This window comes from Echiichthys vipera, assembly GCF_963691815.1.
Source record: "Echiichthys vipera genome assembly, chromosome: 4".
NCBI lineage: Eukaryota > Metazoa > Chordata > Actinopteri > Perciformes > Trachinidae > Echiichthys > Echiichthys vipera.
Window position 1 is genome coordinate 13973603 of NC_139829.1, and position 71114 is coordinate 14044716.

The 71114-nt window shown below is 40.4% G+C and overlaps 7 protein-coding genes across 10 annotated transcripts in view; 3 read left to right on the top strand and 4 right to left on the bottom strand.

Annotated features, from left to right (window-relative positions):
* nsd3 (nuclear receptor binding SET domain protein 3) overlaps positions 1–19163 on the bottom strand; it is a 21505-nt gene extending 2342 nt beyond the window's left edge. Inside the window, exons 1-22 of the mRNA XM_083912227.1 lie at positions 19043–19163; positions 15938–16794; positions 14269–14520; positions 13983–14145; positions 13282–13436; positions 12454–13077; positions 12206–12368; positions 12002–12102; positions 11410–11455; positions 11180–11310; positions 8288–8413; positions 8070–8196; positions 7779–7979; positions 6126–6305; positions 5296–5442; positions 2717–2873; positions 1845–2047; positions 1625–1737; positions 1398–1544; positions 1178–1300; positions 393–509; positions 154–295 (exon numbers count right to left, since the gene is read on the bottom strand). Of these exons, the coding sequence (XP_083768353.1) occupies positions 154–295; positions 393–509; positions 1178–1300; positions 1398–1544; positions 1625–1737; positions 1845–2047; positions 2717–2873; positions 5296–5442; positions 6126–6305; positions 7779–7979; positions 8070–8196; positions 8288–8413; positions 11180–11310; positions 11410–11455; positions 12002–12102; positions 12206–12368; positions 12454–13077; positions 13282–13436; positions 13983–14145; positions 14269–14520; positions 15938–16750 (4231 nt within the window). The 5' untranslated portion in view covers positions 16751–16794; positions 19043–19163. The remainder of the gene's footprint in view (positions 1–153; positions 296–392; positions 510–1177; positions 1301–1397; positions 1545–1624; positions 1738–1844; positions 2048–2716; positions 2874–5295; positions 5443–6125; positions 6306–7778; positions 7980–8069; positions 8197–8287; positions 8414–11179; positions 11311–11409; positions 11456–12001; positions 12103–12205; positions 12369–12453; positions 13078–13281; positions 13437–13982; positions 14146–14268; positions 14521–15937; positions 16795–19042) is intronic.
* Positions 19164–21309: 2146 nt separating this feature from the next.
* Positions 21310–35468, top strand: letm2 (leucine zipper-EF-hand containing transmembrane protein 2). The gene is made up of 11 exons (XM_083912841.1): positions 21310–21527; positions 22469–22537; positions 24312–24855; positions 27225–27368; positions 28182–28325; positions 28482–28685; positions 28961–29080; positions 29220–29339; positions 30015–30110; positions 30773–30841; positions 33090–35468. The coding sequence occupies exons 2-11, from the start codon at positions 22491–22493 to the stop codon at positions 33144–33146; spliced, it is 1545 nt and encodes a 514-aa protein (XP_083768967.1). The 5' UTR covers positions 21310–21527; positions 22469–22490; the 3' UTR covers positions 33147–35468.
* Positions 35469–36562: 1094 nt separating this feature from the next.
* Positions 36563–41911, top strand: LOC310945841 (uncharacterized protein). Its single transcript, XM_083912070.1, has 2 exons — positions 36563–36605; positions 38431–41911. The coding sequence occupies exon 2, from the start codon at positions 38431–38433 to the stop codon at positions 40114–40116; it is 1686 nt and encodes a 561-aa protein (XP_083768196.1). The 5' UTR covers positions 36563–36605; the 3' UTR covers positions 40117–41911.
* Positions 41912–43427: 1516 nt separating this feature from the next.
* Positions 43428–48949, top strand: LOC310946187 (uncharacterized protein). The gene is made up of 2 exons (XM_083912565.1): positions 43428–43497; positions 46417–48949. The coding sequence occupies exon 2, from the start codon at positions 46424–46426 to the stop codon at positions 47639–47641; it is 1218 nt and encodes a 405-aa protein (XP_083768691.1). The 5' UTR covers positions 43428–43497; positions 46417–46423; the 3' UTR covers positions 47642–48949.
* Positions 48950–52317: 3368 nt separating this feature from the next.
* sprn2 (shadow of prion protein 2) lies at positions 52318–52866 on the bottom strand (the record flags this gene model as incomplete). The annotated part of the gene is made up of 1 exon (XM_083912200.1): positions 52318–52866. One exon carries the CDS (start codon positions 52864–52866, stop codon positions 52318–52320), a length of 549 nt encoding a protein of 182 aa, XP_083768326.1.
* A 4853-nt stretch (positions 52867–57719) lies between these two features.
* rassf2b (Ras association domain family member 2b) lies at positions 57720–64708 on the bottom strand. 2 transcript variants are annotated; one of them, XM_083911724.1, is made up of 10 exons: positions 64609–64708; positions 63360–63433; positions 62493–62568; positions 62117–62268; positions 61073–61188; positions 60526–60668; positions 59944–60097; positions 59726–59847; positions 59500–59597; positions 57720–59335 (listed from the first exon to the last, which is right to left on the bottom strand). In XM_083911724.1, exons 2-10 carry the CDS (start codon positions 63410–63412, stop codon positions 59266–59268), a joined length of 984 nt encoding a protein of 327 aa, XP_083767850.1. In that variant the 5' UTR covers positions 63413–63433; positions 64609–64708; the 3' UTR covers positions 57720–59265. The 2 variants fall into 2 exon arrangements, with proteins under 2 accessions (XP_083767850.1, XP_083767849.1); XM_083911723.1 differs by lacking the exon at positions 64609–64708 and having other exon boundaries at positions 63360–63482.
* A 4928-nt stretch (positions 64709–69636) lies between these two features.
* Positions 69637–71114, bottom strand: part of slc23a2 (solute carrier family 23 member 2) — a 36788-nt gene continuing 35310 nt past the window's right edge. For all 3 annotated transcript variants that reach the window (XM_083912313.1, XM_083912312.1, XM_083912311.1), the window contains one exon: positions 69637–71114. This exon is cut by the window's right edge and continues 4000 nt beyond it. The gene's annotated coding sequence lies outside the window, so the exon portion shown is untranslated.

Below are 71114 nucleotides of genomic sequence, written 5' to 3' on the forward strand. Positions count from 1 at the left end.
TCTGCCCAAGGACGCTTCGACATGCGGAGCTGGGGATCGAACCGCTGATCTCTCGAATAAAGGACGACCCACTCTTCCACTGAGCCACAGCTGCCCTTTGTGCATGTTGACGTAGGAATAAAATAGAACATATGTGTTCCCATGTGAACTCACCAGCCTCAATATCACAGAGGGCGAAGAGTCCGATGCGAACGTCTCCGTTTACCGTCCACTTCTGCGTTTCACAGTTTGGGCTGCAGCTGTGGTTCATAAACCGAGACGAGTTTCCTTTTGGGCCAGCGTCTATCACACGATCCTACGGGGGGAAGATGGAAATTAAGACAGCAGGGTTTAAAAAACATCCGGTGGAAGTCTCTCCTCTGAATAATGTTCAGCAGCCTCCTTGGTTTTACCTTGGTGAGGGTGAGCATGTAGAAGTTGGCCACGTGATTTTCATGGGCGCGTTTGATTCGCTGCTGGCACTCCTCTGAGTCAATCACCTCTCCCACATACTCTGTCACAAAGTCACCCTGGAGGAAACAACAAACATCACATTCTTACACCCTTAATTAAAATGATGCTAGTGAGAAGGGCGGGAGTCAATTTCAAGTATAAACGGGACACGTTTGTTACAGAGCCTTTTGAATTGACAGTCTAACCATATTTGCTTGGTAGATAAAAGTTATTTTTTAACTTTAACTACAATCAGCCAGGGAAAACCATTGTGAAGTTTTGTGTATTGTAGAGCAGCAACGATTACTCAACTAATCCATTATTCGATCGATGGACAGGGGTCACGTCACACTAATATCTGTCTGCGAAGTCTGATTTAAAAGATTCGCAGTGGCCATCACTTACCTATGAAATCAGCAGCATAACAGCCTATTCAAAATACTTGTGTTGCATAAACCAATGTTACCATTTGAACGTTAATATGATCCTGAAAATAACATAGCTCTTTCAGATAGTAATGATATTCATTTTGTGAGTTCTGATAAAGGAAAATAAAAAGATATAGAAATCATTTTCCAGGACATTTGACCTTTTCTCTCATTTACCATGAGTTTTCTATGACTGCAAGGAGGACACATGGAGACATGTAGGATTGGTTTAGTTCACATTTTAGATGAAAGTAAATACAAATTAGCAGTTAGACGTTGATGCTGTTTTGGGTGAAATGATTGAGCTCAACCCCCACCTTTCTGAGAGCCTGGTTGGTCCTGAGGCCCCAGCCACGGTCGTCCGTCTTTATCACTTCCGTCTCTGCATACAGCCGCTTGGAAAAACACTGGTTCTCACAGCTGTCTCCTGCAGGACACACCTGACAACAGCAGAAAAAGGTATGGTGAGATTATCACGGCTGCCTCACCGGTTTTCAGTTTAAAGAAATGAGCTAAAAAACAAACATGCATGCAGACCTGTGGATGACACTCGTACTGCAGCATGCGGTTGAGACACTGAGAGTGGAGGCTGCAAGGATGCTCATCTGTTGGTCTACAGTTGCATCGTGGGATTTCTGACAAGTCAGCTACGTGCATCTGCACTCTCCCCACGGGTTTGTTGGACTGAAAAAGAAAACACCCAAAGAACAAGTAAAGACACTGAAGACTAATTTCATAGACACATTTTTAGGTAATGACATTACCTTGATGAATTTGTAGGGTGGAGGTTTGCGAGAGTTGCGTTCCTGCTCTAGAGCCTCCCTGCTCTCCCTCTGCGCCTTAAGCTCTTGAAACCGCCGGGCTGCTTCTTCCAAAGCTAAAACACACCAACAACATCAGTGATTCATCCATCCTGCCGCTTTTAAAGGATAAAGTCACAACAGGTTGGTCAAGGCAGGACAAAACTTTCTAAGAAGAAATTACCTTTCTTGAAGGTTTTGTTGATGTTGATTTGACCCGTGACAAAGTTCTTGTCATTCTCCACGTAGGGGAAGACACGGCCCTGGTTTATCCAGTAGTAGTCATGGGAGCCAAAGAAGAAGACAGGGAAGTCACCGACATCGTGGCGAAGGCTCTGAATGTTTGATGGCACCAGGCGAGGGTTGCAGATCTCTGCTGGCCACCACCTGCGAGGGGAAACGGGACAGAGGAAAAAGAAGAGTGTGGTGAAAAACGAACCCTAAAATATGTCAACTAAAGTTATTATAGCCCATAAAATATGTCAACTAAAGTTATTATAGTCCAAGGGAAGCATCAGCTAAATTTATTTTGCTTTTCATTTAATCATTTTTGAATGATCATTTTTCAGAATTAGTTTCTGGCAACAATTTTTTTTTCACAAGCTCCTGCAGAATCACTGATCCCCGACCTACAAGATCTACATGTTTGGCAGAGACAGTGTTTGTCAACCAATTACCACACTTTAATCTAGTACCCTGCCGGAGTATGAACTGCAGCATAAATATTAAAAGAGCAGTCACACAGGAAAACGCCACTGCTGTGCACTGCTCAGTATTTCCTGAATACCTGCATCTATAATATCGTATCACATCCTGTTTCAGTGTGAGGTGCAAAGCAAATCGGTTCTTTAACAGTACACTGGGGATATTCCATATTTTATATACATTTTATATATATCTAATGCTGTAAAGAAAGCCCATTACTGAAGATGGTTGGTTTTCATTGGATTTATTAAGAAAAACATAGTGTATCATCAGACTCCTCTGAATGTAAACGTACCATAAACTGACAGTTGCACCACCCTCAGCAGTCTATAACCAGTGCTCTCTGCGTACCTGTAGTTGCCCAGTTTGACCCAGACAATTTGTTTGTAGTGAGGTTTCTTCCCTGCCCTGCAATCACTGCAGGACCACGCCCCCTCCGGCATCTCCATCTCCAGACACTCCGGGTGGAAGGAAGCCGGGCATGTGTCGCAGCACAGCAACTTGCCTCCTACATTTGTATGGATGTATACGTGTGTGTGTGTGTGTGTGTGTGTGTGTGTGTGTGTGTGTGTGTGTGTGTGTGTGTGTGTGTGTATGCATGCGTTGTGGGAAATGGGTATGCAAAGAGAGGAGGAGTGTACGATTAGGTGATGCACCTTAAAACCTGGACAAACTCTGAATCTCATTTGCAGACAAGCATAAGAAAAGTACAAAAACAGCACAAACTCAAGGTTTTTCAACATCTAGTGTGATATGAAAATAGTGCCATTATAGTGCCGTATCTAAAGCTACCATAATAACATCTGGTCATTATTCTGAAATTAAAAACTAAGGCTAGGAGCTTTTGTTTGAGTGGAGGCTCCTGTGAGAGCCTTACTGCATGAAAAACATGGTTGGAAACCATTGTAAGGGGGTTCTCAGGTCGGGAACAACTTTCATTGCAGCAGTTACAGCATGTCTGGCAATCAGATTCAGAGCACTGTACCAAGACCAGTCTATGGGAAACACATGCAGCAGCACAGGTATTAAAATCAGCCAGCGAGTTAACAATGAATCAGGGTTATACTCAAAATTATTGGCAAAAAGCAGGCATGCAGTCCTGCCAGTAAAAAGCAAACTTTTTCCATCACACAGAACACATCCTGCACAGACCAGCTTGCATGGAATCAGATATTTCAGTATGTTGCAATTTGCAAAATGTTTTAATTTCTTTCCATCACAACTTTAAAAAAGGATTCATTTTACTATTCTGGCACTTATCTTTGCTTAACTGGAATCAAACCTAGTCCTTATTGAGACTATATTCCATCCAAGGCAGGTCAAAGCTCGAGAAAATGGAGGTGAGCAAAAACTGAATTTCATCTTAAAGCTTCAGTCAAAAATAAAACTTAGTTGTAGTCAGCATAAAAAGTGAGGTGAGGCCTTTCAAATCAAAAACAAGCCCAGAGTGCTGAAGCAGAGAAGCAGAGTTCCTCCAGCAGTGAGAAGCTCCACAAACCACACCCAGAACCTGAACTTATCCAGAGCATCCTGCATCAAGCTGTTGTTAAGGTTAATGACCAATTATAGTTTCCCAGCATAGAAATATGGTTTGATTGATCTTGTTTGTAAAAAACTTTGCTGCAGAGATATATACCCAGATTGATTGTTCATGCACAGCACAAACAAATCTCACAATGAGCCTCATGCAAGAACCGCTCATACAGACAGATGTGCTCTTAAGTGGCACGTACAAGTCATTTTAGAGAACTTGTCGCGTTCACCGGGTTTCCTCATGGGTACAAACAAAATTCCCAAGCCTTTCAGATCTGTCGTACAAATCATGTACAGATAATCTGTCTTGTTCCACAGGAAGGAAAAAACACTTGACTTTTATCAGAATGAGAATAATGAGTTTAAATGTGATGCCTAAATCAACTAATATAAATAACTAAATAAAAATGTATTTCTGTAATAGCCCAAATTATCATGGCGTGCCAATTTACTGAGGTCTGACAAGTTTTGTTTTTGCCAAGAGTCTTTGATTTTATTGGCATGTTTTAGAGAATCCTCTGCTGCATCCAAAAGCGTAACACTTTGCTTTGCCAAGATAATCTTAACAACTTATTTCACGTTTAACCATTTCCTTTTTGAACCATGGATGAATTAAGAGAACTGAATACAGCGTCCGAGGTAGAGCCCCGTTAATTCCAGGGAAAGCTGCTCTGAAGCACATGAAGCCAAAAAAGTTTCACGACCGGATGATCGACACGACTTCCACACAGTGTGGCCCATAGCGCAGGCACACTGGAGACTTCTTCTGGCAGAGCCGGCTACTTCAGGTTAATGCTCAGCTAACTTGAATGGGAGTTAACTCATTGAATGGTGCGGCCTGCCTTTTTCACAGCAGACATTTTAATATATCGGAGCATGAGGAGCACAGGTGTTGATAACATTATAATCATAAGTAATAACAACAATTTATCTGTTTTATTCAAGTGTCCAAGTAAGCCACGGCAATGTGACAGTTAGCCAGCATGCACAATAGCGGGACAGTGAAACAGAGGCAGCTAAATTAACTAATTTTGTCATTTGCACCTGTGCTTTTTCTGCTGTGACATGTCAAAATGTCTGCTGTGAAAAAGGACAATACACAAAAAGTTTAGTTTAGTAAATCCAACTTCAAATGCTGCAGGAAAAAAAGAGGTTTGGAATAAGAATCCAAAACTGTTCTTGCATGAGACTCATTGTTATCTGTTAACGTGTTGATGTGGGAACTTGGCTGAAGTTACTTTGTGCCACTTTGTATTAAAATTAACTGCATGTTTAACCAGTTAATTAACTTTGCACCTCAAGGCGTTGAAATGAAAGATGCTTACAAAAAAGGGGAGCAGGCACAACACAAACACAGACCAGTGGGACAAAAGGAGAAATAAAAACTGTTCAGTTACCTTTCCCAACATTCTTTTTGGTAGCTGACGAAGGAGAGGGAATCATAGGTAATTTCAACTCAGCACGATTTGACTCAGTCAGAAGGTAGTGGGACTTATAGGCATATGAACTTAATATGGTGTCAGTAAGGTCTTGCACTAACAGCCCTACACAAGACACACAGGAAGAGACGGGGGTGAGCCGCAGTCAAACTCGAAATGACCCAAAATTCACAAAAAAGAGAACACACACACACACACGCACACGCACACACACACGCACACGCGCACACACACGCACACGCGCACACACACACACACACACACGCACACACAAAAAAGGTTGTCCCGACACAGAGAGGCCAAAAAAAGTGCACTCAACTCGTTGTGTAACAGGCAAAACATTAGATCTAAACTGGTTGAAAGTCATTAAAAAGTGTGGCGTAGAGTGCAGTGTGACAGCATGGATCATTCATAGTATTAGTATCGTGATGGAAAACATTTCACTACACTGTTATACATGAACAACAATGCCAAACATGTAACATTGTAAAGGTAAAATGATGTACAGTACATGAAGTTTCAGTTTTCACTCAGATGTCACTGCAGTTGTGACCAAAAAAAAGTTATATTTCTAAAATAAAAACACCACAATCATGAAGGGCGATCAAGTCCGATGTGAAGTTCAAGTAAGAAGAGTTTGCAGTTTGTCACAAATCTGAAGCAAATTCATCGAGTGTGGAGACATTAAAAACTTCCACATCGGTCTGTTTGGTGTTTTCAAGGTCACTTTTTAAAGAAAAGAAAAAAACACGTCTGCAGGAGAGGATGGCGAAGTTGCGAGAGCTTACCTCTGGCACACAGGAAGCACCAGCCCACGTTGATGGGGGAGGTGAGGAGGCCGTTCCTCTTGGTGGTACCGTGGCTGCTGCAGATCATGATGTGATGGGTGAGGGCCACACTGCCTGCCGCCACGCAGCTGTCTCCTGTGTGATAGGCCACTGGGCAGCGGATACAACGCATCAGACGACCTGGACGGGAGGCAGAAGAGAGGGACTCAGTGGACACTTTACAGCAAGTCCAACGTTTTTGAGGACTGCTAACTCTGTCAGTTACATGAGTCGTAGCTGCGATACTGTGCAGAAACACAAAGAGCTGTGACAAGGTTCACTCCCAGTCTCTGCAGTTTTTATCAGGAATTAGGTTAGATTCCTTTATGGGTTCCAGCTGTAATTACAGGAAATCAGAAGGGAAAAATGTGACTACTTGGTACTTTTTTGGTGGCTAAGACATTTAGCTGTAAAAGTGTAATTGTTCCTCCTTGCTTCTTTATACATTATATTTATTGACTGGACCTTTCTCTTACATTTGGTATTTTTGGGTGATATATTTGAGAATTTTAGATTATTGGGCCTAAATAATATATAAACGCAGTTCATTTATAGGGGGGCACAAGCCAGAAAGGTTGGATTATGAAATACCTTGATGAAAGTTGGCTGAAAATGGGGTATCGTATAAATAATCGTCTCTGTATCACTATGTAAAAATCCAGCCGTACTATTCATGTTATAATAATAATAATAATATAGCACCTTTAATAACAAAATGCAGCTCAATTTGCTTACAGTAAACATAACCAAATCAATAACACAGGTATCAAAAGAGAAAGCAAAAAACAATGAAATACAAATAAAAAAACATATAAAAGATGAAATAGAATAATACAAAACAAGCTTATAATTAAAAAAAAATTAAAAGCTATAAAATATAACTTCTATAAACCATCAACAGAAGTTGTCCGATCTGTGGTGGGAGTTGGTGAATAACAGCAGAAAGGTGAAGCACCAAACTTTTTGTGATTAATTTCTGATACATTGAACAAAGCAGCACCAGATGAAGTGTACAGTGTGAAACATACTCAGATAAGCAATCTCTGAAGTGAGAAGGTGCTAAACCTTTAAGGGCCTTAATAAGTGTGACAAATGTTTTCTAGGCATCTGAGGTTCATTTTTAAACCACAAGATGTCTGAACTTTGTTGCAAACACTGCAGTGCATCTTCTCCTTTCTTTAGATGTGATATTTCCTGCAATATAATGCACCATCATCTAAAAGACATTTCCCTGACTGTGGCAATTACTCAATTTTTCTCCAATGTTCTGCAGAGTACTTTTTAGTTTCAGGTGAAACCAGAGTGTGTAGCAGGACTGTGTCACCGAATATTCTTCAGGATTTGCAGTCCATGATTTTTAAAGTAGCACATTTCTGTCAGTCCTCTTATTCTCAATCTAATTTCCCTCAAGAAAAACACACTGTCTTATTTCTTCCTCTTGCACTTCTCTTTCATACCTAGCAGGGAAGTAAAGCCTTGACCCTTGCACTCCTCATTATTGGAGCTTTTTTTCTAATGCTGTAAGTCAATAACCTCAGCAAGAGGCCTAAAATATTACGGAAAAGGAAAGCTTCCACTGCCGACTCAAGCAGTGGGTCAGAGAGGGTGTTTTACCTTTACTGGCTCGTTGGAGGTCCCTCTCCAGGCAGCAGGTAGAGCAGCTGTGCTGAGGGCAGCAGAAGCCTCCCTCCGAACTGTTGGTGGTGCCGGAGAGTTTACGGACACAGTCTTCGTGGTAGTAGCAACCACACCCAGACACGGAGCAGCGCATCACCTCCGGGCCTGCTGTTTTACAGCTAAAACAAGTATGATTGCCTAGAAGAAAGAGTGAGAAAGCATCTGTGATAGTACAGAGCCAAACACAACACACGTGATCACAGTGGAGATGGATTCTGAGTCGCTCACCGTTTCTGCATTCCAAGCAGGTGAATCTGCCTTCAGGTAGGGACGTCAGACCGAGACAGTCCAGGTGAAACTGTCGGCTGCAGTCGCCTTCACACACCACCAAACCCTCTCCGTACACCTCGCAGATCTACACACACACGAGAAAGGCAGTTAATATGACTCCCTAAGCTTTTAGAAAAAAGAGAGTACAACAGAGATGAATCATGAGCAGCGCTGACCTGGCAGACGGTGTCTCTCTTGCCGGTGCTGCCGTCCTGACGGGACAAGCCGGAGTCCACAGACTGAGTATCTGAAGCGTCTGCGTCTGCTGCTGCTGGACTGTCAAGACTCTTACCAAACAACCCCTGTGAGATGAGGAAAGAGCAATCAGGTTTGTCTCTCCTTAAGCCAAGTGTGTAGATATCAACAAATCATTATTTTCATAATCAATCAACTCATCAAATAGTAATAAATTCCCAGCAGAAGTTTCAAGAGCCCATTGTGATGTTTTCAAATATCTTCTTTAAACCAACCAGTAGCAAAGAAACCAAAGATATTCAGATTCTGCTCATTAAATAAAAAATTGAAACTATATTGCGTAAAAAAAACCTTATAAAACAAATCAAACATCAAATCTTTCAGTTGAATCATCGACTGATCCTTTCAACTCGGATGGACTTCTGATAAAACCTGCACTGTAAACCGCATACATAAAAGATGCAAATAGGCAGAGTTAAATACTGTAAACAAAATACAGACAGAAAAATAATCGTCAACCATTTGGATAATCGGTTAACGTTAACTTTTCATGCAGATTTCTCTGTTTTGTATCATATTAAACTGAAACCTTTGGGTTTTGGATTGACATAAGAGGACATTTAAAGACATCACCTCAGACTTAGAAAATTGTGAAAAATGTCCATAACAGTTTCTCCGACATTCTATAGAAAATAATGTGCAGATTAACCGATGATGAAACAATCACAACCCTACAGTTAAACAACGTAGTAGTAGTCGCAGGTTTGCTCATACAAGTACCTAGATGTTCACTTGAATGACACCTTTAGCTGGAAGGTCCATCTCAAAACTGTTTTCTCCTTTACAGCAGAGACTGAACTTTTTACGCACACTGTCTGGTGTGGACCACAGGATCATGTTTTTGTTCTACCAGGCCGTCTTCGAGAGCTAAACCAGATATGGGATGTCAGCGTTGTATGGTAAGCTTTCTGAACAGCTCAAAACCAAGCATGCTCGTGTGGTACACACAGCCATGAAGGTTATGGGGAGGAATGAATACCAGCCACTCCAGTCCGTTTGTGAGAAGTCAGTTCTCAGGCATGCTCAAGAGGATAAAGGTCGACCCATCACATGTTCTTTACACAGAATTTGAGCTCTTGCCTTCAGGCAGACGATACAGAGTCCCCACTGTAAACTTAACTGTTGATTTATCCCCACTTCCATCAAACTTTTAAACTGGGCTCCTTGAGGATTGTGTGCAACAGTCTCATGGGGATTAATTACTGGTCGAGTTCCATAAGCAATGTGCAATGGTACATCTGATGTCTGTTTTTTAAGTTTGCGGTTTTTAATGTAATAGTGTGATCGTTGTTCGATTGTAACTGTGGAGTCACACGGAGGCCACGTGGAAAGTTGCGGGAAATTGGACGGGGGGGAGGAGCACCTGCCCTCATTTACTTCAGCCCAAACTATCATGGATCCCCCACCAGTTGTAGATTTAGCGTTGTATTGTTCTAAATATTCACAAATACCTTTAGACTCATTTCAATGAGATGAAGGTGTTTTCTACTGATGATTGCAATACATCTGCACCTTTAGCACCTTGTAAACAGCTGCATCATCTTTGATTAAGAAACGTTTGTGATCTGTATCATGATTATTGTCATTTTTATTCCTATGACATATTGCAGAATAACATTTATTCCATGGGTTTACACAGATGATGTTGAGAAGAAACCGCACAAGTCAAGTAAGGATATATAAGCTAAAATAAGTTGAATAAATATTTACTGCAACTAGTCCTTTTTCAGTAAAATACTAAGTATCAATGAGATTTTCTTCAGAAACTATCTGCTAAACAGGCGGACAGCCCACACATGTAAGAATACAGACTTATAAGATATTATTTAGAGAAAACTGAAAAGCAAGTCAGATAGTGAGGTTTTTCAATGATGATAAAGAAGTTGCTTTATTTATATATATTCTTCTTTAGTGGTGAGCAATCACAGAGTTTTACGTCCATCACTGCCACCTACACATGGATGTATTCTCTTCTACCAAATGCATAACTGCAATGCATTATGGGTGATATCCATCTCTGGAGTGACAATTGTTCACTCAGCCCCCCCGAGGGTTCATCTCACCAAGTTCACCTCAGTTTTTCAGACTATTAGAATGATCCTTAAGATGGCGGCAGGGATTCCCCCGGGGGCAAAGGGGAAGTGAACGAGGACATGTTGAACCACTATTTGAACGCAGCACTAGATAAGTCCTTCAGTACCCCGATTATTCGTGCATGTAAACAGCCTTTCCGGGTTACTATCGGGTTTCGTGTCTGCACATTTTCCATTGGTTATAACCCCCCCTGCCCACTCCGCGGCAGTGGCTTTTGACACGGGAATAGAATAAACCAGGAAGCAACTGCACCGAAAACAACGTGAAAAAAACAGAGCAATGGCAAGTAACATCACTACCAAGAAGACCCGTTTCAGTCGTAATTCTGTCCAAAAGTCGCCGTTTGTGATTTTTGACAAAGGTGAACCGGAAAAAAAGCCGTATTCCGACCAGCTGTATGTTGGCGGAGAGCCACCTACTGTACCAGAGGTCGAGCTACTCCGTCGTTTTCCCGTTCAACCCCTTTTCATGTATACGTGGAGAACTTCAATAATCTGATTATTCCCTTAACCGGGGTAAGACCATTTTCAGGTTACTGCTGTGGAGTCCACAACAAATTTCCCTAAGGGGATAATAAAAGATTGTATTGTAGGCTCTCTGACTTTTGCCTCTCAATGTTTGTTTATCACACGGCAGCCCCGTTTATACACATTTTGTGTGCAGGAGAAATACTGCATTTTCCTCTTTGTGCGCCTGTGGATATTTCTGGAGAATCCTACCTGTGGGTCATTGAGACCTCTAGAGTCAGAGTCAGAGGTGTCTCTGTACTGAGAAGAAGCCATCTCCACATCTGTTGACGCTCTGCTTCGCTTCTTCAGAGGCTTGCAGGCATCTGAGATCTCACTTGCTCCTATAGGGTCACACACAGAGCATTCAAAAAAATGCTAGGTTTCTCTTTTTATACACAATCACAGAGGTTTACAGGAGGCATGAAAGAAGGACCCCCTACCTTTCTGTGAACCGGCCCTCAGTGTGGTCTCAGGAGCCATTTCAGCCTGTGAGGAGGTTAAACATAGAAGTTTAGATTTTTGTAGTGCTCATTTTGAGTCAGGCGGTAGCATGTAGCGTAGAGAAAATCTTGCATTGCATTCAAATAATGAGGCCCACTAAATTATTTCATCAAGGCCACTGATTTGACAGGATTGTGGTGCAGGTGTGCAGAGTTTGTCCCAACATTACAACCTTATATACGTTCAAGCACACGGGTGGTTGATTACTTACAGTAAACAGAATCATTTCTCCTACTGGACAAATGATACGATGCAGGAAAAATACCTGTGTTGTAAAATCCTCTCTTTTAATATTATAAATGTCTTTGCATCTGAAGTCGTGAATGTGAGTTCTAAAGAAACATTTCAACCAGTTATTATTTTGCTTCGTTATTGTATTTTGACCAATTTTGCCTTTATTTGATAGTTGACAGTGTAGAAATAAAAAACCAAACAAAGTGTATAGGAAAGGTACCAGGCTTGAACCAAACTGGGAATGAGGCAATTTTATGCATTCAACAATTCACCAGGTTATCTGCGGAGGACTGATACCTGTTCCTTTTTGGTTTTCTTCTTAGGGACGGGATCGTTGCCTCTCTCTGACTCAGACCTGCTCCTGACTGACCGCCGCTGCAGCTTCCTCTCCTGAGAACCTGAACATGCATAACAATATTGAGCTTGCATCTCTTAGCAACTTTACAAACTCCTCAAATATTCGTCAACAGAGCACACGTGCATGTCTGTGTCTGTACCAACCGTGTGGACTACTGTGGTGTGATCCAGGAGAGGAGGTCTGTTGCATTCCTCCCTCCTCACTCCTCCGACTGGCGGGGGAGCCTCTCCTCTCCTCCCCCTCTTCCTCCCCTTCGTCCCCGTCTTCCTCCTCCTCTGGACTGGGCTCAGGTTTAGCTCTGCTGTCCTGTTGAAAGCACCAACATTTGAGTATCCTTACAGCACACCTTAGTGAGGATTTACATTTTTGTGTCTGCCTGAGTTACACCAACCTCAGGTGAGCAGTACCCCAGGTCGGGCTGCCGGGCCTCTCTCTCCACTCTCTCCTCCTTCTCTTCTTCTTGTTCTTTTTTCGGAGACGGAGCTGCTTTTTTCTGCAGGAGAGGCCAATCGCACTTTGTGATCTCCACATTCAGTCTCTTCATGGTGATGGAGAGAGGCAGAAGCTTCCTGGCGGCTGCTGTTTTCCAGGCCCTGACCGGTGGCGGCGAGTCCTGCTGTGCTCGTGCATCACAACCAGCGTTCTGTTTTGGGGAGCCGGTCTTCCGCTGGTTCTGGTTCTTCTCTTCCTTAGGGGCCTGGGAGTTTGTGTTGTCCTCTGTGTTTGAAACACTACACTGTCTGCGTGGCAGCAGCCTTCGAGGCGGCTGCTCTCTCTCCGGTGACTTCACTCCTCCCTCTTCCTTCTTACTGATTGAGCCACTGGAGCGCCGGTTTCGTTTCTCAGCTCTGATGTTGGGTTTTCTGCTTGACGTTCCTTCATGAGGGTCTGGGTCAACGTAGATGAAGGTGTAGTTGTCAATTCGCTCCTGCCGCGTCATCGCGAAGGCGTCCTCTGCGTGGCCCACACCCACCTCCCACTGAGAACGCTCCCGCTGAGGGATAGGCTTCAGAAGCTGCAGAAGAAAACATACAAAACAACCGATGAGCTTTATTTCACCAAGACTGATTTTGTCCATACATTTGAAATGGTAAACGATGTTTAATATAAAGCTTTGGTGTGAAAGATCATAAAACCGAGAGTAAACTTTGGTTTACTTATTGAAATGCCTTCATAGCATCTGAAAAAAAGAACATTTCTGAGAGTGTTTCGTACGTACTTTGTGTTTCTCTACAGGGTTTGTGGCCCTGCGCAAAGTCTCAGCCTGAAGGTCATCATACTGTTGCTTCCCCTGGTACAGGACTATCCTCTTCTCGTGGATCCACGCCCGCTCAGCGACACTGCCAAAGAACTGGACGTGATACTCCCTGTGACCTGCACAGAGACGGAGAAAGGAAAGGCGTTTATGTCCCCACAAATTCATGCGTAGGGATGGGAATTGATAAGATTTAAATGATACCAATGCCATTAGTGAGTCGGTCTGATTTTTTAGCGGTTCACTTATTGATTTCTGCTCTGGTTTAAAATAGGCCTACACAGGATTTCCAGCAATAAAACACAGTGAAGATGAAATGAGAGAATATTTGTACAGCCTTTTCTTTTTTCAAATCTAAAATCAGCTATGCCTGCCCATGTGGCGCTAATGTTATTACAACGCACACTTCAGGACTTTTCTTCCTGTCCACCATGACGACTCCTTGTTACAAGTTTCCAGCAGTGTTAACTTTAAAGTGTAAAAGTTTGTTGTCTTGTTTTGCTCTGAGCAACATTCAGAAAAACATGCTAGTATCGATAAAAGGAATTGATAAGCTTGGAGGCGTACAATTCCTAGCTGGTTATAATTTGTTGCCAGTTCTCTAGTGGACCCGGTTACCGCTTCCCATCCCTATTCATCTATTGTAACAGAAAACAGGCCCGTACCTCTGGTGTTGATGCGAGTGTGGACCTTCATCTGCGGGTCAGAGGAGATCATGCAGGGCCACCAGGGGTAGGTGCCCACCTTGGACCACACCAGATCTCCGATCACAAACTCCTTACAGAAGCCCGTCTCTTGGATCACTGATGGATGATGGACCTTCGGAACCTAAACGGGAACAAGAACGAGTCACTGGTCTGCTTCATACTTCAAGTATTTTAACTATAATCTGCAGCAACTGGTGTGCAAAGAATTTAAACTGCTGTGGTGAGTGAAGAGCCGTGCTCTTGCCTTCGGCGTCTTTGGTTCAGTATTGATAACGGTCTTCGGGGGCTTCTCTGTCTGGTCTGGGGGCGTTTCTATCGGCTGGGGCTGGATGTGGATGTCCTCTGTCCGCTCCGTGGTATCTGCTTGTGTTTGGCTCTGGTCCAGGTTCTGTTCCTGGACCTGCAGCTGCTGCAGCCTCGCACTCTTTTTCCTCTTCTCCTTCTTCCTCTCATGTCTGCGCTGCATCTGAGTGGCCTCGTTCTTCTGAGACTCCTTCTGATGAGTAGGAAAAAGAAAAAAAAATGGTGATGAGGCATCAGTTAAAGTTTTCTTTTTATATAAAAGGTAACTCAAAAATGGATCTCTCTGTCGACTGAAATCAAAACTTCTTCAGATGTGTGTGTGCTATGTTTGTATGTAGAGCTGGAACAGAGCTGAATCCATGGAAAGAAAATTAATCCAGCAACATTTCTGATAATGGATTTAACCAATAAAGGTCATTTTTCAAGGTAAATGGCAAACGATTCTGGTTCCAGCCTCAACGTGAGTCTCTATGGGAAGGTTCCTTTTTATGCAAGGCTCAACACAGGCTTTTATAAGTGGTTGCCAGGCGTCAGCTTTGGGGGCCATTTTTGGCATTTTTATACTTTGAGTAATTAGGGTAGCCTAATAATGAAAATGTGTCGTGAAAGACCCTACAATTTACAAATGTCCTTTTTATTTCCGTTCAGGTTCATCTGGTCCTTTTGTCAGTTATATCAATTTGCACGTTTCGTTTCTGATGTTGACTGGTTAAGCAAATTTTTCACCCCATAGCCAAACAACTTAATTAGCTTTCACCATTATCTCTAAACAAATGCCTGACAGCACTTGTTTAAACGAACACACGCACATGCAGCGTGTCTGGTTCCAGCTCTGACTGTAACAGCAGTGTTTAAATGTCACTAACGCAACACAAATTTAAAAATACATGTATTTTGGGGTGCACATTTTGCTGTCCCTGTTTTTTTATGTTAAAAAGCCGTTGACACTGATGGAAACCAAAAGCTAAGAACTGGTCTTCAATTCGTCAAAATGTTTACCATTGTCTACCTGGCCCGGTTTTCTGGTCTTATACAACAGTAATCCAATATATTTGGCTTCAGAGATACTATTTGGACAAAGTAAGCAATTTGAAGACTCCATGAGTGAGTAAGGGCATGCTTGACTACTTGCAGACATTAATAAAAATATGCAAAGATATATGTTGAGATTAATAGTAGTAGCCCTAAAGGTGTGCATGCAGAGAAACAAATACTTATGGTTATACTATAAGATGTGGTAAAAAGCTAGTACAGTAAGATTTTTTTGTCCAATCTCAAGAATGATGAAACTTTCCCACTCAACAGGCTCATTGTGAAGCTATTATTATTATTTAACTGCGATATTTTTACTTAAATAAACAATTAATTGTTTATCAATTGTTTGTACAATGAAATAAAACAGATTAACAACAGCTAATCCTCTTATTTGAGAAGGTGTAGCCAGGCGGCACACTTTTAGGATTTATTTCTGCATAAAAGATCACTTCTACAATTAAAAATAATTATGTTTATATTATTATAGTTATTCCCCTCTGTCTTCAGTGATCTAGACCTGTGTGTGTGCGTGCGTGTGCGTTTGTGTAAAACTGGCTTGGATATGCACACGTTACCTGCAGTTCTTGCAGCAGGTCTCCACACAGCGCAGATTCAAACAGCTCTTTCCCGTTCTGATACGTCTTTATGATCTTCAGCTTGATCTCTGGAGAGCTGGTTTTCTTCAGCACCCCACCAGAGGTGTTGGACAGGACGTGGGAGGGTTGAGACGACGGTGTACTGTCCACAAGGGAGGGGGGAGGACTGGAGGAAGGCAGGAGTAATGGGGGAGGAGGGGGGAGAGTGTGGGTCATGATGTGAGGCGTATGGGACAGGTGGTGCTGAGAGGGCAGTGGCGGCGGCGGAGGACTCTGTGGGTGCGGGTGGGTTTGTACATGAGGTGGGTTTGAGTGGAAGTGGTGCGCGTGGTGGTGGTGATGGGGGTGATGATGATGGTGGTGGAGGTGAGGGTGATGTGTGGGAAGAGGCGGGGACACCGGGGACAGAGGTCTCTCCTGGAGACCCGGGCCTCTCAGGACCGTCCCCTCCCCCGGCATGAGACCGTGATCTCCGTAGCTCCGTATGGCCCCGTAGCCATTAGCCGAGCCGTTGGGGAACTGCGAGTACATGGAGAACTTGGCCTGCGGCTCGTACATGCCCAGACCAGGCGGGTAGCCGTTTGAGACCTGCGACATGTCCTCCGAGGCTGAGGGCGGGTAGGAAAACTCTGCATCCAGGGCAGCATCGTAGGAGGGACCACCATCCTCGCCTGGATCACTGCCGGTGTCACAGGTGCCTTCCTGTCTGATGTTGGCTGAGTCAATGAGCTGAGGGGGTTGCTGAATTGTATTTCCCATGATCCCTTGCATGAAAGAGAAGGAGAAATCCATTGTTGGGCTCCTGCATCCTTAACTGTCTTTTTCTTTGACTGGACCTGTTGACAGAGATTATATATATCTATATATATGCAGTTAAATGAGACACAGGGAAGGCTCTGACTAAACCAGTGGTAGGCAGACCATTATCACATCGACACACTGTGTTATCAAAACCCAGCCAAATACCTTGTTCAAGACCATCTCATTTATCCTTTACAAAGCTCTGAGAAATTAAGTAATATGTAGAACCAAATCTGCTCCCTGCATATTGTATATCTATCTATGGGTACAGTGCATCCCGCAGACTACACATGACAGCATTATCACATTTTGGCACAGAAACCTACCAGTCCTCATTTCTGGGACGCTCTTCCTGCCCCTGGTTTGCTGTGCGTCACTTAGTTTTGGGTAATTCCATTAAAAACAAATATATTTAGGAACATGTGCTATGTAGACATTATAATCTAATTTTTTAAAACCAGATTTTAATAGTGAAACTGTTAAACTCAGACAGAGCCTCAAAATGAGCTGAAACCGTGGAGTGGTTAAGACAGATGCCTGGATGACACCATAGTCATGTCATTTTCCATCTTTCCAGTCTGCATCTACGCTGACAAATGGCCCAATGAAAAAAAATCTCCAAATATGCATCTTAAATATAATGTAGCTCCTGCTCTTACCATTTCAGCTAATACTGTGCTTACGTGGTGCATATGTGCAAACAAATTTGCATGTGTCAAACAAAATAATTGCCAACCAGGGGACTGGGGGCCTTCGGGAGCCCCAGAGCAGTACCACGCTATGCCTGACGGGTAATCCAGCCTCGATGCTTTATGAAGTTATAAAATATTATGTTGCTTACAGCACCTTCCTGAGGATATAATGTATCTGTCAGATGTAACAACTCCTAATAAACTCAAGAGTGGTGGTTAGCAGATTAACTGAACAATATTCCTGGCCGGGGAAGAAATCACTGCTTCTCAAATGTGAATTTTTTTGAGTGTCTTGTCTTTTATGATAATAAACTGAATATATTAAGTTCATGACTGCTAACTACTCAAAACTACCAATATAATTGTGTTATTTTGGCCTCTGATGGATTTGGTGAGCCCTTTTCACAATTTAACAGACTAAATTATGTACTGAAGTATTCTTTAGATGAGTCAATTATATAAAAAAAGATTGTTAGTTGAAGTAAAGATGAACTCACAGGACTGCCTGACTTTTAGTGCACAATAAATTGACTTGTATGATCAAATAACAAAAGAAGGACAAATCCTCATCCAAGAAAATCACCTTCATTATTTAAACTTGCTCTCAACACATAAAAAACTAAGTGTAGGCAGCTTGTAGGCCTATTTATGATGAAGAAGTGTCCTCTTTGATGGCCATTAGGCGTCTGTGTAGTGCCTCCTTTCACAAGCAATAGATCATTTAGTTTTTATTCATCAACACAAACACATGGTGGCCTGCTATCACAGCAAAACAAAGAGCAGCAACCAATGCCTTGTTTATCCTGTTATATACTACTATCCTATACCCTTTGAATATCTATTATGAGTAACTGATCAGGTTAAAAGTGTTGAAGCTTGGCTCCGTGAATAGACTAATCCACTGATTGTGGTTTCAACACTGAGGCAAAGGTGGATAATGATGTAAACATCCATAAAAAGGTGTCAACTAACGGTCAATATAGCTACATGTAACGACTTGTGTTATTATTTTAGGGGTCTAATATGTGTTGTGGTAAACATTAATACTTACAATTGTGACAAAAACGACTGCGCAGACAAAAAAATGTTTCACTGAATGATCTTATAGCTGTCTGCGATGTTAGCATGGAAGCTACCTGGCATCACAAAAGGGGGGGAAGATGTGGACCGTTAAAACTGTTCGAAGGCGACCGTTTGTCGTCTAACGGTTAAAACGGTCCACATTCGAGTAATAACGGCTTTCAGTAATTTATCCGTTAGTGTGCATCACACATGGAAGAAGATCAAAGGGGGAGCTAACGGTGGCTAGGCTAGCGTTCCATTGCCAATATGGCTGCCTTTGCCCCTTTAAATCAAATTGTCTGGCGTGATTAAACCTCCATCACTGGCGGTTTAGAGAGAAATGTGCCTTAAAATAAGCAAGCTACGACCCCAAAAGACGGTCCGGAGAGAGAGGGGAGGGGGACAACAACATGCAGCAGGCAGCAGCAGCTACGGCCAACACGCTTAACGCCAAAGAGAGGCACAGATTTTGATGCGAGAGTCGAGAGATGCAGGAGAAAATGTATATGAACCAAAAAAATATCAATACCTTCAGCGTGTCCCATTCTAAACACATACACCAGCCAGCAACGGTTCCTCGTTTTAATATATAAGGGGGAAGAGAGAAAAAAAAGCAAAAAAAAATCCTGTAATATAGATTTAAAGCGCAGGCCTTTTCCTCTTTTTCGTTTTAACGCAATTCTCAACAGAGAAGGAGGAGGGGTGTTACGCTCTATCTGGTCGCTGCCCAATCCCAAAGCTTGGCTCTTCCTGGAGCATTTTAATAGAAACCCTGCCACGGAGAGATATGTTCAATTCTCAACCCCCCTCCTGTGTGCAATCTTCTTTTATTATCACAATAATAATAATCTCTAGCTCCCTCTTCCTCTGGTTTTAACAAAAGCACCCTGTTTTTCTCCAGTCCAGGCCCTGGTGGTGGTTGGTCTCTCCTGCTGCAGCTCAGCGCCAAAATCACAGAAGATCCGGCCCAGGAGGAGCAATCCGGGGTGTGTAGTTTACTTCTGATGGCTTCTACTTTAAAGGGAAATAGTGTGTGCACAAAAAAAACAAAAAAATAAAGTGTAATATAAGTCACAACTACACTGAGATGAAAGAAAACTCACGTTTCATGTTGCATTTGAGGAATGTAAAAAAAAAAAAACAGAAACTGCTTAAAAGATCATTTTAATAATGTTATATAAGTATGAAGGGTGTTAACAGTATTAATTAATTGTTTTGACGTGTTTTTCATCCCAACCACAGCGCAGATGCAGATGCTGTGGTTCCGTTTGCACCCGCGTCTCTGATTGGCTGCTACGCGCCTGCTCTCCTGATCTGCAGCTGAGAGGAGGAGGGCAGGAAAGACGTCTCACTCTGACTCGGTTTCCTGGTACCACAAATGTTGTAGTCCACAGTGTAATTAGTGGGCACCACAAACCTTTTTGGACAACATTAAATACTCAGAGATTTTACTTAAAGTAAATGTAAAAGTAGATAGAAACGAGTAAAACATTCAAAACCTTTCTTGAGTACTACTCAGGTATACTTAAGTATAAAAGTGTTGGCATCAAAATAAAGCACCTAAAATAAAAGTAGTCATTATGCAGAATGACCATTTCAGAATAAAACATAAATCATAAAATTGGATTATGATTAATGATGTATTGTGTTCATCACACTAATGTTGCAGCTGGTACATGTGTAGTTAATTGTGATCACTCCTAGAGCTGGGTCATTCTATAATTTATTTCTAAACTATTTTTTTCTATAATAATACATCAGAATTTATGAGTTGATAATCATATTTTTGTATTGCTCTGAATTTGTAACGTAACCAGTTACTTTAGTGGTCAATTCATGAGAATAGGGTTAATTTCTTTATACTATTATGTATAATGTTATATTGCTGCATACTACATGCTATATCATATTGTTGCACTATACTATATATTATTACTTTATATTATGCCTCATATTACTTTTTTTGCACTGTGGTATTTCTATTTTCTCAAGTTATTTTATTACATTTCCACCACTGAAAGCTGGACGTATTAAATGGAAACAGATATACAATAATTTAATCATCATATCATATATTTGTGTACATGCTTCAAATCCATGTTTTAACTCGGCTTCTTTTAATCACATCAGTGTCACTTTACCATGTCGTTTTTCTCTTTGTATTTACTTCTGTTACTTACTGTAGTTTCTGTTAAATATACTGCAACAGCCGAATGTCCCCACTTGGGATAAATAAAGGATATTATCATATTTTGTTGCCAGGATAAAGGAGAGAGTTATCTGTCATAAGCACATTTAATCATTTTGCCATTAGAGAAAGGAAAATTTTGAACAAAATAATTCCGTCAAACTTGATTAAATTTCTCACTTCCTATTACTTTCGTAAAATAAGATATGTTTGAGTCTGAGGAACATTAGGAAAAAAACTTGAGATCATTTTTTTTTATTGCACAATCAAAAAGCATACATCATATTCAAGATAATACAAGTTATATACAATATAAAACAACCAAGTGAGTGACATCAGCAACAAATACAGAAAATAATAAAATAAAGTACTAAAATAAAAATTAGTCAAAAATGTAGGGAAGTTACAACATTTGACATACTTTTTGTATAGTTACAGCTCATTTATCAATGTTCACATTAATGTTTGATCATCAGTTTTAATGGGACAGTTAAAAAACAAAAAAACACCGCGTAAGTCATCTTTGCAAACATAGACGACCTTCGGCGGGTCCGCGCACAACACTCACGCATGTACAGTGTGACCTTTCAGTGCAGCTGCCTGGGGAAGGCTGCACACGCGAGAGGACGGCCGGACTCGAAACACGACGACTTCAACAGTACGAACCCACCGTAAATGGGGTTATCATCGAATCAGCCGTTATTTCGTCACTCTCGTTTACCCCGACCGACTGTTGTGGATGGATTATATTATTCACGTCTCACCGAAAAGCCTTAACAACGCCCAGTCAGCAGCGGCAGCCATCGCTCCGTCATTGACGCTGGAGGTTAGTGGGCTCGTCATCAACTGCCATTTCACTAGCTAGCTGCAGCTAACCGGGTAGGCTAATGGAAGAAGGCTGGGACCAGGCTTCCAGAAGATGGCGCAAGAAATAGTTATATTATTCATTTTTAGTAACACAAATAAAGTTTAATACAGTGACAAAATCAGTGCTTTACAAATAAATTCTGATTATTTTCCATAACAAAGATATAATTCTTGAAATACTTCTAATTGTTTATGAAAGTGCGTCACGTTACTGCGCATGCGTCATCGCCCAAATCTTACGCTTTTGGTGTGTGTCCCAGCCTCCTTCCATTAGTCTTGGAAGGCGCTAGCATAATGCTAACTGGAATCTGACCGCCCCGGCATTTCAAAGGTTCATGTAATGCTAATATTTCGATATATTTTTGACGTTATTTTGGATAATCTGATTTGGGTGATACATTAGTAGCTAATGTTAGTGGGAAATAGTCAAATTGTTGAGGACTTGTTCCTGAGTTTAGCCTTATTAACAGTAGCTGTATTCACGCTAACGTTACTCAATTATGGTCTGTGTATGTCACCTGTCCGAGGTTATGTTTACATTATTGATTTCAAATGTTGATTAATTTTAATGGTAAATACTGTTGTTAGAGCCTTACATGGATTGGATATATGATACCCGTCAGATAAAACGTGCTGTTGAGTTGTTACATAACAGTCCGGTTGTGCTCGTGCTACTGATAGGTCTCCCATGTCATTCAGAGTTGACTTAACTTACAAATCATAACGCGTGCGTGCGTGTGTGTGTGTGTGTGTGTGTTTGTGTGCGCGCGCGCGTGCGTGCTTGTGTGATCGGACAGATTGGTGTTCTGCATGTTGTATTTTTCCAGTCAGCCTGTTGCAGCACCAGTCGTCTGAATTGTAACCAGACACCTCTCTGTCTCTCCATGTGTGCATGAACAGAATTCAGTAATCCACTCCTGCAATGGCAGTCTTCAGTCACCAGGTGCTCCTTGCAGTCACAAGATCAAGGTTAGTAAACTGCACAGGGTACATTTACATCCTGTAATTCAGGAAAACAAGAACTCTAGCAATGCAAAGCACAAAGAATGCAGTGCAGGTTCCATGGCAGTAATTACATGGTCTTGGCTGCTCTCTGCTGTGTTTGAGGAGAGTCGACAGCACATGCTTAGTTTACATAATGTCTGCTGCAGTGAATCCTATTCAGTGCATCTCATGACTCCAGAGGTAAACAACTGCTGTGGTGGCTACCGGTGATGCAAGATCAGAATCTGGCAGCTGATAAGCCAGCTTTGTCATCACTCTTACAACCATAAGTTGTCAGATTGTTACATAATTCTAACTCAGTTGTACATTAGGGTGGAGCAACATGGTGATGTATATCAAATTGTCAACTGTCAGAGACTTTACCTAACATGTAACAGGGCTCAACACTAACTTTTAAAAGTGGATGCCAGGTTAGCAACCGGGAATTAGCTTTTGGTTGCTGAAACTGAAAATATTGTTGCCATTTTAATTCATTAAGATACTATGCAGTTATACATCAGCCCAATAAGGAAAATGTGACAAAAGACCCACCATTTTACAAATTTCCTTCTTGTTTTCAGTTCTGGTTCACCTGGTTCTTTGGCTAACATGTTAGAAAACAGACTCAGCAACATTATCATCCTGTTGACATTGTTAATTATTACTTGTGGGGTTCCTCGTGGTTCTACTCTTGGCTGTGCACCGTGTAAACGCACCAACACATGTAGCATTGTCTGGCTTCAGTTCTGACTGTAACAGCAATATTTCAATATTACTAATGCAATACATTAAAATAATATTTATTTTAAGTTGGACATTGAATGGTTGCCGTTTTCTTAAATTGGTTATTTATAGCAACCAATTTTTTCTATCACAACATATGTGATAGATTTCTTTATTGCCCACCCTTTCTACACATTAATGTATTTTTTCATTTGTTTTTGACCTGTATTATTCCTATTGAGCCATGTGTTTGGTGGGTAAAGAGTTTTTCGCTAATTGTTTGCAAGAATAAGGATTTATTACACACTATTGCAACTATTTCCACTAAACTGGTGGTAATAAACCACACCAACACACACACACACACATCGTACTGTAGGTGGAGTGCATGCCTGTCTTGTCAACAAACACTCTTACAGTGCCCAGAATCTATCGGATGGAGTGTTTTCTTTCATGTTACTTGTACACAAGTTGATGTTGGGAATCATACGGTCTACCTTAAATCCAAACACAACTATATTTCTTACTTTGAGGGAGAGCGGTGCGTTGCTGTATCACTGATCAGCTGATCACCAGCGATCCAAACCCATTCAGAGTGCTAAGTCACCTCCGGAGTCTCTCGGGCCTTTTTTTTTGTAATGGAAACACAGCGAGTGAACGGCCATTTTACCCTTATGGAAACGCACCCATGGAGTTTTGGTGGGTAACACTGAAAGTAAAGATAGCTTTTGTTTGTTTATAAGGCAACTACACAGGGCACCTTTTAACAGGTATGCAGGAAAGTGGAAGTTTTTTTTATATCGCCATTCATATTCATATAATTCAAAACTTAGTGACCTGTTATACAGTCTATAGATATGTCATTAAAAATCCAGTGGTCTTCATTTAACAATGATGTGAAACATGAGAAGCCGTTCAGTTCATGAAGTACACATTTGAGCACTCTCATATACTTTCTTTACTTTTAAAGAGCATTCTTGCAGTGTTTTAACTAATGTAATATTAACTAACCAGTTTTTCTTGTTTATGTCAACAGGGGATCATATTTGTTATCTAAGAGGAACAGCTGCTCCTCTCTGTCTTCCAAAGCCTATCTCCACGTTGATCCGCCTCGCCAGGTCTCGTCTGTACTCGCACCCAGGCACTCCCGCTACGGCTCCCCTCACTGTTACCGAGGTCACGCCCTCGACCGTGGCCACAACTCCGCACTGCTCGCCCGTTCTCTACACAGCTCAGGTGTTTGGCTCCAAGACATAAAGCAGGAGGACACTAAAACTTCACCAGCCGCGGCTCAAGATGCTTCTTCGGGAGCTAAAAAAGACTCTGTAGGCGCTGCACCCCAGTCGCAACCTCCATCCACTCCCACTCCGACGTCAGCAACCGCTGCCACTACAACAGCCGCTGTCCCTCCGGTGCAGGAGCGGGCGGTTGTGAAAAAGGCTCTGTATCAGAGGATTGTAGATGAGTTGAAGCATTATTACAATGGCTTCCGGTTGCTCGGCATCGATATCAAAATTGCAGGCAGGATGGTGTGGAGGCTGCTGCACGGACAACTGCTCACACGCAGGGAGAGGAGAAGGGTAAGAGAAGCTTTGTTCAGTCCGTTTGACGCCTGCAGTGTCTGGCACAGGGATCTAGATCATTTACGGTCAGTAAAGTATCAGGCAGGTAGAAGTTGGATTGGAAGACCAAAAATACTGTTGCAGTTGTCGAAAAAAATCAGACAAGAACATTCTATACAACATTCTTCACTCCTTTCCTAACACACAACTGAAGTTTTGTATGACCCCCTAACCAGAAGAACTCATCAATCAATTTTGCTAAAACATGTAGCTCTTAAATCATCATATATTGACCATTAAATGGACTTTAAGTAGTGGGGATAAAAAGCTGAATATCTTAGGGGTCTGTTGTTGGGGGAAAAACAGCAAATTAGGTTTCTTCTAATGATTAATTCATCAAAGAATAATCTACATAGATTTTGAAGATGACAATAGTTATTTTTACACAACAAAGATAACTTGTATATATTAATGGTTTCCTTACTAAAACACACCTTATGATTTTATAACCAACCAAAATAATTGATCAGAAATTCAGGATAATTCAATTTGCAGCTCTTAAATCATCTTTTAATAAACAATAAATATGAAATTGACTTTAATCTCACCCAAATCACATAAAAACATAGCCTTTTTTTCTCAGGTAAACCATTCGTTTCTATTGGTAATGTACCTGAAACAAGCTGCACATGGAGATCTTTAGGCTCCATACTGTAGTTTTATAATGAGAGATTATAATTTAGGTTTGTGTCAAATGCCAGCAGACCATTTTCCCACACTTGGGGCTTAAATTCATTTGACATCTTTGGGGTTTTTCTGCATTGATCTTCTGTTGCCCTCTGGTCTCTTTACCATAGACTCAGAGTAGTCGTCCTGGTTCCTTTGTCACTCCACCTTTGAGTTAATATCAGTGAGAAATATTTTATGGCTTAAGGGCTCTTTTGAATGTTTCAACAAGGAATGTGTACAGTGTGTTCCCGAAGTCGTATAATGTGAGCAACCTTGATTGTGCAGTTGTGTGGTACATTGGTGAGACAGTCCTGTAAATGATCTTTCAGAGTTTTAATAGTGTATTTCAAGGCACAACACGTAAAATACACAGTTAAAACTCACTTATAATCCTGAAATAGGTTTAATCTGTAACACTAAATCCTGGTGTTGGTCTCATTCAGTTCTACTGTTGGTTGCTGTTACTCTGGTGGACAGTTACTGAATGTTGTTTGGTTTGGGACCCATTTCCTTTTTTAATTTCATAGAACAAACAATCAATCATGAAGATACTCATAAAGTAATTGTCAGTTGCACCACTGTCACTTTGTTTTGCTGAGTTCACTTGGAGCTCCTTTATGTAATATTGATTTTCCTCCGACACGGAGTTTGAATTTATTTATTTTTTAACATTTTGAATGATTGTTTCCTAAATAAAGGCCTTTACACACCGGGGAAGGGGGCGTGATTAAGGAACAACATGAAAATGCAAAATGCTCGGTGTGTTCAGTCTGCAAGATCAGCTCAACAATCACATGGTCTAAGCGTGTGCAGCTTGTTGTCTTGAATAGGACTACAGATCTTCATGCTTGTATTTTGTGGTGTAAAATCTCAGAAATGACTAAAAACACAGCTTTATCCCTGCGTAATATTCAAGCTTTATGTGAAAGTATTTATGACAAAAACAGTGCTAATTAATCTTCCACGAAGATTTTTCAGGCCAATAATCTAATTCTCAAACTGGAGTTGTGACTAAGATGTGTAATAAGCGGGAAACTTAACAGTTAAGAATAAACTCATCGATAGAAACTATAAAATGAGACAAATTCCTCAAACATCTTTGCTACTTCATGTCACTTATCTACACACCCATACTGATTACATCTGTGATCAGACAACATCAGCCTATTGATTATTAAAAGTGAGGGCTGTTGAGCAGTTCAAATGTCAGTCATTGTCAATAATTTTACTCGTCTTTGCTGCAGAAATGTGAAGTCAGTCCGCCACAGATATTGTCAGGTCAGCTGAGGTGGTCTTGGTCGTGTTCAGGCATCTTGAACCTGTTAAACTGTTGATACCCTGTGGAAATGGCTCTTCTGAGAGGTTCTTCCTTCACATTATGAGCTTTTCCCTGAAGACAAGCTCCATGGAAAGAAGACACTGGTACATCATTGCAAAAGGACATACTGTTACTGTATGTCTCGCTGACTGATTGGTGTACAATATATATGACCCCTCGGTGACCCAAGCTGTGGACATGCCACGGTAAAACTATATTTAGGATATTTTAGTGGGGGGCTGGCAGAGCTTCAGCAAACATGTAATGGATCTTGATGCTGAATGCTGGCTCATATTACCATCCACGTTTTCTCACATAAACTGTTTTTCTTTGTTTACAGCTGATGAGGACCTGCGCTGACCTGTTCCGTCTGGTGCCCTTTACGGTGTTTATCATCGTCCCTTTCATGGAGTTCCTTCTTCCCGTCTTCCTCAAACTCTTCCCAGAGATGTTGCCCTCCACCTTTGAGACAGAAACCAAAAAGGCATGTGTTCATGCACACACAGACACATACACACACCCACACCCTGCCGCCTGCATGACCTCGCCACAGGGTTCACTGTTATTATATAACTTGTCAGATATGTCTGCTGTACTAAGAACCTCAGGCCATTCAGGCAGCAGACTTTATCTAATCTTTATTTACTTTAGGACGTATAGCATAAAATACACAATCTCTCCATACCTGCAAATTGCTTACCACATCTTTTCAAAAGAGCCCTCACTAATGTGTGTAATGTTCCTTTGATGATAATGATATGACTTTCCTTTCGTTAACTTCTAATCTCCTGTAAAGGGAAAGCAGCAGGTTTCAGTTCTTGGTCCGGTTGGCCCGTCATCACGGTTGAGTGATTCACAGAAATGCTATCGTGCTCCTGTACAGCACAGAAATGTCCCGCCTCTGAAAATTTAAAACATAAAAAACAGAAGTAGCAGATTTACAACAGAGTATAAAAAAAAAACAAAAGTAGATTGATAATTGTAAAGATCTGTTGCGGGGCACCTACCCTTCAGGTTTCTATGATTTGCCTTTTTTATTGTTATGAAAAATGCCCCTCTTTCAGTGCCAGAGAAGATAATACATTTAAAGTGGGCAGCAAAGCATGCTGCTTTTGAGCAGGTCTAATAATAACCTGGAAAACATAATAAGGAAATAAGCAAAACAAAGGGAAGGGTTACAGCACAGTTGTCATTATGTAGAACTGGTTAAAATGGTTAAACTGCAGCTTTAAAAAAAAAGAAAAAAAGTTTATATGTTTTTAAACTTACCTGCGCCCCCTCATTCTTCTTCACGCAGGAGGAGAAGCAGAAGAAAGGTCTGGCAGCGAAGCTGGAGCTGGCCAAGTTTCTCCAAGAGACGATCGCTGAGATGGCTCGAAGGAATAAAGCAAAAGCTCAGACAGAAGATGAGACACAGCGCTTCTCCTCATATGTTCAGAAGGTAAATTACAGCAAAGAGAACGCTTAACATCTTGTGTGTGTCATTGGCAGCTCATGCACACATTTCATCAGTCCATAACTATACAGTATCTTAGCTCATGAAACTGCTCGGCCTGGTTTCAGGTGCTTTGCATTAATGACTCTTTGTCCTCGCCAGGTCCGGGGCACAGGCGAGCAGCCCACCACGAAGGACATCGTACGGTTTTCGAAGCTGTTTGAGGACGAGCTGACACTGGAGCACCTGGAGCGCCCCCAGCTGGTGGCTCTGTGTAAACTGCTGGAGCTGCAGCCCATCGGCACAAACAACTTGCTGCGTTTTCAGCTGATGATGCAACTGAGAACCATCAAGTCAGACGACGAGGTGAGATGGAGGACCAGGGTGTGGTAGTTTAGCGGTTAAGGGACTGTCTGTGTGATTTTATAGTCATAGAAATAGATAAAGGTTATGAAACCAGGAAGAAGCTATGCCAGTGTTTTTTTACCCTCACTGTTGTTAACTTTTTCCCCAAGAATCCTAAGCATTTATTAAACTTTGGTTCAGATTCTGAGTTATTCCAGTCCCTCTTGATGTGCAGCTACCATCTTTTCTCATGCTTGTGAAAAAGTTTTTCACTTCCCTCTCCTGTTTCTTCACAGATGATTGCAGCAGAGGGTGTGGCATCTATGAGTGTGTCGGAATTACAGGCAGCGTGTCGTAGTCGAGGGATGAGGTCTCTGGGTCTCACCAGCGACCAGCTACATCAGCAGATGCAGCAGGTGAGCGATAGAATACTGGTTTTACAAATGTATGATTCCCTAGATTAAAGATTTCAGTAGATTTCCATTTCTCCTCCATCTCTCAGATATGTCAGTCTTGTTATTGTTCCCAATATAATAAATAGTCCTCTCCATCTAGTGGCTGGACCTGCACCTGAAGGAGAACGTTCCTCCGTCGCTGCTGCTGCTCTCCAGAGCCATGTACCTGACTGACCTCAAACCCAAACCTCCAGTCATCCCGCCTGTTCCCAAACTAGAGGTTCAACCTTTTACAATCTACTTAAAATCTTACTGCATGTTCACATGAATGTACAGATTAGAGAAAGTTTAACATTCCCTGTGTTTAATCCTTCATATGCAGGTCACTGATGTTTGATTTCATACAGTGTTTTCTCTCCTTATGGAAACCAGATGTTTCATATTTATCGTTTGGTCTATGTAATATTAAAAAGCTGCGACAGCCATCCAACTTCCTCCCCCAAAAATGGAATCTTTAAATTGCTTTATGTCTTACCAACAATCATAAACCCAAAGATATTTTATCTACTGCCATATATGACCAAAGAAAGTAGCAAACGTGTAAAGCTGGAACAAGTAGATTTAAGGCCTTTAATCTGCTAATCATTGCAGCTCTTAGAAACCCTAATAAACCCTTAAGTCCTACTAAAGATTTACTCCAGACATGCGTTGAGACTTATACAAACACTGATTTTTATCATATTTTGTGTCTGATATGTAACTATTATAAAAGTCTTAAAATTACATCTATTCTTTTCCTCATTTAAACATCCAGAATCTATGAATATGCAAATGTTTAACTGCTGGACATAAGACATCTGCTTCACTGACTTTAACGCAGAATTGTAGCAATAAAAACCGGAGCAGGTCGTCTTCTGTTGGATGTGTTCTTCTCATCACATGTTTGTTTTTGCAGAAAGCTACTCCTCCTCCAGTGGAGGCTGCCGTAAACACGACCTCAGTCAGCACTGACATGTTGAAGGACCCTGCTCTCATCATCAAAGACAGACCGGTCAGTGCACTCGTAAAATAGCCAGCCAGCACGCACACACACACACACACACGCACGCAGCATCAGATCAACTGTATTGATGAAAGAGAGGAAATAAGGTCATCACTGCAGTTTTGCAACAGTAGAGCTGCACAACTGATTTGCTCATCATTTTATGATCATCGTCCACTATCAGTGCAATTATGACACAATGTTCATCTCATTCAAAGAAAATTAGGGTGATTTATGGTCAAACTAAAAGATTACATCCAAATATTTCTTTAGGGATTAAGTAAGTTCTTCTAAGTTCAGCATTTAAGGATATGTGCTTATTTGCTGGGAGTTAGATACGCATACAGACTGGAAACAGGTGGAAACGGCTAGCCTGGCTCTGTCCAAAGGGTTATAAAAAGTCTCTAAGTATTTTGTGTGACATCCATTTAGCGGTTTCTCCCAGTTTCCAGTCTTTGACCCAGCTTCATATTTACCTTCCAGACCTGAGAGGTTTCAATCTGCTCCTCCTAATCTCAGCAAGAAAGGGATCAAGTGTATTTATTTATGCCGAATTAACCACCATGCCCATGGTATTGTTAAAAAATGCCATTTGGAGATGTTTTTTTGCAGGACTGCAATGGGCATTTTAATAATCATCTTCTATTTGTCCTTTTGTGTGTGCGTTGTAGGTGGAGGAAATGAGAGACAAGGCTCCTATAGTATTGGACAAACCCCTGACTCCTGCTGAAGTCCTTCAGGTGAGCTCCCTCCTTGTTTCTTGGACATGTGGACTCCACAGAAACATGTATGGGATTAGATGCTACACTGGGTTTCATAATCCAGTTACTTCTTCCTGGCTGTGATCTTTCTCACATGACATGCTAATCTCTGGAAAACCAGCTATTCTGATTCACTCAGTGTACTTGAATACAGTAGTGAGTGCAGAGATTGTTTGTAAATCTGTTTGGTTTAGATATATAGAGGTAATAATTACTGTCAGAGTAACCACCGCAAATACAGAAAGCTACGGGCAAAGTTGGAACTGAACATCTCAGGTTAATCTCTGTGAGGTTTAAATATAGCTGATAAATTTAGACCTGCCAATGACGCTTCCAAGTGATTCTATTTTAAACCATCCGTCATTTAAAGAGATACTACATCTCTCCCTTGCATACACACCCTCACTTTTACACAATTACTGGTGCAGTCTGTTTATATATCTGCTGTTTATATATCTGCTGTTTAAATGTCAGTTCCACTTAACTGGAGTTTCCACCTCTTATAAAACACACCCACACAGCTGATCAAAGGGAAATTGTGCTGTTTTTTCCAGGCTTAATTTCATGGGACAAGTCTTACTTAAGTCAAATAAATCAAATGTTGGGTATACTGAACAAATTCATTTTGAAGCCTCTGCTGATAGACATGCACAAACTTGTATTATTGCAATATAATTCAGCTGTTAAATAGTATTGAGGCTGTGGTTCAAATGTCATTAAAGTTCACTGTAGTGCACTTATCAGTACTGTCTGCTAACACGGAGAGTCGTGGTATCTCCGCAGCCTGAGACACACACCATGTGACGGACGGCCCTGGTTAGTGGTCTATGTCTGGCAGGTGACCTTTGTCACGTCCTATCTCACTCTCTATCCTGTGTTGACTGTTGAAAGGGATAGTTTGACTTTTTTGAAGTTGGATTGTATGAGGCAGCAGCTAAAAATATTTTAGCAACGTAAAAACTTGAGTTTAAGTGTACGCTATATTTAAAAGATTTTGCCACTTTACCTTTCGCGTCAGACAGCTTTTTCTCCAGTTAACACAGAAGTTTCCCCTCTCTCTTGTGACCGTTCAGCAGGGGTGAAACTAAGCCGGTACAGCCTGGAGGTGGTACGCCGTAACAAAAAAATATATATACTGTCTCTGAAAACCAATTGCACTTTCAGCATGACAACACACCTGCGAATGTCAAATTACCAGAAGCAACACGTTTTCCACAATATACATTGCATAAGTCGCTCTGAACTGTCTCTGAATTGTGTCTGAACCTTCAGTGCAGCATTTCACTTGTCAGACAACCATCCCGCACCAACATGCGCAGTTTGTTTCCAAAGTGTTTAAGTAAACAGACGTTTTTGCAAAGTCTCCCAAATAAAAACAACTTATACAAAAAAATATGTTAATTTTTCAATCTTCTGTTTTCATGTGTGCAGTGTTTCCCTGGACACATAACGAGCAGCATGCGTAAGGCTTAACCAGACCTTCTGCCAACGTGCTCAGATGGTTTTCAAAGGGTTTAAGCAGTGGGGCGTTTGTTGTGAGACTTTCACACTAACAGTGTTATAAAAAGTACTTGAGTGATAAGAAGTCCTGGTGAATGCTTGACACGTAGACTATAATAAATAATTAAGTGTATTTTCCGGTGTGTGCGTGCCAGGCGCATCGTCAGACCTGGGCGTTTGGGGCTATAGCCCCGGACCTCTGTGCCGTCAAGAAAAGAACAACAACATAATGATGAAAATAGCACAGCACAGTACAGTAGACTTTTATGTGGTTGCATTACCAGCAGCCACAGATGCACAGATGAAATAAAATGTATAAAAATTAAAAAAAAAACTACTTTCATTCCTGCCGTTCAGTCTCCCTCTGCAAAAGTTCTTCTTCTGTATACTCAGAAATGTGTCCACAGTGAACAGCATTTCATTGTTGCTGTCATAATCACTCATTTTGCAGGGGCCGTTACACAGTGCAAGGCACAGTTATGCATAGGAATACGTTGAGAAAATGCAAATGCAGTTTTTTTTTTTTTTGCTAAAAAAAACAACTATCCCTTTAATGGCTGTGATCTGTCAACTTAAGACAAACTGTCATAAACATTAAAAAGAAATGTGTTTCATGTCACCTAAATGTATCCATGTGGAAGAACGTCCCCTGCAGATTGTTCAACACATGTTCACTGTGAAATACTGGATATTGTTGTGAGACTAACCTCTGTGACCTCCTCCGCAGGCTAAAGCAGCAACAGAGGTGTCCCAGAAGAGCAAGATGAGTGCCAACGGTGTGTGAAGTGGAGCAGGAGCTTCTGAACTGAAGGAGGAGGGACGGCAGGGATGCAGTGGTCTACATTTCAGTAGCCCACACATCATTAAAAACCCCTTCTTTTGTCTTCGAACCAGAAGGATGGGAATTACTGGCTCCGTTCAGCATTGTGTCTGGCATGTTGATGATACAACTCATCCAGGAGTCCCGTTCCTTCACTCTTCCTCGCTCTGTTGACACCCAGAAAAGGTTCTGCTGTGTCTCATCCGCTGCTTCTTCATACCCTCGGATCCTCTGCTGTCACATCTGTGCACTCCGTTCTCCGTCGCTCTTGGTCAGAGCTGGACTGGCAGACCACTGATGCCGTGATTACTTTGACCTAATATCCATGGTGGAGCCTGGTCAACCGTCTTTTTGATGGTGCCTCCCTACAGTCTGGACGCTCTCCTCCTCCTCCTGTAAATGTGTAAATATCCTGTATATTTTCGTCTCTGTCTTACTTCGCAGCAGCAGTAGCTTTGTACATTTTGCTATGCAAAGGTGTACAACTTCTTGAAAATTTCCCAAGTTTTTCTCTCTTGGCAGTTTCATTTTGTTTAGTTTTTTTTTTTGGTTAGCCTTTTCGTTCCTCTTCAGGATAAAAGAGAAGTGATCCTTTTTTCCCCCCCAGAAATACGTTGCTGAACTTTTTGGTTCAGTAGCTGTCTCATGTTCATCTGTTCTGTCAGCGGGACCGTACTGATGTGCTGATGCAGATTCTGAACCAGCGATTGAGAAAAAGCTAAAAAAGGTTCAGTCAAAATGTCAGAATCTCATTTAGTCAGCTGCAGATTTGGACCGGCCCTGCCTCTGAACGGGGTGATATCACGTAGCTGCTTGCTGCTGCAATAAGCAAATGAAGACTAGTATGTTATTAAGAGAGGCCACTCCTTAAACCCAGAAGTGACTGTTGCAAAGTGCAGTCTTCCTCCACTGGTAAACCACTGAACGGACATTCTGTAAAATATCTGCAGATTTTATTTGCATATACAGTGTATGTATTGTGTTTTAACACTATGATACTAAGATTGCTTTAAGCTGAAAAGAGAAAATACTTGATGTTATCCATTAAGATATATTATTAATATGGAGGAGAAGCTTAGCCACAAGTGAGATTAATGTTATTTTTTTTGTCATGTGGCCCTAAAACTGATAAATGTAAAGCATTGGCTGATTCACTCAACTATCTGCCCCATTACATGACCATAAAAGCTGCAATTTGAAGGTTTGCTACATAAACATGTACTGTATAAATACAGTTTAGTGTGTGTTTGACAGTGCTTCAGATTTTCCATCCCTCTTTTAAACATTTGACATTTTGCCTCCACATATTTTCCCTCCTTGCTGTTTATCTAAAGGCACATCCCAGAAATGGATGCCATAAATTAAATTAAAGAATATTTTTTTAAACAAAAAAATATTGCTACTGAAGACTTATATTATTGGTTTTACATACGTGCCTAAGGTTAACAGGTGGTTGTGTTTGCATTTTTCATCAGAACAGATTTTCTATATTGTACCATTGTCACTTTGATTGATCATTCACCCGAGTGTGTTTTAAGTGCCCGGTTTTACATTTTCTCTTCAGTGGAATGTGTCCTTTCCCCATTTGATCCAAGTAAACCCAAACGAATCCTCATAAATCACCTGTGTTGATCCTTTTTAAATCAGCACTCGTGATGCAAAAGGGGGTCAAAAATAAATAAGCTACTTGGATGGTTGCTTTATCATCTCTGGTTTGTGCTCTGCTGTTTAACCTTCCTAGTAGATGAGAACTGATTTGAGCAACATTTATGCAATTATCTTTTGGAAACAAAATGACCTGTTAAATAAAGATGTGCCCTGTGCTGTGGGAGGTTTCTGACTCTGATGACTGGTACGGTCGACTGCATGATTATAAGACTGTACAGCATTAAGTAATGGGAAAGACTGGACTGGTTTCATGTTTCTGCTGTCCCTCAGAGACCCTGAAAATGAAAGAAAAAGATGTTGTAAACTTCTGTCACACTTATTTGACAGGATGCACTCTTCTGCATCCATAATTAATTCGCCCACAAATTTTCCATCTTGTCCCAAGGTCCTTGTGTCCCCTCTTTCATTCATCAGCAAGACGCCTGTCTGGAAACTACAACTTCCTCCTGCTATCTAATGGTTTGGTACATCAGTGCCGTCATGAGTCCTCTTTCTTTAAGGATTGTTTCTTTCAGTTGCTAATGCACTACTGTCCAGTTACTTCTCACCCTGCATTACATTTATGTGGCGTGTCTGGGTGATGGAAACAAAAGAATTCACAGAAATAAAAAAATCATTAAACCCTTTACAGTTGCGTCCTCTCTCTCTGTGTTGACAATAACTGTGAATTTGCTGTATACTTAATTTAGATTACTACTGTACAGAACCCACTGTGAACCCCACACATAGTTCTAGGGCTCGACAGTAACAGTTGCAATTAGACAATTTGTTGCCTTTGGTTGCCATCAGTGGTGGTCTGTAGATCTAAGACATGTTTTTAATTCAGGAGTATTGATAAACAAGATTCTTCCAACATAATCTGCGCCAAGAAGTAGAAAAGGTGGTTTCTCACATTTCCCCGATTGTTGACGGGTTATTTTATCCTCGAGTTTGTATAAGTTCCTCTGCCCTTTGCAAAGAGTCCAATCTTTTCAGTGTTTTTCACATGATCACAGACAAAATAAGTTGTGGTAGGCTACATTTAGTTGACATTTTCATATACAAATTCAGATTTCTTTAACAGGGGATCCGCCAAACACTTTATTTTCATAAATATGTCTGCTAATCCATATTAACATGAACGCAGTGTATTATTAGCAAAGATAAATGTGTGAAAAAAGGAATAAATACATTTACACAAGCTTGCTTACAGGCATTAAGGTCGCTGTGTAAAGAAACAAGTGCGCTGAAGGATGCAATGTGCCTTCATATAATGTATAAATATATACATATGTTGATCATGATCATTTTAATATCTTAGTTTTGTACGCATGTTAAAAAGCTGTGTGTTGTACCCTGAAACCTGGACTAATGTAAACTATATCCTGTACTATATACTCCGGTACGGTAGGTGGCGATATACACATCGAGTTAGTGTTGCAATCCGCTAAAATACACAAAGCAGAAGAAGGAGGAAGTGGCGGTAACCCTAGATTTGCGAAAGTCTCGCGAGATGATTGTGGTTCGGCATTTACATATAGTGTTAGAGTTTGGAAAGTTAAGGTAAGAAATCTAAATCTAATGGTTAAGTTTAGTTGGTTAAGGTTTGGTATCGAACTCAGATAGTTATGGTTCGCATATGGGGGTCGGGAACCCTGTCTCGCGAGAGTTTCTGGCAAATGTAGGGTTACCATGGAGGAGGAGGAGGGAACCAAAAGTTTGTGAGGACAGGATCTAAAGAAAGTAACGGCGGGGTTGAGGACATTGACGGTAAAGGTCAGTATGTGTGCTTGTGTTTAGGATTATTGTTTGTGAGATTCGTCTCGTGGCTTGTTTCCATAACACAAATCATTTCACTGTGCTCACCATGGTTTCATGAGTGTGCTTTTCTACTAATTACGAATATTTTGAACAAATTAGAGCAAGATTTGCATGCGAAGTTAGTCGACTTAGTTGAGGAATTGTATCAGTTAATTTAAACCAAGATATCACCGTGCATTATTATACATACATATGTATTGTAGCCTGTTTTCTTTGATGTTTGCTGAAAACAGCATTAGTAGGATAACAGTCCGAGTTTGTGCTATTATTACAGCTTCACGTCACTAATGCGGTGAAACAGGTGCAGCAACATAATTAAATAGAGCGAAAACGAGGCAACTACTCTTTTCAAAAAGTTTCCATGTGTCGTGGTTATATTTTCTATTTTCATTTGGATTAGGGCCCGACCGATATGATCTTTTTTTAAGTATTATTTTAGAGAGAAAAAATTGACAGATTATCGACATTGGGGCCGATACAGTGGATTTTTGAGCTGGAGTGAAAATAGACTTTTCTATGAGGATTAGACACCGATATGAATGCAACGATACTCACAGGGGTACTTTCTATAACTTTAATAAAGAAAATGTAATGTTATTAAACATACAATTACATTCAGGGAAGGTTAAGAAACTGTTTGTGAGCCCGAAAAGTTTTCAGTGTATTAAATTAAACGTGTAGAATTTTGTTAAATTAAGTGTTACACGAATATAAATGGCTCTATTCCTCAAATCAAGTGTGGCGCCCTTAAGCTCTGTGTAACATTTTCAACCACTAGAAATCCATGTGAGAAAATACAGACGAACAAAAAAAAATCGAAATTGTACCTTTTGTTCAGTATCAGCCCATTGAAGATATTGAATAATAATAAATAGCTATACAAGACCATCTTTAAATCACTCCAAGCATCATTTTCTGCATGATATATTCTGTAAAAATATCAGAAAACATATACAGTAATACTAATAGTGACAACTCAATATCGGTGTGCCATGCATTTAGGCCTGGGCGATAATTCAATATGATCATTTATCGTCTTTCAAAGGAACGTATCATGATGAAATCCTACATCATTCTATTGCGATACACAATTGCGTCATCTAAATTGATAATAACAAGCACATGCTAACTCAAATCTCTCAAAAAATCAGATGTGAAACACCTTCAGTTTACATTTTGCACTAAAGTTGTTCATAAAATGAGAAAATACCCTATGTTTAATTTGTTACGTATTTCATTTACACAGGAGTATACGCAGATATACTGAGGTGTAATTCTATATTTATCATATTGTTGTTTTTTATTGTTCATAATTTGATAGACTATCAGCTGTGGCTATACCACTGCTGTAATAGCATTTTTTTTAACCAACGCACTTCAAACCTTCATTTTGTGAAAAACAAAACGTGAGCAAAATTAGAGAATCACTGTAAATATGAAATAGACCAGTATAGTGATATATATATTGTTATTGAGATATGAAATTGCCTGTTTATTACCCATATCTACATGCATTGCTGTGGCGGTCGCTCCAGGCTCAGTGAGCCATGGCCGAACTGACAACTGGGGATTGTTTAACTCCCTTAGATTTTCAGTTTATTAATTGTTTTATATGGAGCTTGGCTCATAGATTTTGTGTTTTACTGCAGTTTAAATGTAGGTTATTATATGGCTATTTAAAACATATATGGCTATACTGGCTGTCAAAAAACCTTCACTAAACCCTGACGTGTTGTTCTTTTTCATGTTTCTTTCTTTGGTTCCTCTCAACACTGCAAAGATGAAGCAGACTCTAATAGCTCTGTTGTATCTGTCATTTATTTTGGTTCATGTTTCCATGGCCAAGAAAAGAGGAGTCGGTTTCTTTAAGAAGACCCCCAAAACAGATACTAAGTCTAAGGGTGGAATCCAGCCTAATCAACGTGAACAATCAAACCAAGGTGGTTATCCCCAGCAACCAAGCCGACCAGTGGGTTACCCCAACCAAGGAGGCTATCCTAACCAAGGAGGATACCCCAACCAAGGAGGCTATCCTAACCAAGGAGGATACCCCAACCAAGGAGGATACCCTAACCAAGGAGGCTATCCTAACCAAGGAGGATACCCCAACCAAGGAGGCTATCCTAACCAAGGAGGATACCCTAACCAAGGGGGATACCCTAACCAAGGGGGATACCCTAACCAAGGAGTATATCCCCAGCGACCAGGCCAACCAGGGGGTTACCCCAACCAAGGAGGATACCCTAATCAAGGAGGACATCCCAACCAAGGAGGACATCCCAACCAAGGAGGACATCCCAATCAAGGAGGATACCCTAACCAAGGAGGACATCCCAACCAAGGAGGATACCCTAACCAAGGAGGACATCCCAACCAAGGAGGATACCCTTACCAAGGAGGACATCCCAACCAAGGAGGATACCCTAACCAAGGAGGATATCCCCAGCGACCAGGCCAACCAGGGGGTTACCCCAACCAAGGAGGACAGCCGAACCAAGGAGGATACCCTAACCAAGGGAGTTATCCCAACCAAGGAGGATACCCCTATCAAAGTGGTTATGGAGGTGGATACATAAACCAGAACCCCAACAACAAAGTCCTGAGCCCTCACTATGGGGGCAACTTTGGATATGGAGGCCATGGTGTAAGGGGCGGCTCTCCCTTTTCCCACTCAGTTCAGTCAATGGACATGTATCCCTCCGATAAATCCAGAGGGTTTGGACGTACTGCGGTATTGGCGGCAGCTGGAGGGGCTGTGGCAGGGATGGCTGTGGGCTACGGGCTAGGGAGGTTCCCCAGACCCCCCTTCCACTTCCACAACCACCAGGAGGAGTATTACTACAACCACTACATGTACAGGAAATACGGTACCAAGTCTACTGACACCAATGACTACGGCAGAGACTACGTGTACAGCCCACCCCCTCAAACATATGACAACTACATGGACTCCTGTATGAAGAGAACCGACATTCTGCCTGATGAGAACCGAAAGCCAAATAGCAAACCGGCTGCTGCTGCCACTACTACTACTACTACTACTACAACTACTTCTGTAACTACCCCAACTACTGCTGCCCCGGGCCCTGGCATTGGCAGCAACACAACAAAGACTAACAGCACTGCAGCAGAAAACTCCTCAACCTCTGCGCCTTCAACTCCACTCCCTTTTAATGAATCTGAAGCCAATCCAGGGCCTTCAGCTTCACAGGTTCTCAGAAAAGCTGTTACTGATGATGATGATGATGATGATGATACAGTCAGCATTGTGGAGATCGGTTACCCGGCCCTGATTGAGCAGCTGAAGGCCAGGAGATGTGTAGAGCTGTACATGGTCTACTCTGAGAAGTACTTGAAGAAAAAAACAGAGCGCAGCCCCACTGATAGGGTACAGGGACTGGAGGTGTCCTCACAAGTGCTTTTATCTCTGGTCACCAGTACATTGATGCTAATGCTGCTGCAGTGAGGCCCCCATTAACAGTTAGTGATGGAGAAATACAGAAATGAGGTGTACAAAAAAGAACGTGTGAAAGATATTAAGAAAATAGCGTGGCTCTAGGGTTGAAAGTGGCATTTGTTCCGACTAACTTTGGTCCATACTGAAATTATTTGAACTAACCCACAGAGCCACGAGCATACTGATCTGCCATGGTGATGATCTGTGTACATAACATAGACTGTATACATAAAACAGCTCTGCAATAATGGAAATGTACTTTGGTGTGATATAGTTTTAACTCACCGGGTGCTAATGTTGGAAACGTGTCTGATTCAAGGAGTGCATATTAAAATATAGTGAATACAATAATAATAATAATAATAATAATAATAATATCTGCTTTAGACAGATGTTTTACATTTTAAGCATACTTGCGTATTTGTAATTAATCATATTTTCACTATTTGTACTAAATATGACCTTCATGTTCATTTGAAGTACAGGAGATCTAATCCAAACACTATTTAAGGCTGATTATGATTTCTGTCGGCCCGTTTTATTCTGATAACACGCTGTGTTGTCGTCCTAACAATCCTTAAATTACTTGCGTTTCAATCAATGCAAAGAAAAAGACACTTATTATCAACAGTTATGTATTGTATGTATTGTGAATGATGTTTGTTAAAAAAAAAACCTTTATGTGTACTTCCCTTACTTCGTACAATATGTTGTAGGATATTTTTTATATACACTTGCCTCTTCCCTTCTATCCAGTGTTTGGCTCTGCACTCTCTGGGGTAGCTTGTGATTGCATTAGTGCTCTTGAAATGTAAAACTGCTGATTTACTAATTACAACCGATGAACTGATGGAAGTGAAATCCAATTGATTGTTTTATTTCTCTGTGAAAATATTGCTATTGTCTTGTGTTGATGATGAGTAGTAAAACAATACATACAAAAATGTTGCATTATTACTGTAAGAAAGCCACTACAACAACATATAAACCATTAATTAGGAGCTAATATTTGGCCTGATATATTAAAGGAATTAATATGTGTTTGTTTTTACTGTTAGGACTCCTTTTCATTTTATGGAAACAGGTGGTTATGGGTTCACAGAGTTTTTAATGTAGGACTTTAAATGGCCAGCAGGTGGCATCAGCTGTATTCAATCATGTGTTAGTACGATGAGTTCTCTGTTCTGGCTCCTAAAAGCAACCACACCCTCCCAGAGCTTTGCCACGGTCTGGCCACCTCTATAAAAATACTTTGCACTCTGCTTTCACCACAATAACAATGCTGTCAACAAGCAACGGAAAGATTTAGACAGTGGCTTCAATCTGCATCATGTCAGTAGGTCTCATTTCACAATGTACATTAAAAATTAATGCAACTGGCATTTTGGCTAATGAGACACTTTAAAGCAGTGCTGAAATGTAACCTATGGTTAATGGTGTTTCTTTTCTGAGTGACACTGCAAATTGAAATAATGCAAGAATCAGAGTTTTTTTTCATCTAGTTTATAACATAAAAATATTACAAAATAACCCAAAAGTTCTAGTTGAATTATTTTTATCTTAGAAATCTCACAGTAATCTGCTGAAAACCATCCATATCATATACATATCATTCTTTCATGACCTGTAAGAGTAGTATGCCACCATCTGCACTTTTATTATTATTTGTTGCTATTACTATTGTATTGTTTGGTTGTTACTATAGCAGTTAGATCATTTATGTTGTGCCACTTTACTTTACTAATTGTGTCTTGTCTAGTCTACGCATGGGATAGTGAGAAACGCAATTTCGATTCCTTTTATGACTTTATGTGAAGAAAGACAATAAAGCTGACTTTGACTTTACTTTTAATGAAGTTTGAAATTCTCGACCCTTGAAGAACTGAGTTTTTGGGACTATTTACATTAATATATTAACACTGTGGAACTATCACATCTGGCATGATAACAGGTGACAGCTCACATGACTGAAAAACTCTTTCAACTGTTAGAAAGACAAGATAGAAACACCAAAATAAATTTGGAAACTATCCATCTGCTGCTTCATAAACAGACCATCATGTATGATTTAGTCATTGTATACCTGGATATTAGTGCCTTTTAGAGGTTTTCATTTATTTTATTTGAATAAAAGTAGCAATGCAAGTAGCAAAAAAAAGTTCAGAGGTTATATCGGCAAATTACCTGAAGTACGCTATAAATTATACAGAATGTTCCCTTTCAGATAATGGAAAAATATTACACATTAACATAAATAAACGAATGCAGAAATTAAAAAAAATACATAAATGAATATATGCATGAATAAATGGGACTTCCTACATCATTAGTCCAACATATGGACATAGAAATAAATAAATGCAGGTGAAAAAAAATGTAGAAATAAATTTAAAGCATTTATTATTTATTTATCATTTCATTTGTTATTTTATTTATTGATAAATGCATTTATTCTTTCATTTCTACATGAATTTATGAATTTGTTTATGAATTATTTCCGGCTTTTATTTATTTATTTATGTATTTATTCATGCATTAATTTATTTCGGTATCCCTGTATTTATTCATACATTTATTTATGCATTTATTCAGTCCTGCATTCATTTCTACATTTATTTATGAATTTGATTATTCATTTATTTATTTATTTCTGTATTCCAGTATTTGTTCATTCATTTATTTAATTCTGTATTGATTTCTACATTTATTTATGAATGTCTGTATTTCTGTATTCCTGTATTAATTTCTACATTTATATATTCATTTATTTATTTACTTCTGTATTCCTGTATTTATTCATTCATTTATTTATGCATTTATTCAGTCCTGTATTTATTTCTACATTTATTTATGAATTTGATTATTCATTTATTTATTTATTTCTGTATTCCAGTATTTGTTCATTCATTTATTTATGCGTTTATTTAGTTCTGTTCTATTTCTACATTTGTTTATTTATTTATTTATTTATGAATTCCTGTATTCCTGTATTAATTTCTACATTTATATATTCCTTTATTTATTTACTTCTGTATTCCTGTATTTATTCATACATGTATTTATGCATTTATGTATCCCAGGATTAACTTCTACATCTGTGTATGTGTGTATTTATTGAGCCTCGGTCATGTGCAGTGCCCCACTGTCCTCTCTATGAAGTCCACACACGGACATAGAAAACAGGGTTGAGGATGCTTGGAAATGTGTCAAGTGAAACCCCGCCCCCTTCTTCTGTTTCTATGCGACCCACATCCCTCGTGCCGCGTTACGTCATATAGAAGTATCCCATAATAATATCCCGTCTCCACACCAGACGACTGAACTACACCAGGACCCCGGAGCAAAGCCGACCCGGGCACTGAAGCCGAGCACCAGGAGTCATCACCGCAGGTACCAGCCCTTTGTTTCAGAGTAACCTGCTCCCTTTTGATGCCGTTTGGAGGCGATCACTTAACACAAGCTCAGAGTGGGGTCTGTTTGCACTGTGCCTTATTATTAATCATCCGTCTGGATGGCTTTGATCGGTGTTTTTGACGTTCTCTGGAGCATTTTGTTATTGTGCTGCATCTATATGCATCTGTTAATAAGAGCTCGGGGTCTGGTTGTGTCCTGCCTCTGCCACACCTGTTTTCTACCCGCTGACTGACTGGTTTGCCTCCAGAGGACAGGGAGACACATGTCTTTATTTTCATGAAGGTGGAATTTAGTGGGAAAAATTGGACGAATTAGGGGTGAAATTAACTAGAAAACATGAATCGATTAATCATTGAATTTACCAAAGAAAGGTGAAAAGATGCTGACCCCATCTCGTTATTGTGATTTGTGTGCCCCATTATTATTACTTTGTAAATCGTAATAGGGATGTTGTGACAGCCAGAGGCGAGTCTAGAGTCTGTTGGGGCCCTGGGCAGAAATTTACAGGTGGCCCCTTGAACCAGCGTTCATCACCGTTATCATATAAATAATAACTGACGGCAACAAAAAAAGAGCAAAATGTAAAAATAAAATTCAGTGCACATTTGAGTTATTATCAAAATTTGGATATAAAAATAAAAAAAAAACATGAAAAACAACAGGAGAGGGTGGAGTCAGGCGGGGCCTCCTTAGGGAGTTTAGTCCGTTACCGTCAACAAACCTTGTGCATCGTCACTGCTGTAGTTCAAAGTTTGTCTCTGGTGATAATGAAATAATTATCTATGATCTATTGTTTAATTATCCGAGGTCAATCATGCTGCAGTCAAATGAAAACAGCCCTATGTTTGTACCCCGAGTGACCAACGTGCAGCGGGCAGTGAACGAGCGAGAGGCACGCAGCAACTCACAGGCCGAGATCAAAGGGTTAAAGCAACATAATAGCGCTGCTTACGTTGCTATGGAAACCACTGTAGTTTACTACCACTGGTTGACAACAAAGATTGAAACTGCAAGAGCAAATTATGACTGAAATGCTTGTGTTTGAAACAAGTGAAGTAATCCAGGAGCTGGTGGCCTGACAACAGACCACACTATGACCATTACTGTCAGATACGAGGTGGGGTGGGCGTGGCCACAGACACTCAAACATAAGTCATAACACAAAAATGTGTGTGTTCTTGAACATGAACTGTCTTTAATTGGGAAAAAGACATACAATGACTGCTTTGTATGTAACAAATGCCGTGCCAGATGCCAAATTGCCAATGATCCACGGGTATTTCCACCAGGCTCCATGTCACTGATGATTAATATGTGAACTGGATGGAGAATTTTTAGCCTGGCGCATGAAAGTTCCTGGGCCGCCAGGTTTACTTTCATGACATGCTGCCCACTGAATATATGCGCATTAGTGTTCCTCATCGGCCCCGCCCTATCCAGTTCTAATAATTCATCCATGGATGAATGGTTTTAATTACATCCGTTGTTGTTTTCCAGTTAGCGGCACTACTGTAGACGGGTTAAAGAACTACACGACCAAACAAATCCAGTACCAGTGTTTAGTTATTAAGCTGTAAGTCTCACTGTGGAAGTGACTGGGGTCTTTACCAGCCCTGACAGTCGTTTACATGCACAGCAGTAACAGGAGTATGGTCTTACTCTAGTTGAGTGAATAATTATTATTGCAGTTCTCCCCGTATACATGCAAGGGTTAGGAAGGGAAGAACAATGGGAGTTACTTTTCAGAATACGGCTTTTACTTCTACTTGACCTGCTGCGTCAAAATCACAACTTGGAAAACAGGGAGAAAGGACAACTTTTCGACAGAATTAAGACAAAAAATGGGTCTTCTTGGTAGTGATGTTACTTGCCAGTTTAAAGGTAAAGCTTGTGTTGTTGCTGTTCTTTTTTTGGCACCGACTTCCTGATCTATTCTAGTGAGGAGGGGCAGTTATAAACTACAGAGCATGCGCAGACTCATAACCCGCCTTACTCCGGGTATGCTGATTTTAATCGGGGTAAGGTGTTAACGTGGTGTTTGAGAATCCAGGGTACTGCCTTAACCCGAAAATTATCTGCTTTTTAAACTGCATGTAAACGCACCGAGTGTATCTTGTAACGGCAAAATGTGGCCCTGGAGACACCTACTGTAGCAGGAACTAACACAGAGGCGGTTTGCAGTGATTTTCCAGGTGTCTATATGTCTTTGTGCAGGGTCGATCCGAACGCAGGGGCTGAAAAATATAGAGGTGTGCAAGATGCAGTCAGGAAACTTTACAGGTGTGTAGCTGAGATCCAAATGAAAGCCTGGTTCAAGTGTGGTCCGAGCAAGGGTGCTGGAAGTAGGGGGGGTGGAAAGTCAGGAAGGCACCATTGCCTCACCAGCTGGTGTGATCTCAACACAAGATGGTCTCTAGATATTTTATATTAATGGCAACATGAGGCTTTACTTAAACATTACTTTCCTTACTTTGTAAAACTACATAAGAACACATAGCCTTGATATAAATGCACTGAATTGTCACTACTAAAATAATAAATCATGCACGAGCAACATGGTAAACCTTTTAAATGTAGCAACACACATTAGATGGATAGAGAACCATTTGGTCTCCTGCAGTAACATTAAGAGCGCACTGAGCTATTTCAAGCCAACCTGAAAACCTGGTTGTGGACCCACGGCTCAGCGTTGAAACTCCAGAAGTGTAGCTGTGTTCCCAGAGCGCTCCGCTCAGTGAAAAGTGTTGGTTGCATGTTCTCTTGGACATCCAAGTCTCAGATTTTCACAGAAAGACATGACACAAGATTACTTAAAGGGTAAAATAAAAAAACAAGTATTATTATCATCTCATATCTTCGTCACCTTTTTCCTATTTCCCTTTTCTCTCCCTACAGGGCAAAGATGAGGCTGAAATCATTATCTGTGCTGTGTCTGTCACTTCTTTTGTTTCATTTTTCACTGGCCAAGAGAGGAGGCTTTGGGAAAGGCTTTGGCTCAAAGAAGACCACACCCCACCGAGGCAACACCAACAATAAGAGCAAAACTAATCAGGGCTCTTCCAATCAGCCTGGACAACCCAATCAGGGAGGTTTACCTCCGCAATCAGGTAGACCAGCGTATCCAGGTAGCTACCCCCAGCAGCCGGGTGGAGGCTACTCTAACCAGCATCCAGCACGTGGCTCCCCATACGGAGGAGGTTATGGCAGTCACGGTGGTTACGGCGGTCAGGGCGGTCAGGGCGGTCACGGTGGTTACGGCGGTCACGGTGGTTACGGCAGTCAAGGTGGTTATGGAGGTGGATATATAAACCAAAACCCCAACAACAAAGTCCTGAGCCCTCACTATGGGGGCAGCTTTGGATATGGGGGCCATGGTGTGAGGGGCGGCTCTCCCTTTTCCCACTCAGTTCAGTCAATGGGCATGTATCCCTCCGATAAATCCAGAGGGTTCGGACGCACCGCAGTCATGGCGGCAGCTGGAGGGGCTGTGGCGGGGATGGCCGTGGGCTACGGGCTAGGGAGGTTCCCCCGACCCCACTACCACTTCCACAACCACCAGGAGGAGCAATACTACAACCACTACATGTACAGGAAATACGGTACCAAGTCTACTGACACCAATGACTACGGCAGAGACTACGTGTACAGCCCACCCCCTCAAACATATGACAACTACATGGACTCCTGTATGAAGAGAACCGACATTCTGCCTGAGGAGAACCGAAAGCCAAATAGCAAACCGGCTGCTGCTACCGTATCTGCTGTTGTCACCTCAGCTCCCGACTCTGGAACAACGGAAACCAACAGCACTGCGGCAGAAAACTCCTCGACCTCTGCACCTTTAGCTCGTCGCCCTCTATTTCAGCCTGCAGCCAATCCCGGGCCTCCGGCTTTGCGGGCTGTCAGCAGCGCCGAAGACGACGACACAGTCAGCATCGTGGAGATCGGCTACCCGGCCCTGATCGACCAGATGAAGGCCAGGAGGTGCTTGGAGCTGTACATGGTCTACTCTGAAAAGTACTTGAAGAGACTGGACTCTGGAGTTGAGGGGCTGGAGATGGGCTTGCAAAGGTTTTTAGCTCTGGTCACCAGTACTACACTGATGCTACTGCTGCTCTGAGGCCTTCACGAGCAGTTAAAGTGATGGAAATGAGTTAAAAGAATGAAGTAATGTGTGAGAAGTCATAAGGAAGACAGCAACCTCTGTACTTTTTTTTTCTTCTTAATTTTTAGGCATTACATCCTCATGCATGTGCGTGATAGCCTGGAAATCCAGACCCACATCTATCCAGACGTAGGTTCTGGCAATGAGCGATAGACCTTCCCAACTCACGCACGCATTTCAATATACCAATGCACACAATTGGATTGCACTCAACCAATCAGAGCAACAAACAAAGTGACCACGAGTGATCAGAACCTCCACAGTGGGCGCTCTCTAGCCACAGAAATAACGAGGGGCACAGCCATCGACTAATCTTTCTGTTTGTGATGTGTGTTTCAGAAAAAAAACAACTTTTTATCTATTCATGAAACTGGATCTTTGTTGTTTTGTTTTTTGTCTCCTCTGAGAGGGTTAGTTTGCGCCTGTGGGGCCTGTACAAGCCCCCGTCATGGTTATCTGTTTTGCAATAAACATGTGCTCTTTAAAGTGTGATATGATTAGATTAACTCCAGGGATGCTGATGTTGGAGGTCTGTCAGATTTAAGGAGAGTTCAAAGAGTTGGAAAACTATCAAATCATACTGGATTTGAACCTGTCTAATGTTCAATTAAATGTCTTTACACTGAGGATGTCCACGCTTTAAGCATGAGTGTCTGATGGATCATATCTACTAATTTCTTAGGAGCTTAAAATGGATTGTTATCATATAAGGAAATACAGAAACTTAAAACCAAAAAGACTGATTATTATATCTGTTGGTTCTTATTTCATTTGAATAAAGAGACTTTCTAAACACAGACAATTGTATGCATGCTGTTATCCTAACACTCCTTTTATTACCTACTTTGGAATCAATGCAAAACAAAGTGCGCTTTTCCTGAATATGTATGTTGCCCTAACGTTGTCCCCTGTGTTCTGCCCTGGCCTTGTACAGTATGTGTATTTTCAGATATTTTTTTACACTCACCCTCCTTCTCCTCCCTTCTTTCCAATGTTTTGTCACCCTCTTCTGTCTCTGGGTCGCTCGTGATTGCAGAAGTGCTCTTAAAGACACGCAATGTACTAAACCTGATTAATCTCTGAATGTTATCTTGAATCATCAGCTGAGTTTACGGTTGCTAAGCCTGCATGTCAAGATATGTACAGTACATGTGATTTATACTTTTTTTCCTAATCATGGAAGCTGATTCCTTAAAAAAATCATTTAAAAAGGTACTCTCAGGAGTTTTAATTGCAAACAAATAGTCAAAATGTCTTAAAGTTTCCTAGCTTATAATTCATCTGATATTGTCATCATTCGAGAATTTGTAGGATAGTTTGATAACTAACTACAATATATCTAAATAATACACTGTTGTGAGCTGTGACTTACTAATTCAATAAAAATAATGCCAACTCTGTGTTGGTGTGAAATCATCTCTTGGACGTCAGCTTTGTCAATCAAGAATAAACCTTATCAATAACACATTTTCACCCTGGATTTTCTCCATTTATTACTCCTACATCTGTCTCCACGCAGTCAAGTATTCAGATCCTTAAGTGAAAATACTACAACCACACTTAAAATACTCCACCACAGGTAAACGTCCTGCATTCAGGTCCTTCACTTAAGTTAAAGTAGAAATAGTAGTAAAAATGGCATATGATGATTAAAATGACTTGTGCATTAAAGTGTATATATTGGGTTTCTTATGTAGAGTCATTTTTTAAATTGTTTATCTCATTTCATCTCATCTCATCTTCAACCGCTTATCCGGGGTCGGGTCACGAAGGCAGCAGCTTAAAAAGTAGGATCATTTTTACATTTATATTTATTTTCTTCAGTTTATCAGAAGAAAATCAAAGTTAAAATGTATTTGGAGATGTACGTTTTTTATTGAACGACAAACTTTAACAAAAGCTGTCAGAAAAGTGGAGTAAAAAGTACAATATTTCTCTGGGATGTAGTGAAGTAGAAAGTAGCAACAAATGGAAATACTCAAGTAAAGAACAAGTACCTTGAATTTGTAAATGTACTTAATTATATTCCACCACTGCACTAAAACACTTTAAACTGTTTGAGTGTATCTTTACGCGTTATCATCTCATGTCTGGCTTTGAACGTATTTAAGTATCGCTTTTAAGACACGTATGCCTTTTACTGATCACACACATACACGTAAAGACTTCACTAATGTGTATTTGTGGATATTTATTTTGTGACTCACTGAAATCAAGCTTTAAATAAAACACTTGTGTAGATCAATTTGATGATATAACACATTTGAATATTAGGGAGGCTGAACTTAAACCATAATTATTTATATCTACTACAGTTTAATATTATTGTGTGCAATACTACAATAATAATACTGTGCAGTAACCCAAGTTACTTACATTATATGCAGGTTAATTATAATAACACTGCATTACTTTACACTGAACAATAGTTCACTTTCATAGTTTAATGTTTTATGTATTGTAGTACACATATTTCCTATCTCCATCTTCTACATATTGTTACTATAGTAATATAATGCACATGTTTATTTACAATACCTATTGCTTCTTTTTACATATAGAAGCTGATTTAATGCAGCAGAAAGTGTATACATATTCTGTTTTATTCATTATTTCTGTTCATCGTTATAGTTTATGTTAATATACTTCTTCCCTTTTAACATCTGATAAGTTCTGTTACAATATGAAAAAGGAATCCATGAGAATTTGTGGCTCATCTGAATTTGGAGGTTCAGAAACACCTGGTTAACTGGAAACTCAGGCAGTAAAAAGTCTGTTTTAGCAACATCTCAAAATGAATGAGGGCTGCGTCAACTCTTCTTCGTGTGTCTCTGTCTGTCTGTAATGAAACATGATCATTGAATGTGAAAGGTCTAAAGAGCACTGCCGGATGTTGCATAAGATTTAAAGATGGTGTGCTGTAGACAGAAACAGACAAAAGACAGCAAACAGGAGCACCTGTGTGATCTGATGGAGCCGAGGCAGTGATACAAGTCTGCAGGCGGTTACATGTCAGCTGACAGGCTGAGTCATGCAGCACCACAGGGCCCCCTCAGGGTTTCCATTTGTAGATTAAATTACAGGCTTAATGGAAATATTTTTGTGCCGATGGAAATGAAATAATGGGACTTTAGCTGCACGTTGCTGGGTTTCACATCAAGAAGAGACAGAGTACAGTAGTGTAAAATATAAAGACAGATGTGATATGTAACTAAAACTAGCACAAAGACAACCTTTGAAACGTTGAAACAGAAACATTGAAAATTATATCCTCCAATAGAATTTGATGCCAGCAACACGTTTCAATAAAGTTGTGACAGGATCGTGTTTACTACTCTTATTGCATTTTTGTTTATTTTTCATTAACTGCAATAGCAAGAGGCCAGGTGCAGCCACACTCTCTGCACCCCCCATAATCAGCCAGTGAAGGTACACACCCATTCATCAGCTGAGTGCAGAGGGTCGCCTCTCTGGAGCTCCGCCCTCCTGTGGCCGCAGACACAACTGCAGCTTCTTCTCTCCTGCAGCTGGATATTCTGACTCATTTCTTTAAATGACCTACCTATTTTTCTTTTTCAGGAGCTTTCAAATGTATCACGGCGTTCAGGAAAGAGAGGTTGTGAAGGAGCTATAGCTGTAAAGTTTCCATTGTATACATCTGTAGGACGTCCGCATCAGCTTATAAACTGAATTATTCTTAATGTTGGAAACAGCCGTCAACAACAACAGTAATTTGCTGATTAATAACCAAGACATACGATTGAAAGCTCTGGAAGAAAAAAGGCAGCGGAGCTTTTAAAAATGTGTATATATTTTAGGGATCTAATCTAAACACTCACTACCCCACAATTTAAGACGTTGATTTGAGGGAAACTTCTATTTATTTTGTTTAATTTTAAATGAAATTAAAGCTCCTGTCATCCTTTCTTCAATCAAACAATGAAATTCAACAAAAAGTTTATTCTAAGTCATTTTTATTTATACAACAATAACAAACATGGAAACATATTTTGCTTTTTTACATAAAAGTCTACAAAATGGCATAAATGATGTGCTTTAAGTATATATATATACAAGCAATGTCCTGAAAATATAACATTTTAATATACTTTTCTTTGATATGCAGAGATATAAATATGACACAGAATTAAAAAATTGTTTAAAATATGAATATATAATGAAATACTGGCATTATTAGAAGCGTACTGAATAGCTGCTCTTAAACTGGTCCTAACATGACTTCTTGAGGTAGAAATCTAATTTATTTAACTTCTCAGATTCCTCACGGAGAAAACATGTTAATCAAAAAACAATCATCAAAAGTATAAAAAGACTGGCAACTTGAAGAGGAGACATAAGAGAGAGGGGAACTATCTCAGGACATATTTCTAAAGGAGGTAGTTTGTTCCTCAGTGCACCTGCAGACTGAAGGTGGAGTCACACTGACATGTTGTCGAGGTTAAAAGGTCAGGTTCCTCCTCCGGTCCTCCTGGAGGGTCATTCGAGGGTCGTTCAAGAGTCGGGAAAATAAACTGCTCGCAGCTTTTATTATTCTAGAAAAGTAGTTGTGTTTTCTGAGGGTGGTGGGTGGTTTTCCTCAGGGTTTGTTTGTACCCGTGTGTGTTTCGTCTCTACAGGACTGCCACCCAGTGGCCCATCAGCAGGGACACCAGGGAGCCGATGACAACGATGATGCTGTTGTAAATGGGGCCGCTGGAGGCTCCGGTGTAGTACTCCATGTCCCCAGAGCCCTCTGACTCGTAGCCAGGCCTGGAGCCGTAGCCACCACCGCCTCCGTATCGTGTGTGGCCATATCCTCCTCCGTATCCTCCATACCCTCCTCCATACCCTCCTCCGTATCCTCCATACCCTCCTCCATACCCTCCACCATACCCAGGGCGGCTCAGGGCAGACCCAATCATTGCTCCTCCTATGGCGCCGGCTGCAGCAGCCCCAGCTACCTTTCCTGCACTGGGGCCGCTGCTCTGGACCGGTCTGGAGGCCTGGCCACCACCACCGAACCAGCCCCCCCGGCTTTGGCCTCCACCTCGGCCAAAGCCGCCACCACCTCCAAAACCACGACCGCCACCACGCCGGGCCTCAGAGCCGGGTAACAGTGTGGCGAGGAGCAGCAGGCAGAGGGCCACTGTGAGGGGCAGCTTCTGCAGCCTGGACTTCATGTTTTATCCTGTGAAAACACGACAAAGGAAACATCATTAGGACGTGTGAAGTTACTTTTCTGTTTCTGTTGTTAATCATAGTTTGTTCGTAGGCTGCGAATCATCAGCTGAATCTGAAAAGAGCAGCTCCGTGAGGGAAGAAGTATTCAGATCATTCAACACCATACATTCTCTGTTACTAGTAATAATATCAACAATAATATATTTCAAGCAAAAAGCACAAATGCATGAGGTAGAGAAACATAATCATTATTACAAAATGTATAAAACAAGAAGAAATAAATAACATAACATGCACAAAAAGATGCTAAGAAACACTATTAAGTAAATACTTTTAAATGAACTTTAAATGCTGGTAAACTTTTTAAACACCTCGAAGTAAACCAACAACTCCTGCATTCAAAATTTACAAGAACCAGTAGTTATTATCAGCTAAATATACTTTAAGTATCAAAAGTAAAAAGATTAATTCTACAAAATGGCCAGTTTAAGTTTGATATAATAATAATATCAATAATAATAAAGTTATGCAGCATTTGAAATGTTATAGCTGGCTGAGGCGAGATCATTTTTACACTGTTGAGTAGTTTAATCTGTTCAAATGTTTGATGTAAAGATTCATTTTCAGAGTAACAAGTATATTTATTTTATATCTATATCTGTTAAATCAGTGTGCTGGAGCCAATATTGGCCTCTGACACTTAGGATAAAGTAAAAATACTTAAGTGAATGTTCTGAGTTATTGTGGTCCCTGAAGGCAGCGCGTTTATAAGCAGACTGATGAGATGTTCTTGTGTTATTTTTACGTTGCTGATACATTTAGAGCCGTACAGATCACAGCTCTTAATCCTTCTTACATAAACAGCGTCACTTCTGCGACACAATTAAACGCTGCAGCTGACGTGGGATCACAGCGCTTTCATAACCTCCAACTGTTTCAGTGTTTAGCCCCGACACTTATCTGACAGGAAGAACAAGATCAAAGTTTACTGACGCAGAGGGAGAAATTCACATGTTAGAGCAGCAGAAGAGACAGAAAGAACTATTTGAATGCATGAATACATTTATGACACTTTAAGATATAAGAAACATAAATATTTGTGCAGCAGAAATGAAGCGGTGCAAAATAATAAAGTCAATGTACTTAATAACCAAGTATATAGTGTTATATATTATATAAGACTTTCCTCATTCACTATTCATTGATAAGGATACGTTGATTATGTCTTTACTCGAGGGGTTATATTTTATCATACATTTCTGAGGGAAATATTGTATTTTTTTACTTTCACTACATTGATATAACAGCTATAGTTATGTTTCATGCAAACACATACAAAATATATGATCATTTTGTAAAATGTGATGCATTATTGAAGATTAAAGTATCTGGAGCAGATACAATTGGCTCCATCCTCAGGCTCTTAATCAATAGTAAAGGTTCAATAATGTAATAATAAAACTGACAGGAGCTATTCTGCATCATGAGTACTTTTACATTTCATGCACCAGGTATATTTTGTTGTAAATAAAACATTTTAATGCAGGACTTTTACTTGTGATGAAGTATTTCTATTGTGTTACTGTTTGTTTTGTAAACCAGGGGTACTTCTGCATTTGCCAGGGGGTACATGGAAATTAACTCATGAATCTCACCTGATTTGAAAAAAACTATAAAACAATTTGAGAATAAAATATATATAAACACATATTTTGCCTTGGATAGCTGGAACGACATGTGTTGCTCATGAGAGTCCATGAAAAGTTAGTGGTAATGTTTAAATGCTTAAAAAGGAGTTAAACTAACTATATTGTAAAAAGAAAATGTAAAAATTGGTCTGAAAATATACTGTGAAAGGTGTAAAATAGTATTCAATTCAATTCAATTCAATTCAATTCAATTCAATTCAATTTTATTTATAGTGTCGAATCATAACAAAAGTTATCTCAGGACACTTTACAGAGTAGGTAAAGACCACACTCAATGACTTATATATGATTTACATAGACCACTTATTGATAAATTAAATAAAGACGTGTGTCACCTGATGGGGGGGGTAAAGGGGTGTGGGAGCACAACTTAAAGAAAAGACGGGAACCACTGATGTAAACAACGTGAATACTTCTTCCCTCCTGACTTGAAGCATGACGACATACTTCCAGTACAGCAGTCTAATCTGCGTCCTCTTAAAAGATGAGTTGAACTATAATTACACCGGGTCACTGGGAATAATCCAGTGACTCCCAGATTACAGCGACAGCAGCAGTGACTCAAGACAGACAAAACATTTCACTAAGAACTTGGAGCACTGTGATCCGTTTACCAGCGTATTATTATGACATGCTTTCCAGTGAGGTCCTAATTTGTGCAGCAGAGGACAAATGATATAACAACGGGGGCAAATGAGCAACTCCTTCACCTCAGTAATCTCTTTAAGAGAAAATGTAAACAACTTATCTTGATGGACACTTCGTTCTGCTATGTAAGCAGTGCACACGGATGTTACTGTAACCCTTGTTTTTGTTTTGGCCTCGTTTTTTATACGTAGTGTTAGTTGTTTGGAAGTTGTATTGTTTTTTTATATTACATTTTTTAGGTTCTTTTGTAAATTGCTGCTTTAATTTTAATCTTAGACGAGTTCCTTGTGTCACTTTTTATTTGATATATGCACAAATAAGGACCTAACGTAGAAATACCATAGTCTATAAATACTCAAAAGTCAATCCTGAATTAATAATGTTATAATGTTAGAAGTAAACACACAAACGTAGCATCAGCAAAATGTAGTTTGTATCAAATAAAAAGTAAAGGTATAAATGTTGCTCTGTTAAATATTATATAATATTGTTTTATCACTGATGAACGATGATGAACTGATGTTTGTTGAGACAATTTTTAGATAATTTGTACACGACTGGACAGATTATTGGATTATTATTGCTTCATATCATGTTTCTTTAACTACTACAGGAGGAGAGGGTACATTTTATTAAATATAATAATTATAAAAATAAATATCACCACGAAGATTCCCCAGTTTATTACTTACATTAAGATAAATATGTTTTTGTATTACAAGTTGAATTTAAGAGAAATCTTCAGACGCATATAGACAAAGTGAAGCAAAATAAACCTAAATGTGTATTTTGGATGTTTTGTTTCCAGTAGTCTGAAAGAAGACGTGTTAAGGAAGGAAAATCTCAGAACTGACCAGTGCATGAAAACAAATGTACTGTCTCCCCTTAATGTAGAAAGTAACTGTAAGTGTTGAATAAACATAGTGAAGTAAAAAGTACATTTCCCTATGAAAAATATGGAAAATTAGTATGAAGCAGCATAAAATGAGTACAATAAAATGACTTGAGTGGTTAATTTCACCGCAGAACACTTTGTTCAAACATGCTGATCCCTAAAGAAAATGAGCAGCTTACTGTATATAAAATAAATAAAGAGTCTCACCTGTTGAGTGGCTGTTTATTTCCTCCTCTGACAGTAGAAACCACCGTGTGTTTGCAGACTGTAAGTTTCAGGGACAGCGTGTTATCCTCCAGACGATCACCTTCAGGTGCAGTGGATCACTGTGTCGCACACCTGCTGATTGGCTGAGTGAAGAGTAAACTGCTGCTGCACCACGACATCACACTTAAATACCTGCGCGCGTGCGTGTGCGCGTACATCTGCGTGTCTAAATTTATCTTAATTATTTAACGAACTCTCCCGAAGCTTCAACTAATGCTATATCTGCTCTGTGTCTTTACGGACGAGTTAAGGTTATTTTGGGATTTATTTATGCTGTTTAAAATAATTTAAATATTTGTACTCTTCATTTTATGAGTTTCTGTTGTAGTTAGAAAAACAAACTAAAATTATACAACAAGATTTAACCATCATTAATAAGCAGCTTAAGCTTTACACAAACTCACCTGAAGGAGACTGGAGGAGGTTACAGTTATAAATAAATGTTCATCTTTTCTCTCAGGATAACTTTTTTTTTATTAAATAACAATCATGGTATGAAAAAAAAAACGACATTCTCCAAGTAGTGGCATGAGGTCTGGACATCTTATAGATCATTATTTTGTAAAAGACACAATACAAAAGCAGGCAAGTCTTAAAGAGTCACTAAAAATATACCGTAACATGCGCGCGCACACACACACACACACACACACACACGCGGCTGTGCGGCTTTGAAACGCTCATTCATACATTTACAACATTCTTCCAACACAGACGACCAGCTTCATTCACAGTCGGGTGTGTCATCCTCTGCTGGATGAAAGAAAAAAGTCCAACAGTGAATATTCTCAGTCCAAAGTCCAACGCCATGTGTGGAGAATGGCTATGGAAATGATTCACTGATCTGAACTATTTTTCTGTGCTTTTTTAAAACATGGCATCCTCTTGTCGTCTTACATAAGGGAGGAACAAGTGAGCGCAAAACACCACAGAACAAAAAAGGGGCCAAACATTGTTTTACTTTAAAGGAATAGTTTTGGGAAATTAGTGGATTTTAGAAATTTGATGAGAGGACTGGTACGACTCTCATGTCTGTACAGTAAACACAAAGCAAGTTAGCTTTAGCTTAGCACAAAGACTGGAAACAGAGGGAAACAGCTAGCCTGGCTCTGTCCAACGGCTACAGATCTGATGCCCAGCACATCTTAAATTCAAGATTAACACTTTATTTCTTGTTGTTTAATCGGCGAAAAAACATAAGTATAAAAATGACAAGTAACATGTCATCATTACGTCATTTTTACACTTTGGTTTGTAAATGTGTGAAGAGGTTTCCCACACCTTTTCATGAGCACAATCTCAACACTTTTCCATTACTTTTTAAGGACCCATATTCAAATGCCTGACAATCTATTACACAAACAGAACTATATAGTTACAGTATACTATACTCCAAGTTTATTATATAAAAATGAAGCCAGAACCTCTTCCAATCTAATAGTTATGTTCATATTCACAGCAATTGTACCGTCAGTGTATTCTTAATGCATTTAATTATAAACTCAATTCCGGATGCAAGTCTGAAAACGATGCTGCAACATCAGCATATGTAGCCGACACACTTCATAATATTTCATGACGGTTTGTATCAGTCACACTGAGTTGGTTATTATATAAATAAAGTACACTTGGCAAGCATTATTGAATTCACTCACAAAAGTCATGTCCGCTAGCATGGGAGAAAATGGACAAACGTACGTGATGGCAAACAAAGCGTACCGCAGCATATTCAAGCTACTTTGCGTCATATTCAAACTACTTTACGTCATCGGCTACAGATAATAACATAAAATGATGTTGCATTACGTTAAAGGTTAACCATAGAAGATTACTGCAACAATCAATTTCATTAAACACAACGAAATTCCATGACTTTGCCAAAACCTTCAAGGATTTCCATTTCTCCTTGTCCAGGTTTCCCATGACTGCTGGAACCCTACGTTAGTTAGTGAGCTTCAGAGGTGGTGCAGACAGATTCTGGACACAGCCTGGCTAGAGGTTTCCCCGTTTCCAGTCTTTGTGCTAAGCTAAGCTAACCAGCTGCTGTTATACAACAAACATCTAACTCTACGCAAGGAAATGTTTCCCAAAATGTCAAACTATTCCTTTAACTTCAATCAAAAAGCGTCTTTAACATTCAGTTTGAGTGCCTGTAGAACAACAGCAGACAGTCGTCTCCATCCGACCACCAACAGACTGATGGTCACATGGAAACATCACAAGTCTAGCTGAGATCAAAGGAAGAGGGTCAATTAAGTTCCTTCAGTTACAATATTTAGCAAATTCTCAAACAGCGAGGAACATAAAAGGCACAGAGAGCACAACCGTTTTTTGTGGTCTGGTCGGTTGCACGCCAACAGAAACGGTTTTCGCCTGATGTTGTTCTGTTGTAGTTTCACGTTCAAAACAGACATTTTCTGCAGGACATGAACTTCAGAACATGATCATTGTTTGTGTATTTGTGCTTGAAGAAACCTTTTAACAGGCACTTTATTAAGACCGTATTATATGATGTTTGTGCTTTAAATTGATTTGGGGCATCAGCGTGTAATCTGAAGGGTAAACAGAAGAGAGGACGTCTTATTTTAGGCTCATTCTGCAAAATACTGCACTGCAAAAAGGTATTTAGGAGTAGAGGAATGTCTTTCTGTGTATGTGATGACAAAGAGAAAAAGTGATTGGCTCTGAAGATGGTCCCTATGAACATGCACATTTACTGTACAAAGCATGTTGTATCTGTTGATTGGATGGTTTGAAAAAAAGACTCAGGAGTTCAGGAGGAGCAGGACAATCGCTGAAACACATACATTGATTCATGTTCGCTCCCTTGGTCACAGCTGGGTGGAGGACGTTGTGCTTTTGACAATTTGATGAGCAGATCACATGCACGTCGCCCCCTCTGGAAGACAACCAAGCTGCTTCTCAATTATACACCGCAGGTACGTATACCTGCAAGTAAGAGCAGACAAATACAGACAGAGAAGGATTAAATGCCGGCAAAGATGCATGTTTTGTTATTGTTGTAAGCTCATAACAGCTGATGTAGAAGACTGTGGCCAACAGAATCAAGACAAACGATGGTGAAATGGATTATATGCAGCATTTTCTTGCACCTTCTTCTGAGTTTCTGCACCTCTCTGTCCTCCTCCTCCTTCAGTTTGGTGACAAAACTCTGCAGGACGGGCATTTCAAACTTGATATACTGCGCCACCTGGTGGACGGGAGGAGAAATATAATGACTAAGCACAAAAAAGTAAAGTAAATAAAAGGATATTGGAGACACAGAGGCAGATATGTTCATATCACTGTTTCTCTGTTACAATGAAGGTGGTGATGTACATCATATGTGACTTCTTCTCCGAGGTCTTCTTCCATGAGGAAAACCTTGCAGACCTGCTCACATGGGCCCTGCATTATTCTCAGCACCAGAGGATAGTCGCTTCGCTTCAGCTTCACACGCTCTGAAACGTCAACATATATACTCCATTGTAGCGTTTTCCTCGTTAAGAATTCTTTCTCTTGACAAACAAGAAAGAAACTGGATAATTCACACTCACCTCCGCTTGTATGGACGAGGTAGAGCGCAAAATCATCTGGGCTGTTTTCAATTTTGAACTTGTTGAGGAGAACTCGAAGCACCTGAGGTGTCCTCATGCAGCTGTTGATCCGAACATTAGTCACTGAGCCGAAAGCAGGAGTAAACACCGATGTCTGAGAAAAACAGAAACATTAAAACATGATTTAAGCACATAACCTCTGTAGTGACAAAGCTTTTCCTGGTTGCAATAAACATCACTGTGCAGCTAGGATCTTACGATGCTCGAGTCCAGAAGTTTGTTGAGTTTGCAGTTTGTCTTATTTGATTAACAAAAATAAAAGAAAACTGACTTTAACACTCAAAACAAACAAAGGAGCAGAATGTGGGCTAAGCCATTGTAGAAAGCCTTTTGCTGTGCACTCAGCCACACTTGGCACCCATTAAGAACACAGGCACTCAAGCCCCGCAGAGGATGCCAAAACAACCATTGCACACGGATAATATTAAACAGAATATGGCTCATACAAACTCTCCGCAGCTAACAAACATGTACATTATTTGCATACATTTTTCAGACTTTCTAGGGATCAGCCGGCATCACCTTATGGTTGTAGAAGTGTCCATTGATGGAGAAGCGATGGCGTCGAATCTTCCTCTGGTCACTCGGTGATCGTCGCTGGCCCCGTCTTAAGACGCCTGCGTCGCTCTTCGTCCTGAGGAGCTGAGCGGAGCTTTCACTGTCCTCTGTCCAATCAACAATCATTTTTATCAGCTGTTATCAGTGTCTTTGTTCAGGTAAAAACAGGATGACAAATATGGTGCTCTCTTATATCACCATTGTCATACGCAAACCTCCTTTAAGGGTTAAATAAATAAGCCTTTAATTCCTTGACATTTTGGACACGAAACAGTGATGGGATGTTTATATAAAGCAGCTGAGGGTTAATTAGAGATTTGGTCCACAGCGTTTTTTTAAAAATCCAAGTTAATTTGATCCCAATTGTGTAATGCAAGGTTTCTTTTTTTGTCTTGGGAACAGAAATTAAACACAAATAAGACAAGTGGAATGGTATTATTAAGTAGTAATGATGTTGTTTGACCCTCATTATAGCAAAGGGAGTGACATCATATTTATAGTGCAAACTCACCTTCTTCCTGTTCTTCCATCACTCCGTTGTCCTCTGATTGGTTGTCAGGCGGCGTCACTTCCACTGTGGGTGGGCTCTGCTGTGTCGTCTGTTGCCCGTCTGTGCTGTTGGGGGAACTTCAAAAAGGAGACACTGTAAATATACATTTATAAATGTTTTGTAGATAAAAACTGTATAAATGAAAAACACTGCGACTGTTTATGAGACAAAAGCGAGCGGGCGTGACAGTAAAGTGTGTTAGACTTTAGAGTAACACCGCCACCATAGCAAACACTGAAACAGATGGGGGTCTTATTATTATTAGATCTTTATAACCAGTTATTCACCACATACTGCATGTACGTCACATCCCTGTTGGTTTAGTTTCAGCTTGTGACAGATGTTCCTCTTCGTTGATGCAGCGTTTCTGTGCTCTGAGAGTATTTACTTTGCTTGTTGTTTGATGTATCAGCAGTATGGATTATTAAGCATCTTTGGAGCTGTTTGTTTGAGAAGTTGTCTGTATGTGGTTTGAAAACTCGTCGTTTCATAACGTGATAGTTGGACCTCTTTTGTTGCTGCCAACTGGTATCCAACTTAATAAGAAGCTACTTTACAGCTGTGGTTTTAAAGGTGATTTAGTGACTTCAAAGTTAACATAATTTTCCACAAAGTGTTGATGTTACTTTGTCTACTTCCTGTAAATCATTTTGTCTCTAAATATCAGCTGCCTGCCTGTGAGCTCTGTTATCCCTGGAACAAGAATAACTCCTTGTGATGAATGGGATTACAAAGCTGGAAATGGGGCTTTAAAGCCTGTTGACACAAATTGATCTGTAGTAGCTTGGAGCAAAATCCAAGACTGAGTCAGAGACGTGGGTTAAAAAGGTTCACTTTTACGTCTACGGATCAGTGCAAAATGATTTAGCAAACTCTGGAAATCAAATATTAAATTTTACTTATTTTTTCAACTGACAAACTAGACATAATCTATATCTGCCCCCCACTGTGTATCACAAATTTCCGGTCAGCGAGGTGTAACATTGATCCGTGTGGACCTCTTACCCTTGACTGTCCAGATTGCAACCCGAGTGCCAGGACGTAGAGGAGGGTGGCGGTCTGATTCGCTCGTGGTCATCCTGCATCTGAAGCCTGATTGGTCGCCTCAGACCCCAGAAGATATTCAGCAAGCCCTCGACGATCAGCTCCCCCTCTTCCTGTTGAGAGAGAGGAGCTGTGGTCAGTGCACACACACCGTTATCACCCCTTTGAGACACAGGGCATAATGTGTAGGACGTATTAAATTGCAAATGACCGGGAGAGAAAGTTAAAAGGGCGACAGGAAGAAAGTCAGACAGACAGACAGAGATGGAGAGTGCTTCTGTTAAAAAGGGTGATAAAACATTAAAATAAGAGTAAACACACAGCTGTAAATACACACCTCTCTGTGTCTGAGCTGCAGATTCTGTCCATCATAGTAGAGGTTGTACGTCTTCAGATGTGAGAGGACGGTTGCCCTGGAGACAGAGGAGAAAATGCTGTTTAAGACAACAACATTTACTTCAAAACTTACATTACGGGGCGGCCGGTGGTTGAGGGGTTAGAGCAGTCGCCCCGTGTAAAGAGGCTGAAGCGGTTCGACTGCGGCCCTCTGCTGCATGTCTCCCCCCCTCTCTGTCACCCCATATCCTGTCTGTCCTTTATAATAAAAGGCTTGAAAACCAAAAATAATAATAGTAATAATAATATTACATTACATCACAAAGTTATTTTACAGCTCTGTCTAACAATATTCTGCTTTCCCTCTCGGGATTGACAAATAAAATCTGTTACAAAGAAAGTCCCCTGCACATTTTTCAGTCATCCAACCAAAAGAAATCTAAATAAATGGAGGTAATTTTAGTATAAAGTACATCCTTTATGTCTTTGTGGACAGGACAGTAAAACAAACTTGTGGTGTGAGCGGTACTAGAGCAAAATTGGAGCAGGAGATATAGGCGACACTCCGACTTTTAAAAAAATCTCTGCGCTCCATCAACAATCCTCCAGCTCACGCTCCTGGCTCGCTCGCGCTCATACTCCACTCACATTCTTTGCTGCAGGTTGGGACTACTGATAGAGCCTTAGCTTTCAAACTAGTCCGTAACAGCTGGGAAAATGGTCAGCAGTGAAGTAAAGTAGGAGTGGTGCTTTAACTATTTCACACACAGTTATTTTAAATCATCGAATGGACATTTTAAGAAGATCAATAAACTGTAGATAAAACATGTGTATGTGTGTGAGAAACATCAAGGTATTTGATACTTACTTCCTGATGAACTTGTTCTCTCCAATCTGAACCCCGTACTCTGTATCATCCATTCTCAGTAAGCATGGGAGGAGCTGAGAGACAAAGAAGCAACTCAGAGAGTTAAACAAAATTTTCATCCATCCGATTCAGTCTCATGACTCCTCATGACCAGCAGCGAGCAACAGACAAGAAGACAAGAAGCCCGGAGAGGAGGAGGAGGAGGAGGAGGAGGAGGAGGAGAGGGGGTGGGTAGAGCTCCACATAGTAAACAATAACAGCAGATCAAATCTAGTTTCCTGTCAATGAATTTCACTCAAGAGACAGGTCAACCCAGTTAACAGTTAGACTAAACAATCAAACATTTTGTGTGATGGAGTGAGACAGCTGCTCTACACTCTCTCTTCCTCCTCTTGCCTACAATTAATCTTCTCTTTCCTGTCAAACCCCTTTAATTCTCTCCTTGTGTCTTTGTCTCTCTGCACACATGCAGCTGTTTTAAATGGCACTCAGCCATCACCCCGTAGAGTTTCCCTTCCCTCTTTGAATGTGTGTGTGTGTGTGTGTCCGTCTTCGTGCATCAGCAGAGGAGGCAAGACAGAAGCCCCCGGAAGAAATGAACAGGTGGAGGACACATGTGCCACCCGCACAGTCAATAATTTCAGCTGCTTAAACATTTATCTGAGCAAGCGCTAATACGCATTCATCTATCATGTTTGTATATACACACACAGTACATTTAGTCTATCTGTACTTCCTTACACCGAACATATAGGTGAAGAATCAAATGCTCCTCCATTTAATTTCAGGCACAAACACGGACTGTTTTAAAGGATGTGTTTAGCTCCTAAACTAAACGATCCACAGTTTTTGTGGAGCATTTTTGAATGTAGGTAAAGATATGCAGCTTACTGTCATAGAGGGGGAAAGAAACCTGATCATATTCACATTTGAGAAGCTAAAATCAGAGAATTTAGATTAGAAAACAAATAATCAATGATCAAAATAGTTGGGGATTAATTTAGATTAGATCAGATCAGTTTCAACTTTATTGTCATTGTGCAAAGTACAAGTACAGAGACAACAATATAAAGCCAGCATCTAACCAGTGGTGTGGAAACACTGGGTGGGATATGTGCAGTATGGACAGAAGTGTTTAATAGACAACAACTAATCGATCATTCGATTAATCGCTACAACTCTAAAACCAGATAAGAGTTAATAATAGTTAGTAAGTTGATGTCAGTTACAAGACTACAAGTGATCTTACCGTAGTGAAGACTGTGATCTTGTTGAGTCACCAGAGAGTGGGAGCTGCAGGTTGAGAGAGAGATAGAGAGAGAGAGAGAGAGAGAGAGAGAGAGAGAGAGAGAGAGAGAGAGAGAGAGAGAGAAAAAGGTTAAGGCAGGTAGACTCTGTATCCTCAGGTTGAAGCAGATTTGTCACTTAGGTGTCGGGTTCAAACGCCTTTTCTTGAGAGTGTGATAGCGAACAAACGGGTAAGAAGTGGGGGCGTTTAAAGGAAGTGCTCCCCTTCCGTTGAACCACTTCCTCCTTGGCTCAGTCAGTCACACAGGAAACTGACACTAGCCCTGACACGGCCCAAAACTTCCTTAATTCAAGCAGCACGGAAGAATCATACAACAAAGAGTTCACGCACACGCACGCACACGCACACACACACACACACACACACACACACACACACACACACACACACACACACACACACACACACACACACACACACACACACACACACACACACACACACACACACACACACACACACACACACACACACACACACACACACACACACACACACACACACACACACACACACACACACACACACACACAAACAAACCTAAACTCTGTATTGTAAACAAAGATATTCAAAACCTGACAAGTGGAGTACTGTAACCCTGCTGATAAATAGCCTGTCAATCTGTGAAATAAATGTGTTCTGTTATTGTGAATGAATTAAATATTAAACACCAATCAGCCCAGGCCCCTGCCAAGGCCTATCAATATTTCAGCACCTATATTAGGCCTGTCGAGCGCTCATAAGCCCAACCATTCAGATACACAATAGAAATCATTAGTCTTTAATACCGCTGCCGTGGTCAAGGGCAGCTGTGCCCGTAGACTCATTAGCGGTCGGAGACAGAGATATGGCCGGCTGTCAAACTAAGACAATGTTGTAATTGTGTGTCACAAGACCAACCTGAACTTTAAGACCACTAACTTGTCATCTGACAACGAAATCTATCGTTCCCTTGACATCACCTCAGGAAATAAAGATCAAATCAGACATTTAACCTTTAAAGCTGCTGCTCGGGCACGCTATTGGATCACAAACAGCTGTAAAATCACTTTGGAGGTTAAAAACCCAGAACAAATGACATTTCTATCAGTATTTTCCAGCTCTACTGTCACAGACAATGTAGTAAAAACATGCGTACAATTGGCACAGCTTTCATCAAGCAGTAGAAACTTCTGCTTTTTACCTTTTGAACACCACGCTCAGCATCTTCTAAAGCATGTAAAACTGTTTGTTTTTAATTAACCATGAAGAAACTATCCGTGTGACATTAGACTGCAGGGAGACTGTCTGTGCTTTTTGTTTTGAAGCCATAAACGCAGCCAGACTGACCCACTGCTGACCTGATTCAGATCTCCAAAATGTAGACCTCATCAGCTTCCTGAATCCCCCGGTGCCTCATTACGACGTCAGCCAAATGTCCGTCTCCACTTCCCCCTCTTTCTCTGCATCTTTATGTCTTACTCGACATCATGTGCTCAGTTGTTTTGTACCTCACTACCTCGACTGACTGGGGAAATCTGTCTGAACTGTTTTCCCCATTCAGCTTTCTCCTCCGTGATTCCCTTGTGAAAGACTAGAAACCATCCACCATGCTATTAAAACTCATGACGGCAACTTCCTGCCCCCACACTCCCTCTCTCTCTTTCATTGACACACATGCACGCTTGTTTTCTGTCCCTGAACCTCCTCTGTCAAAGTCTTTGGCTGAAATGGATGATGAATAGCTGCCAACCTCCTCCTGACCACCATCCACATTACTACAGCTCTGCCTCACTATTGTTACCATTGTCATAGCAACACTTAAAACATCTGAGAGTATGTGAGAGTGTGTGTGTGTGTGTCTCTCTCTCTCTCTCTCTCTCTCCTGCTCTCCGTTACGCAAACCGGTGTTGTCAAAAAACGTAGCAAGAATCTAAATATGGCTTCTCCACATCAAGCTGAAACTATTCGGGCCCTTTTGTGGAGTGAAGAGCTGCAATGATAAGTACATCCACAAGAAATCCATCCCATTTCTGGGTCTATCAATGTCAGAAAATGGTGAAAAATGTCAATCATTAGGGTAGATAATGATTAATATCTCGATAACTATATAAATATATATATATATATATATAAATGTTATACAGTATATATAAATTCACTGACTGTCCGCTCTGCAGTGGAGCTTTAAGGTTTCTTCTCCGGTGTTGTGTCAAAGTCGTTCCCCCATCGAACAGCGTTGGACATATTAGACAGCGATTGTTTATTTATGGTGACATACCAACTATAGTTTGATTTCAGTGAAGTGCACAGACATTTCCTCCTTCAGAAAAGGAACGTGAAAACACCTCTGGAGACAAACTTTGCTAAGATTCAAGTCACTATAGTCCGTGTCAGACATTTCAGGCCCACCTTCCTAAAACCCAGTCTAGTACAACAGCACTGCAGAAGATCCTGCCTTCAATGTTTAGCTCATGATGCACGGATGTTAATTCAACTGTATGGTTGTTGTGGAGCCATAACTTGAGGTGCGAGTGATCACAAGCCAGAACATTAAGCACATTTTGGCAGAGAGGGTTGTCCTGAAGCACTGCCTCAGTGTATGGAGGACTAAACATGACATAAGCCTCAATAAATAAATAAATGCAGCAATAAATGTGGAAATAAATACAGGAATGAATAAATGAATGCACAAATAAATGAATAAAGAAATGAATAAATGTATAAATAAATACAGGAATAAATAAATGCAGCAATAAACAAATAAATACAGAAATGAAAAGACAAGTGTTGAAATAAAGGAATAAATTAATAAATAAATGCATGAATAAATGGGACATCCTACCTCACAGAAATACATAAATAAATAAATCTAGAAATAAATACAAGGCATTTATTTATTTATTATTTTACTTATGTATTTATACATTTATTTATGCATGTATTTGTAATTGTATTCATGCATTTATACATTTATCTATTGAGACTTGAGTCCTGTTTAGTGCCCCACACATGTGTGCTGCTGAGAGGAGCACTAAGTGTCTGCTTCTTGTTATGTAACCTGTTTTACTAACAGCTGTATGAACACTCCCTGCTGCAGACCAAAGTGTGATACAAACGATTATAAACGATAGAAATACGGTTTGGGCTGAAGAAGTGCTGCTCTCTCACTGCATGTGATCTAAACACACCACACACGCCTCATTTTCGAGATGTTTAGTCCACAAATGTGTCGCCTGTGCTTTTGTGAAATAAATAAATGCGTCTTTTTGCATTAAATGTTGTCAAAACAGTTCTTAGTCTTGTTTAAGTTCAAACAATCGCGCTATCACACTGGTCGCCCCCTCAGGCATCTCGACCAGCCGCTGAGCTACAACAGCGACGCTTCTGTCTGATTCCTGCCGACTTTAGGAACCCTATCTCGGCTCACCAGTCCAGGCTGTCGCGGGCTCTCCGGTTCTCCTCTTCTTCCTCGTTAGTGTCTGTTACTGTCCGTTAACGGTTAAACTCCTCGGTTCACTCCTCGTTCTTCAGCCGTTGGAGACAATCACTGGGGGCGCGTGCATCCAGGAGGAGGAGGAGGAGGAGAGCGCGAGAGGTCCATCTGCTGCCGTGGCGGAGCTCGCGGCACAGCAGCGGCGGCGGCGGCGGCGGCCTCGTGGGCCAATCAGAGCGCGACTCTGACGCCCCCTTTGTTCACGCGGAGATGAATGAAAACACGGGGACAATGGGGGAGACGAGCGCGCGCACAGCATCAGTCCGGTCATTGTTATTCAGATTAATGTGAATAAAAATACGACAGATTTAACTGTCCCATACCAAACTCTGTCCACGCATTAAAACAGCAACAACAATGAATAAATACATAAATAGTGAGTATTGAGATACTAAATTAAGATTTATTTGTAAATGTTTACATAAATCAAAATTCTGATTGTCCTAATCTTCTTAATTTGGATTTACATTTTTTTTTACTTAAAATATATTTGACAGCTCAGTTTCTTTATTTCTGTCATTTCTAACATTACAGTAATTCTTTTCAACGCTAAAGAGAAAACAAAACATTTCCTTAAGTCTTGTTGCAGCTACTGTTTGAAAACAATGTTTGTTAAATAAAAGCAGGATAAACATATTTAATAGAGCTAATTAATTGATAACTATTTAAATGACTGATTCATCATTTTTGTCATTTTTCATGCATTTTTTAAATGATATGTTGTTAAATATTTTTTATTTGTTTAACATTTTTGTCATTTAAACAAGAAATCTGACCTCAGTTCCGGTTCTGGTGAGTTCTGATGCACTTTTCACTATTTTATGAATTACTGAAATAATTGCTTGATGATGAAAATAATCTTTTGTTGAACCCTAATATTTCACTCAACACTATAATAAAATATTGAGCAGAAACTGTATCGTCTGCTCAAAACACTCTCCAGGATCAGCAGAAATACTCTTAAAACTAAGTTTTATCTAACAGGAAGCATCTTCTCATGAAAGGGGCTCAAGATGTGGTAGTGGTGCATATTTCCAAACAAAATTACAATTAATTACATTACCACAAATCAGGAAAGCAGAGCAATTACCCGTTTGGTTTGTAGCTGCATGAAAAGGCCGGTCCGTAATCTCTTAATTTTAATATACAACTGTAACCTATAAGAAATAGTTCCTTTATATAATGGCACCTACTTGGTTTATGATGGAAATATTGGAAAAACATTTAGTGTATTAACGGTTTTCTGTGACTTAATTAGAAATATATATAAAAGTTCTTCTGTGTTTCTTGAAGCTATGAAACCGGGATAAACGTGACACATTTTCTTTGTTGGGGACAGAAGAAACTAGAGGTCAGAAGAGTATTTCTCTGCACATCAATTTACTTTTCATCACATTAAATCAAACGGCCACAGAAGCTGACCGGCAGCATATTTCAGTTTTATTACCAATAAAGACAAAAGACTGCATTCATTCAGGAACATCTTATTAAATAGTTTTAGGAACAAAGAATAAAACATTTTGTTGCTACAATTAGTTTACACAATTTCTCTTCCAGAAGGTTTAGCAAACTTTACTCCATTAAATATACATGTCTTTTTTGTGTTTTTACATCTATTTAAAGTTTCTCAGCTTGTTCTTCTCATTTATACTGGTAACGTGTTAACAAGGACAGAAAGCAATGTTAGAGTAAAAAAATACAATATGAAAAGGTCCTAACAAAAACACACAAAAGGATTCCACCAAACCAGATTCAAAATAGGATCAAAATGTATTTACTTCTTTAAAAATAAAAGTACATCACAATGGTGCGCTTTCCAGCATGATTTAAGATTAAAGTTATGATTTGTTTCTTACAAATATCTGCTTGCAAAAACATAAAAATGATGTATAAAAAACCAAAACATTGAAAAAGATCAAACACTTAATACACAAAAGTATATTCTTCAGGTAGTACCCCTTTCAAATAACTGAAAGGACTTGATGTGTCTGTGTTACACACCTTATGGCCACCTCCTTAAGAGCCGCTGGTTAAACGGACTCGTTTGCAGTTCAAGGTAGAGTCTGTGCTTGTGAAAGTGTTTTAACTGTAAGAACTATGTGAGAAACACATATGCATATTTATAGGATCCTAAAATAAGACAGACACTGGAGGGTAAATCAAGAGGAAGCTGCCTGCAGGCACAAAGACCTCCAGTGTTCATCTCGCTGTTAAGTGATAAGGCAGGTTCACTCACTACCAGCAACCAACTGGATCTTAACAAGGCGGCCAGCCGGTGTCTTCTCTCAACAGTAATTATTCCCCAGGAAGAAAGAAACAGGTACACTAAACATGAGAGGACCAATATATTATCACTGCAGGACTGAGGAGGTAAACAGAGGGCGAGGAGAAAGGATGTGATGGGAGAGGTTAAGTGCTGGTCGCATGGGCACAAGAAACAGGAAACCATGTCACACGTTGTGCCTGTGATTATTTAGTGTGCATGCCACGTAATAAAGGATTCACCACAGGAGTCTAACCTGCGTTCACTCTCCTCTCTAAGAGAAGACGCCAAAGGACGCGACTGCTCTGGGAACTCTCACTTGATCATCACCTGCTCCTGGAGCGAGGTCACGTGGGGCAGCGTGGGCGAGGACGCCAAAAACATCAGCTGGTGTGCCCCCGCCATGACGCACGGTTCATTTTACCAAACGATATCGATAACACTGCTTCTTATCCTGAGCACAGACAACATTCACATGAGGTTGGTGAGGTTTTTAGATTTACAGCTTCTGCACACTTCAGTGGTCACTAGTCGAGCCTCTTTTCTGACGTCAGCACTCTTTTTGTTTCTCTGTGATTCGGTCATACGACAGAATGATTCAACAGTTAAACCCCAGACTTCCACTGAGTCTGACAGTTCTGCAGTCAGTTTCTATGGCATGAATTTTAAGCCATTCTTACGTCTGCCAAGGAGGTTATGTTTTCAGTT

Bases quoted from the DNA above. Each gene is read 5' to 3' on its own strand.
- letm2 (XM_083912841.1), top strand. From the start codon at position 22,491: ATGGCAGTCTTCAGTCACCAGGTGCTCCTTGCAGTCACAAGATCAAG. The intron at 28,686-28,960 runs GTGAGATGGAGG...GTTTCTTCACAG, and splicing joins CCATCAAGTCAGACGACGAG to ATGATTGCAGCAGAGGGTGT. The intron at 30,111-30,772 runs GTCAGTGCACTC...TGTGCGTTGTAG, and splicing joins TCATCATCAAAGACAGACCG to GTGGAGGAAATGAGAGACAA.
- LOC310946187 (XM_083912565.1), top strand. From the start codon at position 46,424: ATGAGGCTGAAATCATTATCTGTGCTGTGTCTGTCACTTCTTTTGTTT.
- LOC310945841 (XM_083912070.1), top strand. From the start codon at position 38,431: ATGAAGCAGACTCTAATAGCTCTGTTGTATCTGTCATTTATTTTGGTT.
- rassf2b (XM_083911723.1), bottom strand. From the start codon at position 63,478: ATGAAAATTTTGTTTAACTCTCTGAGTTGCTTCTTTGTCTCTCAGCTC. The intron at 60,098-60,525 runs GTGATGCCGGCT...TGTTTTTCTCAG, and splicing joins GACACTTCTACAACCATAAG to ACATCGGTGTTTACTCCTGC. The intron at 59,598-59,725 runs GTACATCACCAC...CCCGTCCACCAG, and splicing joins GAGAAGAAGTCACATATGAT to GTGGCGCAGTATATCAAGTT.